The 72,089-nt window shown below is 44.9% G+C and overlaps 1 protein-coding gene and 1 long non-coding RNA gene across 2 annotated transcripts; one reads left to right on the top strand and one right to left on the bottom strand.

Annotated features, from left to right (window-relative positions):
- Positions 1-15,733: 15,733 nt before the first annotated feature.
- Positions 15,734-38,698, bottom strand: LOC137527706 (uncharacterized). Its single transcript, XR_011023202.1, has 3 exons — positions 38,105-38,698; positions 37,906-38,010; positions 15,734-15,816 (listed from the first exon to the last, which is right to left on the bottom strand). It is a non-coding gene; the product is annotated as an uncharacterized lncRNA (long non-coding RNA).
- ASB6 (ankyrin repeat and SOCS box containing 6) lies at positions 21,100-48,261 on the top strand. The gene is made up of 7 exons (XM_068248494.1): positions 21,100-21,182; positions 24,632-24,776; positions 32,746-32,921; positions 35,744-35,850; positions 36,347-36,455; positions 43,132-43,218; positions 47,212-48,261. Exons 2-7 carry the CDS (start codon positions 24,655-24,657, stop codon positions 47,883-47,885), a joined length of 1,275 nt encoding a protein of 424 aa, XP_068104595.1. The 5' UTR covers positions 21,100-21,182; positions 24,632-24,654; the 3' UTR covers positions 47,886-48,261.
- The last annotated feature ends 23,828 nt before the right edge of the window (positions 48,262-72,089 follow it).

Genomic DNA, 72,089 nt, shown 5'->3' with positions numbered 1-72,089 from the left:
CTTCCGAAGACGGGCCGCTCCATACTACGTACGCGCGAGCGCGTCATAGAGGGCGCTCGCGCATGTGTAGTGAGGAGCGGCCGCGTCATCGGGAGCCCGAGTGCTCCCGAAGCCTTCCGAAAGCTCCCTTCGGCATGCGGAAGTGGCAGTATTTGACCGAACTGGTCGAATACTGCCATGGGGGATCCTGCGCGGGACCGGGCACCGGGAGAGGAGAGGGAAGGCTCATTAGGACCGAGCCTTCCCTCTCCTTAGGTGAGTATCTGACTTTTTGTTTTTAAAACAGGTAAACATTCACTTTAACCACCTGAGCGGTCTGGACGAGCTGAGCTCGTCCAACACCGCCGGAGGTCGCCGCTCAGGCCCTGCTGGGCCGATTTTAATCAAATAAAAAGCAGCACACGCAGCCGGCACTTTGCCAGCCGCGTGTGCTGCCTGATCGCCGCCGCTCTGCGGCGATTCGCCGCGAGCAGCGGCGAAAGAGGGTCCCCCCAGCCGCCTGAGCCCAGCGTAGCCGGAACAAAAAGTTCCGGCCAGCGCTAAGGGCTGGATCGGAGGCGGCTGACGTCAGGACGTCGGCTGACGTCGATGACGTCACTCCGCTCGTCGCTATGGCGACGATATAAGCAAAACAAGGAAGGCCGCTTATTGCGGCCTTCCTTGTTTATTCTGGGCGCCGGAGGCGATCGGAAGATCGCCTCCGGAGCGCCCTCTAGTGGGCTTTCATGCAGCCAACTTTCAGTTGGCTGCATGAAATAGTTTTTTTTTTATTAAAAAAAAACCCTCCCGCAGCCACCCTGGCGATATAATCAGAACGCCAGGGTGGTTAAAGAAAACTTAAAGTGAAAGTAATATGCCCAGTTTAACTTACCTGGGGTTTTTTCCAGCCCCCTGCAGTCCTTCTGGTCCCTCGCCATTGTTCCGCTTTGTTCCTTTCAGCAGCTGTCCCCCCAAAAAGCTGCATCTGTGGCCCTGGGCCGCTTGCCTCCTCGATGGCACTTCGCTGGGAGCGTTCCGTGCTGGTGCAGTTTGGAAAAATTGCAACTGCTCATGCGCCAAATGCATTGAGGAGGTGTGGGGCTCTGACTACAGCCAGTTGGCCAGCTTTTGGAGTGGAACAGTGTGGACTTTAAACTTTGAGCAAGGAAAAAAATATTTTAGACAGTACTTTGTCACCAACTTTTCCAATTGCAGAGTGCTGAAAAGTTATTTTAAATGGAAGATGCAAACTAATTATATCCTATGAGAAAACTTAAAGCGGTATAAAACCCTGACATAATATTCAATAAAAACCTGTTTTCCTACTTTTTATATGCCATACGGTTATCATATTTTCTTTTGTGCATAAGTATTATTATTCATTTAGCAATTACAAGTTCCCAAAGTACATTTTTTTGCTCTGAGAGGTGACATTGCATTTTATTCATAACTGGTTTTATTTATCTTGTATTGGAGGCAGAAATGCTTTCTGAGTGTCTGTCTGTGTTCAGGAGAGTCTGCACAGTCAGCGAATGTGTCACATTCCTCACTTGATACAATTAAGTAAACACAAGATAACATTGTCTCCAGTTCGGATGCCTCCAGGTTTCTCTGCACTGAGCTTGTAAGTCCTGTGTTTAACTAGTTAAATGCTGTTTTTGTAAAAAAAATATGGTGGTAGTGTATATTCAGCTGTAAATAATCTTTTTGAGCAAAATGCTGGGTTTCATTCCGCTTTAAGAAGGAGCGTGTAGGAGGGTCATAGTGTAAACTTACCCTTCAAAAAAGTTTTTTAGTGGTTTTTAACTTGGAACAAATGTAATAATCTCATAATAAGGCTGCATTTTTTTTTTGTTTCCTTTTTGGAGTTAAACTTTCTGGCTGGTCTGCAAGTTTTGCAAGCAAAAAAGTTTTGTCTCTTTACTTGGTAATTGATAATATTATTTATTAAGGATTTATGAGAGTCCTGAAATTTTTTTTTAGACAGAGTCTGTAATTCCGACCCATGGAGCAGCATGAGGAGTGAAAGTTGACATTAACCACTTTATCCACCACTACAGTATATCCATGTCCTCTGTGACTTCATCTAAGCCACGAGGATGTAGATATACATCTTGTAGCTAAAGCACAGCTGTGCAAAATTGGGCTCGCTCCTGTGCACACCTCCGGCACTATCTGATGAAGCACTAATTGGTGAAAGGGAATATATGTTCCCTGAACCAATAAGATTGATTTTTACCATAACAAAATGCTTTTATTTTCTCAGTTCATAGTGAAAAATACACACTGTAGTATTATTTTAGACTCCAATATCTTCACCATAAATTGTGACAGGAACATAATTTAAGTTTTGTGATAAACAGCAGAAATAACCAAACAAAATGTGTGTTTTTTATCTACAGTAGTACTTTTTATTTTTACACTGGAATTAGTGAAACTGAGAAATAATGTGTTTTTTCAATTTTCCCCCCTTTTTTCCCATTAAAATGCATAGAAAACAAATTCTTAGAGAAAAAATGCCATATAATGAAAGCTTAGTTTGTTTTGAAAAAATATATATATTTAATTTGGGTGTCATAAGTAGGGATAAAGTTATTGCTGATTAAAGAAGGACATAGGTAAAATGTCAAAACTGCTCTGGTCCAGAAGGGGGAAACAAAGTCTAGTTGCAAAGTGGTTAATAAACGATGGTTAGTAAAGGTTGTTTACACCAAAGCAGCAAACATTAGGTGCATTATTATTGGCTGACAAAACATGGAAGACGATTGTCACAGACAGAGGTGGATCACATGGTTCCGGTGGAAGCGGGGTGATAATGCCACAAAAGTCCACAGGTGTTTAGAGTGTGAGTGTGCGGTGATGGTGCCTCACCATGTGTGACCGTTTTCAATTGGGTGTTTGACTTAAAATACAGCTGAACTAAGAGGGATATGGAGGCTTCCATATTAATTTGCTTTTAAACAATACCAGTTGCCTGGTTGTCCTGCTGATCATCTGCCTCTAATACTTGTAGCCATAGACCCTGAACAAGCATGCAGCAGATCTTGTGTTTACTGAAGTCTGACTGGATTAGCTGCATGCTTGTTTCAGGTGTGTGATTCACATATTTTTACAGCCAAAGAGTTGAAAAGGAAATAAATATGACAGCCTCCATATTACTCTCACTTCAAGTGTCCTTTAACCACTTCAGGATTCTGCGTACGCTTAAGTACGCCCCTGAATCCTGAAGTGTATTCCATGGAAACGTCCGCTCGTATGAGCGGCCGTTCCATGTCAGTTCACGGAGGGTGTCTCCGTGAACACCCTGCGAGCCGCCGATCGCGGCTCGCAGGGTAAATGTAAACACGCGGGAAAGATCTTCCCCAGTGTTTACATATATACGGCGCTACTGCGCAGCAGCGCCGTAGAGGAGATCGGCGATCCCCGGCCTCTGATTGGCCGGGGATCACCGGCATCTGATAGGCTAAAGCCTATCCCATCAGGCGCAGGACGGAAATCCGTCCTGCGCCGCTCACAGGTGGAGGGAGAGGGAGGGAAGGGGAAGGAGGCCAGGAAGCGCTGCGGAGGGGGTCTTTGAACAGCCCCCCCGCAAGCGCAAGCAGCCGGCGGCGATCAGACCCCCCCCCAGCTGGACATCCCCCTAGTGGGGAAAAAAGGGGGGAAGTCTGATCGCCCTGGCTGCTATCTGATCGGTGCTGTGGGCTGGAGAGCCCACGCAGCACTGATCAGAAAAATACCCCCCTGGCACAGAAGTGGTTAAACTAAAAAAAACAAAACAAAACAAAAACAGTGCAGAATGAAAAAAAAACAGTGGCTGTCTGGCAACCTCACAAACAATGGCAATGGCTGAACCTGAAACTGAGCATTACCTCTGACGAGTTGATTAGAGAACTAGCAATACATACATCACTGGTAAGGTGAAAATATTGTGTATTGAAGTGGACTTGAACTCTTGCACAGGACAGAAGGAAAACAGAGAGAAATGCACCCTGTATGTATTTCGAGAGTTTAGCCTGTCTAAAAATCAATGGGCTGTTCACAGTGCCCATGTTGCCTTACATTGTAACGCAGGACGTCAGTTGAATGTGCTGCATGCTACGGCGTTATGCGCGGGTAAGCCACGTTAGACTGTGCGCATATGCTCAGTAGTGTTGGAGGAGGAGGTCTTCCCTCCTCCTCCTCGGCCAGGCACATGGCTAATTAATATTCACTGCACGGTGCGACGTGCAGTGTTTACTTCCTGGAGCGCCGCTCTGTGCGGCGATTGGCTGACGGGACCACGTGATGCCGCATGCGTCCAAGAGTACGCATCACGGCATCACGGACGCCAGAGTGAGCTGCACAACGCGGCTCACTCCGACGTACACATCTAAGAGCACCAGGTGTTGCGTTAGGGGCACGTTATGCGACCATAACATCCCCTAAAACGCAACGTCTTGGTGTGTAAGTAGCCTAAAGGTTACTAAGCTGTTGCTTACCTTTTAGAGCAGATAGGAAGTTCTGAGTTCAGGTCCGTTTTAACCTCCGGAGGGGAATATGTGGAATACACTGAAGCATAAGCCAGGTGCTCAGAACATCAACGGCTACACAATTCAGTTGAGTCTCAATCATTTCAGTATGATCTTAGTATATTTACTACACAGCAGTCAAAGAAAATCTATTAAAATCTCAGAACCTGACAATCACACCAACAGATGATGCCCCTAGAACAACAAAAGATTTTTTTACACTTGATATTTTTCTGATTAAAGAAAATAAAAAAAGGTTTTAGTTTAAAACTTATAAAAAAAAACCCCTTCCTTTAACAAATCACTTTTTTTGTATTTCCCAACAGAACAACTCTACATTTTTGTTGTCAGGGGGTGATGTGTGTTATTATGGCTGGTGTTTGTCACTTTCAATTACGGCAAGGCCATTTTTTTTTCCCTGTCGAGATTTCAGATAAAGTACAAATGTTGTGCCGCTGCAGCGACATCACTGTGGACAAACGGCCTTTCATTTTTTTGTCGACTGGAAAATACAGTTGGTTTGTACCGGTTTACTTTTCCCAGTCTCACGTTTCCATCCAATTCCACCTTAGCTCCTTTATATTAAACAGAAATAACTGCTTGTGAAGGCTCCCTCTAGATTGCTCACAACGGTAATTACAATTTCAGTCATAAAATGAAGCACACAAAAAAATAAAAAAAATAAACACAGGAAAAATAAAAAGGTACTTGTGTATTATCCCGTCTAGCAGGACAGCTCGTCCGTTAGACAGGCTTAAAAAGTCTGCACTGTGTTTCTTTAGCAACTGATTCATCACAGATCAGCTGCTCTGTTTGTTCTGCACGCCTAATGACTTAACGAGCTGAAAGACGTTTGTGCTGGGTGAAAGGAGAGCAATAAATCATGAGTCAATGTAAAGGTAAAAATGTAGATCTTTCAATGTTAATGATTGCTGTAATACTCTGCTCGAGACAAAATGTGTTTTCTTATAGTAGAGTATGAAATGCTTCTTTGTACACTCACAATATTACACACATATGCCCAGTAAGGATTGTGTGAGCACCAGCTAGACAGGCTGAAAAAGTCTGCACTCTGTTACCTGATCAGCTGATTCACCACAGATCAGCTGCTGCTCCCGAGCCGTTCTGCTAGAGGGGCTAATAACACAGCTTTCCTCATGACAGCGGGGCGGCCCGGGCGCTTTCATGTCTCCGTCCTTTGAGGGGGGTTTGGCGTTTGTTTTGTGTGGAAAAAAAAGGATCAAAAAGCCATCTGAAGCCCATTGAGAGGAGGGAGGAGGACGGACTTCAGAGCCTTCGTGTCAAAGGAACTGCTTTCTAGCTAAGTGGCTAATTAAGATGTGATAGAAATTCACGGGACACCCTCTCCTTTCACCCAGCACAAACGTCTTTCAGCTCGTTAAGTCATTAGGCGTGCAGAACAAACAGAGCAGCTGATCTGTGATGAATCAGCTGCTAAAGAAACACAGTGCAGACTTTTTAAGCCTGTCTAACGGACGAGCTGTCCTGCTAGACGGGATAATACACAAGTACCAATAAAAAATAAAAAAAAGTATAGCACGTCTTACAAAACTCCTAAAAAAGGTTAAAAAAATAAATATAATACATGCTAGAGGTATGACAGGTATGACAGGAAAAAATGCCCCATTTATGGACAATGGAAATATTTTACGTCTTCGTGTTGAAGAAAATAAATTGACACTAATTTTTTTTTCTGCTCTGCACTATTCAGTTTTGGCTTTTTCTTGCACGGTTTGTAAATTTCTGCTCGCGGTTTCAGAATCTGTGCATTTTTCTTGCAAAATTGTTCTAGCTGCTTCAACTGTTTAACCACCATTTCTTTTTAATAAAACTAAAGCCAAGCAGAACAACGAATCCATCATACAACAGTGTAATAGTAGCAACTACACACTTATGCTAGGTACACACTGTGAGACTTTCCAGCAGATTTACTGTCAGATCAATTATTTCCAAAGTGTCCAATCTGATTTCCCATCGATTTCCGAGCATTTTCCGATCTATTTCCTAGCAAAGTGAACAGAAAACGGTCGCAAATCAATCGGAAAATGCTCGGAAATCGATGGAAAATCAGATTGGACATGTTGGAAATAATCGATCTCACACTAAATCTGCCAGAAAATCTCATAGTGTGTACCTAGCATTAAAGAGGATAATATGCACAGAAAGAGATTGCTTGGATGGCAGTTGGAAACTGGGCCATGGACCTGACATCACACTGTGGGAGGGGTTTCTCCACAATATCAGCTGTCCCTGATAATCTATTTGAGAAAAGGTCAGCTACTGATTGGGATGAAGTTCAATCCTGGGTCAAAGTTCCTCTTTAAAGTCTTAAGGCTGCTTGGCGGATCGCTCAAGTCCAGTCTTATCAGCTGAACAACAGACTGTACACACGCCCGATTTGACGTCCAAACGACGGGTCGTTTGCGAAAATCCGACGTGTGTATGAGCCTTTACCTTTTAATGATACCGCTATGTAGATATTGTCTATAAAGGTGCGTACACACGCACGACAGCAGCCAACGACGGGTCAGTCGGCACCTCCCGCCGGGCGGGTTTTCAGTAGACTGTAGTGTGTGTACGCACTGTGAACAGTCTTATCAGTCCGCCGACAGTGCGTACACATGCACTACAGTCTGCTGAAAACCCGCCCTGCGGGAGGTGCCAACAGGCCCGTCGTCTGCTGTCGTGCGTGTGTACGCACCTTAAGTTTGTTATGGCGTCATTGTTCTCTGCTATGTGACCTCTCCCTGTGTCTGCCAGGTTTGGTGATACAAAGGGCTCTTACTAGGCTTAGGATACACCCTGCTGATTTTTCATTGTTGTTTTAATCCATAACTTCCAGTTACATAAGAAGACCTTTGAAATGGCTTTGTGGTGAATAACTTGTGAGCTGTTTTACTTTTTCCTTGTCTTAGGCCTAGTGCACACCAGAGCGGTTCTGCTGCGGTTTGTGATCCGCTTGCGGCTGCGGATACGCTTGGGTAATGTATTTCAATGGGCTGGTGCACACCAGAGCAGGAGGCGTTTTGCAGAAACGCATACTCCCGGGCTGCTGCAGATTTTGGATTGCGGAGGCGTTTCTGCCTCAATGTTAAGTATAGGAAAACCGCAAACCGCTCTGAAAAACGGCACTTCAGAGCGGTTTGCCAGGCGTTTTTTGTTACAGTAGCTGTTCAGTAACAGCTTTACTGTAACAATATATGAAATCTACTACACCAAAAACGCTTCCCAAAACCGCAAAATGCTAGCTGAAACGCTGCAGAAAAAGAAGAAAAAGCGTTTCAAAATCTGCTCGCATTTTGCGGATCTGCTAGCGGTTTTTGGTGTGCACCGGGCCTTACTGTCTTTCCTATTATTATCCTTCAGCCTTTTAAAATATATATATATATATATATATATATATATATATATATATATATATATATATATATATATATATATATATATATATATATATATATATATATTTTTTTTTTTTTTTTTTGTGAGAATGGTTACATTTAGTGAGAAGGGTTTCAATGACAGTATCTATTATTTATTTATTTGTTTCATCAGGTTTTCTTTATTTTTAAATTATATTCCATTTTTTTAGATGAAATGTGAACATTTCAAAAACAAACATAAATACAAACCTTACATTAAACTGAATAGACAAGAAAAATGTAAAAAAGAAAAAAACAATCTTGTCATGAGAATAGATTCATGTTTTATTGCCATGTGCTTTGGCCCTATTAGAAAGGTTAGCCTGACTTCTGGTTCCAAACACACAACAATGTCTGTTTAAATATCTTTCCAGCACTCTGCAATTGAAAAAGTACCAAAAAGTGGGTGAAAAAGTACTGACAAAATTAATCTAAGTATTTTTTTGCTTGCTGGTGGCATTTTATAGAAAAGATGTGAAAATATCACCTAGGAGAAAACTTAGGAGAAAAAGTGAATTGTATCGGGCCCAAGGTGGATTGAATAAGGGCTCTGGTCTTTCAGAATGTTCTGGGTGGAAAATTCAACATAGCTAATCAGCCCAGGCTAAGCATCACTGGGAGGGTGGGGCTACATACCAAAATACTGTAATATACAGATGAAGGAAGTGTTTCTGATGCTAAAACCAAGAAAATTGGGTATCCTCAGGGCCGGAGCTACCATAGGAAAAAATGGGCAATTGCCCCAGGGCCTCAGAGCCTGTAGGGGCCCCCAAGTTGTCCCTCCCCATCTTAACTGTTGTTCCCCAGGGACTCTGCAGAGTCTGTTAAGTTGGGAGGTGATTGGGGGAGGGTCAGCAGCCAGCTCAGGGGCCCAGGAGGGAAATTTGGCTGCAACAAAGGGCCTCTAATGACGCTTTTTGGTTTGGGGGGTGTCTGTTGGGGGGCCCCCAGGCTAATTTTGCCCTAGGGCCCAATTGTTACTTGAACCGGCCCTGGGGATCCTGAATACATTTTCTACTATGTGTCACACTACAGTGCCTCTTTGACAAGTGCTACAGTGGAAAATCTATATGAAACTCTGGAATTCACCTCACTCTCCATCGCAGAATCCGCAGTCATAGGATAAGGCCGAGAAGGAAAATGTAAAAATGATAGGCACAGAAGACAAAATACGACCTAAGCCTTTGCTGATCTATCCCAAATGAAAAGCAGTTTCGCCTTGACCTTGACGTTAACTCCATTTCCATCTGTTGTGGCAAAAACAGGAAGCTCTGCAGACCTGCCCGGAATTACCTTTGGTTCACTCAACTTTCAACCAGTTGGGAGACTCTGGGTCTCAAACATGTTCTGGAGATGGCTTGGGTCTTCTCCAACAGTAGAGTCTTTACTCCATTATGCTCCAAGATTACTGAACTTCTGACCCCATCACCTAGCACGAGCCAAAACTAAACCACAGAGGAACCTCATTTCCGCCTCCATTAGATCCACTTGAAAAAGAAAGGTTACATATATAATGCATTAAGTAAATATAACCATTTATGTTTCACAGACGTTCCTCAGATATTAAACCAGATTCCAAGGACTTCAAGAATGCAATGATCAGCCACACTGCTTATCTGATGCCTCCCAATACCATCATATCATTATGGAGTAATTTGTACTAAGTGGACCAATATACTGATAACGAAGACTACGAGGACCATGCTGCCTTTATTAGCACCATCCATCCCCCACGTGCTGAGCAATGCCTATTCCGACCAGATGGGAGTTATTATCCTAAATACTGTATTAAGCACAGCCTTGTTGTTGGTGGTTTTTATTGCCTTTACTGATGAAGGCTGCTTGGAGTCAGGCCAGTTTGCTATTTTATTTTAGATTTCATAAAGTTTCATATGAGTAAAGCAGATTTTTTTTTTTGAATCATAGAAGGTATTTAATAAATCCTTCTGTTTTCCCTGTTCCCAGCACAGTGAGATTGTAAGCAGAGCCCAGGCGCCACTTCTGAAACAGCCATTGCTAGAGTACTCACGCTTTTGTACAAAATACAATAAAAAAAAGAAACAATAAACCAAAAAAAAATAAAGCAGGGTAAAGCAAAAGTAAGATGAACGTCAACCACAAAAATGTTTCTACCTTTTAAATGTGGCTGCCATCTGTATTATATAATAGTCCTCCAACAGAATACATGTACCTCCAGCTCTGCTCTCTCCAGTTCTGACAGCTTGGCGGTTTGCATTTTGAGATCAGGGTGGTCAACCTACCTCTATGCAGACCAAATGTCCTCCTCCCATCTAAGCCTAAATTTTTTTGCTCCCTAAACCTCGCTCCCTTTCCTTTTCATGCCATTCTTAACCTGCTGGGCGGTCTGGACGAGCTCAGCTCGTCCAGTACCGCCGGAGCCTGCCGCTCAGGCCCTGCTGGGCCGATTTGGCTGAAATAAAAAGCAGCACACGCAGCCGGCACTTTGCCAGCCGCGTGTGCTGCCTGATCGCCGCCGCTCTGCGGCGATTCGCCGCGAGCAGCGGCGAAAGAGGGCCCCCCTAGCCGCCTGAGCCCTGCGCAGCCGGAACAAAAAGTTCCGGCCAGCGCTAAGGGCTGGATCGGAGGCGGCTGACGTCAGGACGTCGGCTGACGTCGATGACGTCACTCCGCTCGTCGCTATGGCGACGATATAAGCAAAACAAGGAAGGCCGCTCATTGCGGCCTTCCTTGTTTATTCTGGGCGCCGGAGGCGATCGGAAGATCGCCTCCGGAGCGCCCTCTAGTGGGCTTTCATGCAGCCAACTTTCAGTTGGCTGCATGAAATAGTTTTTTTTTTTATTAAAAAAAAACCCTCCCGCAGCCTGCCTGGCGATCTTAATAGAACGCCAGGCAGGTTAAGTGTGTACTCTTCTTGAATCATAAAAGAATACTCTGAGCCTAATTCTGTTTCCTTCAGTAACCTCAATTATTTGTCTCCTAGCTTGCCTAATTCTGCCCCCCACTCCCCCTAACTAAAAGACCCCTGTTCCATATACTGCCTCTCCTAAAACGGTCTACGGGCCTAAACTTAAAGGGCCCTCCCATTCCTAATTCAATTATCCTCCTAAACCTATAAGAACCTCTTGTACCGAATTCTGTTTTCCACTAAACCTATGAAAACCCTCCCATGCCTAATTTTGTTCTCTACTCAATACCCAAGAACCTTCAAATGCGTACGTACAAAAAGGGCGCCTGGACAAAAAGGGCGCGGGGTGTAAACTCTAAATAATAATTAATCATTAATAGGGTTTATAAATATAGTGTGCTATATTTCGTTTACAAATAATGTTTAACAAAATTATAAATCATTAAATAATGTTTATGAAATCGGAAATTGTGAAAACGTTAATCTTCCCTGTTTCAAAAGTTAAACTTATAATTACGTTTATAAAAAAACCAATAATATATGTTTAATTGTTATAATTGTATATTATTGTGAATAACCGTCATTTATGGTTTGTTGTTATAATAAAAGTTGAAAATATTGTTTATAAAGATGATATAAATATAACTACGTTCGTAATAAATGTTGTAATACATTAGTAATTATTACTAAAATTTTACTAAAACTATACCTAAGCCTACTCTTACACAGAACCCTACCTGTACCTATCCCTAACCCCTAGACTCCCCTGTTGGTGCCTAAACCTAAGACTCCCCTGTTGGTGCCTAAACCTAAGACCCCCCTGTTGGTGCCTAAACCTAAGACCCCCCTGTTGGTGCCTAAACCTAAGACCCCCCTGTTGGTGCCTAAACCTAAGACCCCCCTGTTGGTGCCTAAACCTAAGACCCCCCTGTTGGTGCCTAAACCTAAGACCCCCCTGTTGGTGCCTAAACCTAAGACCCCCCTGTTGGTGCCTAAACCTAAGACCCCCCTGTTGGTGCCTAAACCTAAGACCCCCCTGTTGGTGCCTAAACCTAAGACCCCCCTGTTGGTGCCTAAACCTAAGACCCCCCTGTTGGTGCCTAAACCTAAGACCCCCCTGTTGGTGCCTAAACCTAAGACCCCCCCTGTTGGTGCCTAAGTAACCCTCCCTGTACCTACCCCTAACCCCTAGACCCCCCTCTTGGTGCCTAAACCTAGGACCCCCCTGTTGGTGCCTAAACCTAAGACCCCCCTGTTAATGCCTAAACCTAAAACCCCCCTGTTGGTGCCTAAACCTAAGACCCCCCTGTTAGTGCCTAAACCTAAGACCCCCCCCTGTTGTTGCCTAAGTACCCCTCCCTGTACCTACCCCTAACCCCTAGACCCCCCTATTGGTGCCTAAACCTAAGACCCCCCTGTTGGTGCCTAAACCTAAGACCCCCCTTTATTATGTGGATAATAATGTTTTACTAATTGTGGATTCAAAAAAAATTTTGCAATTTACGTTACGTACTGATCGCTTTATTTTGTGAATAATAATGTTTTACAAACAGTAAGAGATAAAACTTTAAATAATGTTTTAATTATTTAAATAAGATAAATATGTTTATTATTTTCATAAACCTTATTCGGCACGGGTGCATTTTATAAACGTAAATCACCACAAGTTCAGTTATAAATCATTAAACATCGCCGGGCGCCGTTTGTAAACTTTATTTAGCTCCTGGCGCCGTTTATAAACTTTATTTAGCTCCGGCGCCCTTTTTTCCTACTCGGCGCCCATTAAATGCTATTTATTATGGGAGTGAATGGCGGCGCCCTTTTTGTCCACTAGCGGCATGCGCCCTTTTTTCCCAGCTCCCCTTCAAATGCCTAATTCGGTTCTACACTAAACCTATGAGAACCCTCCCATACCTAATTACTGTATGTTCTGCACTAAGCCTATGAAAACCCTCCCATGCCCAATTCTGTACTTTTCCTTAATCTATAAAAGCCCTGCCATGCCTAATTGTTTTCATCTCCTAAATCCCAAATAACGAATTCCCCACTGATCTTAATTCTACAGCATTTACTTCCTGAGCCTAAAGTAACCCCTCTGAGCTATAAAGTAATACGCAATACAGGCTACTACCTCTCTCTTTAGATTCAGCTTGTGGGTGGGGCAATCAGGTGTGACCATGTGACACCAAAAGTAGGAGAAAACCGGATTACATCTCTCAGCTTCCTACCATTACAGTAGAAACCATTTTTCTGCATGTGGAGTTGGACTTATAGTTCGCAGGAAGTAGTTACAGAGCAGTTGTAACACCTCAATCTACTAACAGAAAACAGGTAAGGCTCTGGAGGTCTGAAGTGTGTATGGACACATGTACAGTTAGCTGTAGGCAAGCACAGCTACACAAAGGATTTTTAGTCTACAAAGTTTAATTGTAATTTACATTAATACACATTACTTTGAGAAAACCTGTTGTTTGATTCTGGTCGGGCTCTAAATTTGTTAGAATGGGAGTCAGGGCTGGTGCACACCATGAGTGCTTCTGAGCGCTTTTAAAAATGCTAGCGCTTTAAAAAGCGTTTGGCTAATGTATTTGAATGGGATGGATCACACCAGAGTGATGTGATTTTCTCCCAAACGCAAACATGGGTCCTGCAGCATTTCTGCTGATTTCTGAGGTGATTCAGCCTCAATGCTAAGTATAGAAAAGTAGAAAATCGCTCTGAAAAGTGCTGGAACAGAGCGATTTTTCAAGCATTTTTGTTACAGAAGCTGTTCAGTTCCAGCTCTACTGTAACAAAAATAAAAAACGCTACTCCAAAACGCTCCAAAAATCGCTAGGGATGATTATAAAATTGCTAGGCACATGCCTAAATTCTCTCTGAAAAATCACTTCAAAAAGCGATGAGCATTTGCAATTACGCTAGTGCTTTTTGGTGTGCACTGGCCCTAAGAAGGGTCACTCCACTCCAAGGGCTTGATTCGCTAACATACAAACACAGAACATTTATATTGCGCTTTTCTCCTGGTGGACTCAAAGCGTCAGAGCTGCAGCCACTAGGACGCGCTCTATAGGCAGTAGCAGCAGGGAGTCTTGCCCAAGGTCTCCTACTGAATAGGTGCTGGCTTACCGAACAGGAGGAGCCGAGATTCGAACCCTGGTCTCCTGTGTCAGAGGCAGAGCCCGTAACCATTACACCTTCCAGCCACCACTAATGTTAGCGCTGCATATCAGCGAGAGTTATCAGCTGTTACAAGCACTATAAAAGTAAGCGTGCCTTAATTACTGTAATTACGAGCCCTATTAGCATTATAGCGTGCGTAATGGGGGAATGGGCAGACAGCGTATGCGATGCTGCTGAAGGACTTGATCCCCGCACTCTGATTGGCCCAATACGCGCGCCGTGCCGAAAAATGGGTGAGGAAATGGACCAGAATGTGGGTGTGGTCACGGATGGAGCCAAATTTACATGAATTTAGCAACGATGGGACATTAGACTAGGACTATAGTAGGAATTAGATTGAGAGTGCCTCCGATATGGGTGCCCCCCAGTTTAGGTAGTGACAGGAGCCTCCCAGTTTAGGTAGTGACAGGAGCCCCCCAGTTTAGGTAGTGACAGGAGCCTCCCAGTTTAGGTAGTGACAGGAGCCCCCCAGTTTAGGTAGTGAAAGGGCTTCCCAGTTTAGGTAGTGACAGGTGCCCCCTAGTGTATGTAGTGAAAGTTGCAGTGCCCCCTGGTTTAGGTAGTGACAGGAGCCCCCCAGTTTAGGTAGTGACAGGTGCCCCCAGTGTATGTAGTGACAGGGACCCCCAATTTAGGTAGTGACAGGTGCCCCCGAGTGTATGTAGTGACAGGGACCCCCAGTTTAGGTAGTGACAGAGACCCCCAGTTTAGATAGTAATATGTAGCCCCTAGTTTAAGTAGTGACAGGAGCCCACAGTGTAGGTAGTGACAGGGTCTCCCCACTAACTGTAGTGACAGCAGCAGCCCAACGTCAGACCTCAAAATCAGCTGGCGACCAGTTAGAGCAGGCGGATGGTACACCGTGGACACCGTGATGCATATGTGGAAGTGATGTCACTTCCGCATATCAGTGCGGTGTCTGCGAGGTTCTAGCGCCTGCACTCACTGGTCACCGGCTAATCAGAGGTCTGACGCTGGGCTGCCTGTTGTGACTAGGCAGTGTGTGTGTGTGTGGGGGGGGGGGGGGCAGGGGAGGGCAGCTGGCAGCCAGGGAGGGGGCAGGCACCCCAATGTGCCCAACGTGTGGACGCTCATGAACAGAAGCGCGCCCGGGGACAAAGACTATTAATGCGCCCTCTAAGGAGGGGCCTGCAGCACGTGCCAAAAAGGGGGAGTGGCCATGCAACAGAATGTGGGCGTGGTAATGGGTGGGGCCAAATATACATGACCTTAGCAGTGGTGTAAAAGGTCTGCCAGGGACCCGTGTCGGAGGCACTCTCAATCTAATTCCTACTATAGTCCTAGTCTAATGTCTCACCATTGCTAAGTTCATGTAAATTTGGCTCCACCCGTGACCACACCCACATTCTGGTCTATGACCACACCCATTTTTCAGCACGGCGCGCGTATTGGGCCAATCAGAGTGCGGGGTTTAAGTCCTTTAATGTGACTGGATCCATGCTAGTGATGATGCCGGGAGGATCGGAGCCTCGTTATGTTGAGAGTTCAGCAGCATAGCGCATGCTGTCTTCCCATTCCCCCATTAAGCACGTTATAATGCCAATAGGGCTTGTAGCGTGCAATGACAGTAATTAAGGTACTTTTATGTGGTATAACAACAGAGGCGCCAAGTAGAGTAAAATTAGTTAAAATTGTTAAAAAGGGGGAAGTGGGTGGACTCACCTCCCTTCTGAAAAAATGGCCAGACAACGGGCAGGTTACTTCAAGTTTAAAGTAACATTTATTATGAGCTCCAAAAGTGCAACGCGTTTCATGGGTAACAGTCCCGCTTCTTCAGGCAAACAATTTTTGGAGGGAGCTGGGGAAGAGAAACAAAAGAGAATTAAGGTACGCTTACTTTTATAGCGTTCGTAACAGCTGAAAACGCTCACTGATATGCAGTGCTAACATTAGTGAAACAAGCCCTGGGAGTGGAGCGACCCTTCTTAGGGCCAGTGCACACCAAAAAGCGCTAGCATAATCGCAAATGCTCATCGCTTTTTGAAGTGATTTTTCAGAGCAATTCTAGGCATATGTCTAGCAATTTTATAATCATGCCTAGCGATTTTTGGAGTGATTTGGTGTAGCATTTTTTTGTTACAGTAGAGCTGGAACTGAACAGCTTCAGTAACAAAAATGCTTGGAAAATCGCTCTGATCCAGCGCTTTTCAGAGTGATTTTCTACTTTCCTATACTTAACATTGAGGCTGAATCACCTCAGAAATCAGCAGAAATGCTGCAGGACTCACGTTTGTGTTTGGTAAAAATAACATCGCTCTGGTGTGCTCCATCCCATTCAAATACATTAGCCAAGTGCTTTTAAAGCGCTAGCATTTTTAGAAGCGCTCAGAAACGCTCGTGGTTTGCACCAGCCCTGACTCCCATTCTTACAAATTTAGAGCCCAACCAGAATTAAACTACAGGTTTTCTCAAAGTAATGTTGATTAATGTAAATTACAAGTAAACTTTGTAGACTCAAAAATCATTTGCCTACAGCTGTGCATGTGTCCATACACACCTCCAGAGCCTTACCTGTTTTCTTGCAAGGGAACACAGAATAGAGACACAGAGAGCCCAATATAGTGTAGTATGTACTGGTATGTGGATATGACAATTAAGTATCTATTTATACTCACAAACATGGGTTACCGTCCAGGTAACCACTATGGTCTGGTGCACACCAAAAACCGCTAGCAGGTCCGCAAAATGCTAGCAGATTTTGAAACGCTTTTTCTTATTTTTCTGTAGCGTTTCAGCTAGCATTTTGCGGTTTTGTGAAGCGTTTTTGGTGTAGTAGATTTCAGGTATTGTTAAAGTAAAGCTGTTACTGAACAGCTACTGTAACAAAAAACGCCTGGCAAACCGCTCTAAAGTGCCGTTTTTCAGAGCGGTTTGCGTTTTTCCTATACTTAACATTGAGGCAGAAACGCATCCGCAATCCAAAATCTGCAACAGCCCTGGAGTATGTGTTTCTGCAAAACGCCTCCCGCTCTGGTGTGCACCAGCCCATTGAAATATATTACCCAAGCGGATTCACACCCGAAAGCGGATCGCAAACCGCAGCCGAAACGCTCTGGTGTGCACTAGGCCTACTGTATATCAGCAGGTGAGAAGATTAGACCTGCCATAGTGTTCCCCCCCCCCCCCCCCCCCAAAATACATGTAATCTGCCAGCATTTCTCCAAAAATTTGCGTAATTTGGCAGAGGTTCCTCCAAAATACAGATAATATGGCAATGGTTCCCCCAAAATAGACATAATCTGGCAGCAGTGGTTACCCCAACATACATATAATCTGGCAGCTGTTCCCCAAAATATACTTAGGCCCGGTTCACATTAGCGGTCGCCGTCCAGAATCGCCGTGCCGGAGCCGGACCGCATGCAGAACGGACGGAACGGACGCACGGCATAGCAATGAAAGCCTATGCGTCCGTTCACATGCGTCCGTTTCGTCCGGACCAGATCCGGACTGGATCCGGACTCCGGCATAAGACCCAACATGCGCTATTTTTTGGTCCGGCTTCTCCGGCAGCCGTATCCGGAGCGGAGCCGGACTGCACCATCCGGCCAATACAAACCAATGAGAACCGGAGAGCGCACAACACACTGGCTAAAAATCCGGATGTTCTATCCCACTTCCTATGCGTATTGTAGCGGCGATTTTGGATGGGGACACATGGGCAAGCATTTTGGAGTGGAGCAGCAGTGACTTTAAACGTGCTGGAGATGTTGGCAGTATGTCGGAGGTGGAGGTGAGTGCTAAACAGCGGAGGGCCTGATTCCACAGGTCCACCTTCTGCTTACCTCCCAGACCCCAACATTTTTATTCTGTTTCTACTATCTTTTGCCAAACGGATCCGGATCGCATCCTGATGAACACCTGATGCAACCTGACCGGATCCGGATCGGATCCAGATCAGAACCGTACGGTTCCGATCCGGATCCGGTCCGGATCCGGTCAGGTCATCCGGTCCGTTTGGCAGAGAACCGCAAGTGTGAACCGGCCCTAAATCTGGCAGCAGCGGTTCCCCAAAAATACAGTTAATCTGGCAGCAGTTCCCCCAAAATAGGTGCCCCCAGTATAGGTAACTAGGCCTATAGGTGTCCCCAGAATAGGTATCCAGGTGTATAGATGTCCCTAGTATAGGTAAGCCAGGTATATAGATGTCCCCATAACAGGTAGCCAGATCTATAGTAGTCCCCAGAATAGGTAGCCAGGTGTATAGATGTCCCCAGTATAGGTAGCCAGGTCTATAGTAGTCCCCAGAATAGGTAGCCAGGTGTATAGATGTCCACAGAATAGGTAGCCAGGCATATAGATGTCCCCAGAATAGAAAGCCAGGGGTATAGATGTCCCCAGAATAGGTAGCCAGGGGTATAGCTGTCCCAAGAATAGGTAGCCATGGGTATAGATGTCCCCAGAACAGGTAGCCAGGTCTATAGTAGTCCCCAGAATAGGTAGCCAGGTGTATAGATGTCCCGAGTATAGGTAGCCAGGTCTATAGTAGTCCCCAGAACAGGTAGCCAGGTCTATAGTAGTCCCCAGAATAGGTTGCCAGGTGTATATGTGTCCCCAGGGTATGTAGCTAGGTCTATAGGTGTCCCCAGAATAGGTAGCCAAGTGTATAGATGTCCCCAGAATAGGTAGCCAGGGGTATAGCTGTCCCAGTATATGTAGCCAGGTGTATAGGTGTCCCCAGAATAAGTAGGCAGGTCTATAGTAGTACTACCCAGAATAGGTAGCCAGGTGTCCCCTCAGCAGGAGGGGTGGCAACACAGAGAAGGGGAGCGGTAGGCACAGCAGCGGGGAAGGGGGGACATCTCCCCCCCTTCCCTCACCTAGGGCTCCCCCTCCCTCGCTCCCCACCTCCAAATATGAGCGGCTGGCAGCCAGACCAGAGTAGCAGCGCACAGATCTCCCTCCCGCGCCGGGATTAGAGGAAGTGCTTTGCCACCGCCCGCTGCTAGCCGTTCATATCTGGAGGGGGGACCGAGGGAGGGGGAGCCCTAGGTGAGGGAATGGGGGGGGGGGGAAGATGTCCCCTCTTCCCCGCTGCTGTGCTTACCGCTTCCCCTTCTCTGCGCTGGGAAATAAAAAAAAGGACAAAAAAAAGGTTGGGCGCCCTTAGGGACCCAGCTCCCAGGGGTACATGTCCTACCCCCTGCCCCCAAGCTACGCCCCTGCCCATGAATATATTACTGGTATTATAACTATCAGCCTCATCCAGAGCCCAAATAAACACAACAGTTGATGCTTGCTCCCCAAAAAATCCCCCACATTTACTAGTGGTAAATAGACCACATAGACTTTCACTGCACAGAGCAAAGACTGCTAGCAACTACAGTATATTACCACAATGTGGTGATCCCCACCCTTGTCAACTAAGCTTTCCCCAACAATCAATGTTTTCGGACAAAACATGCTATAGTCTCTATAAAGTATTCCCAAAGATGTCAGCGTTCTATAAATCCATAACAATAATAAGTCCTGCAAGCATGTAAACGTTCTGCTTTGTAATTTGTGCACCGAATATTGCCATTATTTGACTATCGATAGTCATATTCACAAGGGTACTGCCCTCTAGTGTTTCCTGCTTCTGTGTATTTTATCAAATGAACATGTACCATAGAGGCACTCAGTGCCAGGCTAATGTTGGATTCTGGCAAAGATATTTGGCCTGATGAAGGAGTTGTATATGCTTATGAAATGCGGTGCTCTAGTGCAAATACATTTTGTTAACTCATAGGATATCCGAGGCGATTAATAAAATGTAGCTTTACTTACCTGGGGCTTCTTCCAGCCCATAGAGGTCACGTGTGTCTCTCGCTGCAGCTCTGCTCCCGTGTTCCACTGCCAGAAGGATCGCCAACAAACGATGGGTCGGTGTCTTCTCCGCATGCACAGGCATGTGGCCGCACCACATAAATGCACCAACATCATCGGGAGCATACTGTACTGCACAGTACACGTTTGGTACTGGAGCATTTGCATTTAGCGATTTTGTAGTTTTTATGGTAAAACATGAAGTACAATATTGATTGATGACAAAAAAACTCTTTGAAAATCGCTCTGTTGAGCGATGTTTAAAGAGTTTGTACAGTTTTCCTATATTTTACATTGAGGTGTAATTGCCCCAAAAATGCTGCAGGACCTGCGTTTGCAAAAAATCCCATCGCTCTGCTCTGAACTAGCCCATACAAACACATTAACCAGGTGCTTTTCGAAAAACGCTGCCCTTTTAAAGGTGCTCAGTAGTGCTCTTGGTGTGAACCGGCCCTTATAAGAACTCTGTACAGCATCACGGAATGTGCTGGCCCTTTATAAACCACTAATAATAATAATAATAATAACAATAATAATAAATCGCTTGTAAAATATCAGTTACAACAATGGATATATGGGCTGGGCTCTCACATGAATTATTCAGAATACTTTATAAAACGCTGCAGAACATGTCAACTCTGCATAAGAGCACAGAAACTACAACAATAATAATGGGAGGCTAAATACATCCTGAACTTCTACAGTATATCATGGGCAGAGATATTGGCTGGCGCGCTTTTATTCTCAATACAGCACTGGCCTAAGTAAATATTTGATATTTTCACATGCTGCATACATAAGCTTTGGAGAATGTATGTCACACACCATTATGATTAATTTATAGGCATGTTACATTGTAGCTAGACCTGCACTGCCATCTCCTGGAGACAGCGAAGTGTAGCACTTCTTTTGCAAGGCTTGCAAAGCTGTTACCACTTCACTGCCATCTGCTGGCCATTGCGTATATAGCATTCACCTCCCTTTCTTCAGCGTACTATACACAATTGCTGTCTTCTACTGCCACTTGCAGGCCAAAATACATATCGCAGGTAAGTAAGCGCATACAGCTATTATCTCTCTGTTGCCATCTGCTGGCCACTGCGTTGTATAGCATTCGCCTCCCTTTCTTCAGCGTGCTATACACACTTGCTACTTCTCTACTGCCACATGCATGACAAAAGACATATCGCATCTAAGTAACCGCACACAGCTATTATCTCTCTGCTGCCATCTGCTGGACACTGTATTTTTCAGCGTAACCCGATCGTTTTATCATGTACTGACAGACGGTGTTACGCCCTATCGTTGTCGCCATTTCCGCTTCCGCTTTCGGTTCTGGGAGCTCCATCCTGCAGGGAAGAGGTAACAGTATACGGTGTGGCTGGGTTGTTGGGCTGTTTGTTAGAGATCGGATATGGAACTGTTGTGAAATGTACGATCACGCTATGTGTGTGCTGCTCTGCGCATTGTGAGGCCGTAGCTGTGGATTGGGAAGCGATCTCGGGCACCCTGCAATGAATGGGATATGATGACGTCACGGTACACTGACACACCTGCCCCCCTCAGGCTGCTTACTGGCAGCACCGGGTTTTGCAGGACTGGTCCCTGGCTTTATAAAGTAACCTTGTGCAACAAGTTTTAATTTTAACTGCAGGGCATTTTGTTTTGTATCACTTTATTACAGCCAAAAATAGGATCTTCTTCCTCTATCTATGGGTTTTATCGACAGGAACTGAAATGAACAGAGGCTGAACTGGAACTTTGAGAAGTGAAATTTCAGATCACATTTTATTCATGGCTAGAGATTGTCCAAATATCACACCTTTGGAGTGTTTAAAAATAAACACATATATTCTATTTTAGTGACTTAGAATGTGAATGTGCCCCCAAATCACAGTCACATTATTTTAGCAGAGGTCAGATCACATCAGTGTGGTAGTGTACTCTCTCCCCTCCTAACTGACTGCTTTATCTTTAAACTTAAAGGGAATGTCCAAGCAAAATAAAAAAATGAGTTTCACTTACCTGGAGCTTCTACCAGCTCCATGCAGCCATCCTGTGCCCTCGTAGTCACTCACTGCTGCTCCAGTACCTCCCTGGCAGCTTGCCAACCTCGGAGGTCGGCGGGACGCATTGCGTACATTTTTACGCATTCCCGCTAGTGCAGGAACATTAACACATACATTTTTACGCATTACTGGTTCAATGCGTAAAAACGTACGCATTAAACTAGTAACGCGTAAAAATATATGTGTTAATGTTCCTGCATAGCGGAAAATGCGTAAAAATGTACGCAATGCGTCCCGCCGACCTCCGAGGTCGGCAAGCTGCCAGCGGGGGACCAGAGCAGCAGTGAGTGACTACGAGGGCACAGGATGGCTGCATGGGGCTGGTAGAAGCTCCAGGTAAGTGAAACTAAATTTTTTTATTTTGCTTGGACATTCCCTTTAAAGAGGAACTGTAACGTAAAAACGTCCCCTGGGGGGTACTCACCTCGGGTGCGGGAAGCCTCAGGATCCTAATGAGGCTTCCCACGCCGTCCTCCGTCCCTCAGGGGTCTCGCTGCAGCCCTCCATACAGCGGTGACGTCGTTATTTACCTTCCCGGCTCCAGCGCAGGAGCTCTGACGGCTGTCGGCTCCGAAGTAGGTGGAATTACCCGATCGCCGTCGGGTCCGCTCTACTGCGCAGGCGCAAGTCTCCGGCGCCTGCGCAGTAGAGCGGTCCTGACTGAGATCGGGTATTTCCGTCTACTTCGGAGCCGACAGCAGCCACAGCGCCCCCGCTGGAGCCTGCAAAGGTAAATATTGAAGTCACAGTCGGGTCTGTCGCCGGCTGTTCGGAGGGCTGCAGCGAGACCCCTGTGGGACAGAGAACGGCGTGGGAAGCCTCATTAGGATCACGAGGCTTCCCCCACCCGAGGTGAGTACCCCCCAGGGGCGTTTTTTTAATGTTACAGAGTCTCTTTAAGGCTGCTTACACACTAAGACGTTACAGGTGCACGTTAGTGCAGCCTGTAACGCTCCCCCAACGCACAGCAATGTAACACAAGTGGGCTGTTCACACAGCCCACGTTGCGTTCCATGTAACACTGCACGTTCTGCCAAAAGTGCAGCATGCTACGGCGTTACAGCAGCTTAAACCGCGTTAGACTGTTTGCACATGTCCCGACGAACCGCCGCAAGTTACCGTCGCTCCCGCCGTACACGCCGCTCTGTCCCCACCGCAGGCTGCTCTCTCTGCCGTCGCTATGACGGCAGAGCGCTGTGCGCCGGTCAGGAGCCGCTTTCATTCGCTCCTGACCCTGTCATTCCATGTAAGCCAATGGGAACGGCTCCTGTCCGGCTCACAGTGTTCTGCCGTCATAGAGGCGGCAGGGCAGCACATTGCGGCAGGGGCAGAGCGGACCGAGCGACGGGGACAGGCTGGGGCGCGTGGTCAATGGGACGTAAAGTTTACGTCCGGTCAGGACCGCAGCGCCCCCTGCCCGATGTAGATTTATACTCGCTCGGTCCGCAGGTAGTTAAAAAGTGGTGCATCAGCATGCCTGATTTTTTTTTCTTGCATTTGATCGCAAATTGGATTCTTGTAATGTTGACTGATTAAGATCTTTACTTTCGATCTCTATGATATCAAAAATATTGTTCGCTAAATATCACACCATTACTGGGAATCCTTATCAGAGATGCACCAGATAAGAGGCAAAGAAGGATGTTTAGACAAGAGATGATACACAAAAGCAAATCCCTTTGATATCATTTCTGAAAAGGCAGAAACAGGTGTCAAGGAGGAGGTGAGCGGACACTCATACCACAACTTGAGATCGATAGGCTGTTGGAACCTAGTCTGGCAGTGTGGAAATCAATACTGTCCTATTTGCATGATGGCAGGTACACTTTGAAGCCCACCAATAGGAATTTTTATTTTAAAAGGAGTTAGAAAGTGTTTGAGGGTTATTATTTCTGTCTGTTTCCGTGGCAGTGATTTTTTTTTTTTCCCCCTCACTTTCTTCCCTATAGCCTCTATGGAACTTTGTGATGTTAACAAGGAAACACCCAACACTCCTCCACAATATAAAATATGTATTATTTTGTTGCTATGACAATCACACGTGAAGAGATTTTTCACTTCCTGTCTAAAAGAAAGTGAAGGACTTTTCCACAGATAGGGACATAGGACAACAATAGCCCCCTTAAAGTGAACTAGAGACGAAGCACCATCATGTATTTCACCATATATAACAGTGGGAACATCAGAGAAAACACCTACCCTCCTCTCTGCTTCATTCTTCACTGTTCAGCTTGCTTCTTATCAGCCCTGATAAAATCCCAGACTGAGCATTCAGTCTGGCTTTGCTCAGGAATCCTTATAGCTGAGTCATTATAGCAGAGCCAGAAGGGTGAAGGCTTGAACTTGAAAAGACACCAGAGAACACAGACTCGGCTATAATAATTCCTGAGCAAAGCCAGACTGAATGCTCAGTCAGGGATATTATCAGAGCTGATAACAAGCAGGCAGAGCAGTGAAGGATGAAACCGAGAGCAGGGTAGGTGTTTTTTCTAATGTTCCCACTGATATACAGTATATGGTAAAATACATGAGGGTGCTTCGTCTCTGGTTCCCTTTAAAGTGGTTCTAAAGCCATTCTACACCATCAAAACTGAAAAAGACAACTTCCTGGAGTTGTGCTGTAATGAAATATAGGTTGATGAGCTGATGGCGGTTTTACTCGCCTCCCTTGCGGTTTCCCCACCCCACCACTCCTCTGGCTGTGATGTGATATGTGTCATTCTTCTCTCCTGTGGTCCCCAGACTGGAAACGTCAAGCTGCCGGCATGCCTTTCCTCCACGGCTTCCGGAGGATCATATTTGAGTACCAGCCGCTGGTAGACGAGATCCTCGGCGCGGTGGGCATACAGGACCCGGAGCAAGCGGAGGTGTCGCCCGGCATTGCCAGGTACTCGCCTCTAAATGTATATACATATGGAGGCAGTTATTTTAACTCGCTACTAAAGGAGAAGCCAGAATTTGTAAAATAAAAGTATACCCCAGTTACAGTATATATTACTTCTTGCAGTTATAGGCTGGGGCACACTAGAAATCGCTTAAGTGCTTTTGCTGCATTTTTCAAAGCAATTTTGAAGCATTTTTAATTTAGCGCTCGCTATTTGTGTAGCTATTGCTATTTGCGATTTCCATTAGCGCAAGGCTTTATGGGTACAATAAGTGGTTTTGGGTGGTAAAAGTACTGCCAAAGCACTTTGTACAGTGATTGCAAGGTGATTTTTGCAGCGATCTGATCAATATATGGATTTAAGTGCAAATTATTATTATTATTTTTTATTTATATAGCGCCAACATATTCCGCAGCGCTTTACAAAGCACAATAAAACGAAAAGGGGAACATAGATACAACTAACAAATGTACAGCAGAGTTCCAAGCAGCACAAATATTGTTACAAGAACAGTAAACATTAGGAGGATGACCCTGCCCTTGGGAGCTTACACTCTAATGGGTAGTGGGGGACACACTAGGTTAGGGGGTGGAGGATGGATGAGGCAGTGATTCTTTGCCTCTGATTACAATGTGACAGATAAGGGCTATAGAATGTTATAAGCTTGTCTGAAAAGGTGTGTTTTAAGAGTGCGCTTGAAGATGCCCAGGTTTGGAGCATGACGTACAGGCTGTGGAAGAGAGTTCCAGATAAGGGATGATGCTCGTGTAAAGTCCTGGATGCGAGCATGAGAGGAGGTGATCAGCTTAGAGGCCAGGAGAATTTCTTGGGAGCAGCGAAGGTTGCGGGAGGGACAATACCTTGAGTTTAGTGAGTTTAGTGATGAGATGTATGGAGGGCACAACTTATGGAGGGCTTTCTATGTTAGAGTTAGGAGTTTGAACTGGATCCTCTGGGTAATACGTAACCAGTGGAGAGAGCAGCACAGTGGGGCTGCATCGGAACAGTGCGTGGAAAGGTGAATGAGGCGGACTGCTGAATTTAGAAGGGATTGGAGAGGTGCTAGCCTGTTTTTTGGTAGACCACAGAGCAGGGTGTTGCAGTAGTCTAGGTGGGAGACGATTAAGGCATGTACAAGCATTTTGGTGGCCTCTTGTGTGAGGAAGGGATGGATACGGAATATATTTTTGAGCTGGAAATAGCAGGTGGTAGTTAATGAGGCAATGTGAGGTTTAAAGGAGAGCTCTGAGTCAAGTATAACCCCCAAGCAGCGGGCCTTAGTGGTTGAGGTTATTGGGGTGTTATCTACAGTTACGGTTGCAATTGGTGGGGGTGTAGATAGCGATGGTGGAAAAATCACAATTTCCGTTTTAGTCATGTTGAGTTTGAGGAAGCGGGAGGACATAAATGCAGAAACGGCATGTAGACAGTCGGGGACTCTAGATAGTAGTGATGACAGATCAGGAGCTGAGAGATAGATTTGGGCGTCATCCGCATAGAGGTAATACTGGAAGCCAAAAGAGTTAATTAGTTGTCCCCGGCCAAGAGTGTAGATTGAGAAAAGAAGTGGCCCAAGAACAGAACCTTGAGGTACACCAACAGACAGTGGGTGTGGGGAGGAAATGGTGTTAGAGAAGGATACAGTGTAAGAGCGTCCAGAGAGATAAGAGGAGATCCAGGAATGTGCTTGTCCCTTGATTCCTAAAGTTGACAGTGTCTGCAGGAGCAGAGCATGATCAACTGTGTCAAAGGCAGAGGGAAGGTCAAGGAGTATTAGAATGGAGAACTGGCCTTTGGATTTAGCTACCAGTAGGTCATTAGCAACTTTTGTGAGGACAGTTTCAGTGGAATGGTGTGTGCGGAATCCAGATTGAAAGGGGTCAAGTAATGAGTTGGTAGAGAGAAAGGCAGACAATTCTGAATGGATGTGACGTTCCAGCAGTTTAGAAGCAAAGGGGAGGAGCGAGACAGGACGGTAATTGGCTAGAGAAGTTGGATCTAGAGTGGGTTTTTTGATAAGTGGTGTGATGATAGCTTGTTTGAATAAGGAAGGAAAAGTGCCAGTGGAGATAGAAAGGTTGAATAGAGTTGTTAGAGCGGGATTAAAGGAGGAAAGCTGGGGGATTAGATGAGAGGGAATGGGGTCCAGGGCACAGGTAGTGAGATGTGCTTTGGAGATTAGTGAGGAAAGATACTGTTCAGTGAGTGTGGTGAAAGATGTTAGAGTGGGAGAGTGGTCTTGTGGAGCGGGGGAAGGCAGTTAGTAGTGAGTGAGGGTGCAGGCGGACAGAAGGAATTTATAGGTGAAGGTTGAGCTGGTAAAAATGGTTGTGTGTTGAAGCTATTACGTACTGCATCAATCTTGCTTGTAAAGTATGATGCAAAGTCGTCGGCTGACAGACATGTGGTAGGGGGAGGAGGTGGGGGACGAAGTAGGGAGTTAAAGGTGTTGAACAATTGTTTTGGGTTGTGGTACTGTGAGGAAATGAGCTAGGAGAAATAAGACTGCTTAGCAGAGGTGAGGGCATCCCTGAGCTCCTGCATAGTTTGTTTATAGTGATTGAAGTCCTCTACAGCAGTGCTTTTTCTCCAGCACCTTTCTGCCACCCTGGAGCGCCTTTTCAGCTGCTTGATTTGTTCAGTGAGCCAGGGTTGCCGGTTGGTTCGGCGGGGGCGGGTGGTGGTGAGTGGAGCAGCTGAATTCATGGCAGAGGAGACTACACTAAATAAGTAACTGGATGCTGCCTCAGGGTCAGTGTAGGAAGACAGAGTACATAGAGGTTGCAAGGCCTCAGTCAGGGAATTCAGATCCAGGTTGCGCGTGACTGTATGGTGTAGTGTTGGAGGAGTTGATGGTAGAGAAGAATTGATTGAGAAGGTAAGAAGGTTGTGGTCTGAGAGGGGAAGCAGAGTGTTATGGAAGCTTGAAATAGAACAGAGGCGGGTAAAGACAAGGTCAAGAGTGTGGACGTCTTTGTGGGTGGAAGTGGAGGACCATTGGGCGAGGTCAAACGAGGAGGTGAGAGAGAGAAGTTTGGTGGCAGTAGGGCAATTAGTATCAATGGGTATATTAAAATCTCCAATGATGATAGTGGGTATATCAGTGGAGAGGAACTGGAGAAGCCATGCCGAAAAGTGATCAATGAAAGTAGAGGCTGGACCGGGCGGGCGGTAGATAACAGCAATCTGGATGTGGTATGGAGAGTAGAGACGGACAGCATGCACTTCAAAGGATGAGAGTGAGGGCAGTGGTGTGGGTGGTTTAAAGGAACAGTGTTCAGAGAGGAGGATCCCAACTCCGCCTCCATGTTTGTGGCCAGGTCTAGGGGCATGACTAAATTTTAGACTACCATATTATAGAGCAGCTGGAGACACCGTGTCTGATGGAGTTAGCCATGTCTCTGAGCCCCAGGAAGGTGAAAGTGTTGGAGATAAACATGTCATGAATAAAGGCCAGTTTATTACAAATGGAGCGGGAGTTCCATAGAGCCCCAGATATGGGGAGGGGATAGCTGGGAAGAAGGGGGATGTCAATAAGGTTGTATGTGTTCTGGGAGGGGAGGTGGTGAGGTTTGTTATTGGTGAAATGAGTTGTGGTCTGAGCAGTGTGAGGTCTAGGAGTGGGCCCTGGGTTTGGTGATATGTCCCCAGAAGCCAGGAGGAGTTGTAGGCAGAGCAGAGAGATGTGGGGGTGGGACTTGTGTGTATGCAAGTTAGGTTTAGTGAGAGCAGAGGAGGGGTAGTGTGAGCAGAGAAATAGGAAAATTTCGTGGCTAGAGAGAAGGGGAGACAATAGCAAAGAGGGAGCAATGTGTATGGTGTTGCTGACTGTGGGAGAATGAAGTTACTGAATTTTCAGGAACAGAAGGCAAAAAAAAGTGGTTGAGAGAGACATTTTAAACATTGTGAAGTGGTCTATAGGGATGTCGATAGCTGACAGCAGGAGGGTGGAGTGTGTTTAGATACAGGAATTGCAGAAACAAGCAAGCATATGGTAAAACAGATAAAAAAAAACAGTTAAGTAGCAAACCATGTGACTGAAGTGCAGAGTATCCTGCCAGTTCCCTCTGTTCCCTTCTGGTTTAATTTTGGTCTAATTTGGGTCTTTTGCTGTGCACTTAAGATTAATGCACATCTGACCACGTCATATCTGACTTCGTAACTAGATTAAATAGACTGCAGAGGGGATTGAGGTGTGTGCTGGAATGAAGATCAGGTGTGAATGGCCAGGCATGGGCTGTGGGAGGCTGGGTCAGTCTACAGACATGCAAATTATGACTACTTAATTAAGTACACATTGCAGCATAAGGCCTGGCACCAGGAAATGGTCACAATTATGTATGCGTACAATAACGTTAATAGCAATGCAGGTAAAAGTTGAACATAAGCAAGAATTGTTTGATTGCAGACAGAAATTGCATGAAGACAGATATTAAATCAGATGCAGATCATATGCGTACCATAACGTTAATGCAAATGCTGCAGGCATGGCGATAAGCGATTCTGGGAAATAGTTACTGTGGGATCACCTCCACAGAGTTGCTTTTAAAATCGCTGGCTATTCCAAAACGCTGCTGAAAGTTCCCCCCCCCCCCCCCCCCCGCAGAAATTGCCGTCCTGCAGCTTGTCAGCAATCTCGAGGGGAAAGGGCGTTGCTTGCAGGAGAGGCTCCATTGCAAAATGCCAACTGCATTATGCATTATTATGTTCCTAATGCCCCTTCCCCAGCTGTCTTTGGGCAGCTCTGCCTCTTCCCCCTCCTCGTGCACTCTGCTCTATGATGAGACACACAGAGCAGAGCTGCAGAGTCGTGACCTCAGGGGTCACTGAGACCAAAAGCAGAGGATCTCTAGCCACAGGAGCGACAGAGAGCAGCAGTAATTGAGGTTACCTGATCCGGCTAGCCTCCTTCCCCCCCCCCCCCCCATTACAAAAATGCCCACCTGGTTCTCTTTAACCACTTCAGGACCACAGGCTTTACCATCCCCTAAAGAACAGGCCATTTTTCACAAAAATGGCCACTGCAGCTTTAACCTTCCTGGCCGTAAGCCCGAGCTGAGCTCGGGCTATGCCGCGCAGGAAGATATCTCAGCCCCTGGTGGGGCGATTTTCTTCATTTAAAATGCTGTACGCGCAGCTAGCACTTTGCTAGCCGCGCGTACAGCTTGATCGCCGCCGCTCTGCGGCGATCGCCCGCACGCAGCGGCGCAAGAGGGCCCCCCGCCAGAGCCCTGCGCTGCCTGGACCAATGAGTTCCGGGCAGCGCTATGGGCTGGATCGGAGGTGTCTGACGTCAGGACGTCGGCTGACGTCCATGACGTCATTCCGATCGTCGCCATGGCGACAGGAGAAGCCAAACAGGGGAACGTGTTATATACGCGTTCCCCTGTTTGCTATTAATGCCGGCGACGATCGCACTAGAGGGACACATGCGCCCTCTAGTGGTGTTTCATGTAGCTACCACTCTGGTAGCTTTACATGAAACAAACAAAAAAAAATAAAAAAAAAAAAAGGATTTTTGCCTTTTTGGCAAAAACCATTAACTGCCAGGAGGGTTAAGGCCTCGCTGCAGGGCTACACAACTCAGCACACAAGTGATTTCCCCCCCTTTTCTCCCCACCAACAGAGATTTCTGTTGGTGGGGTCTGATTTCACCCCAGGTGTTTGTTTGTTTGTTTTTTATACATATTTGTTTTTATTTTGTTAATATTTTTTACTATTTTTTTTATTTATTTTACATTTCCTCCCTCCCTACCCCCCGCCAGCCAATCAGTGTGATCGGCTGTCATAGGCTTCAGCCTATGACAGCGGATCACTTCCGCAGCAACAGATGGGACAGCCGTATCACACGGCTGTCCCCAGTACAGTGCTGCCTTAGATTGCAGCGCTGTACATGGTGATTAGACGGCGGTTTCGCCATCTAACAGTCTCCGAGCAGCGATCGCCGCTGGGAGACCAAGCAGGAGAAGCGCACGCAATCTCCTGCAAAACGAAGCCCCAGGACTTTACTCCGATCGGCATTAGGCGGTCCTGGGGCTGCCGGCACGCCCATTGGCGTGACGCGGTCGGCAACAAGTTAAAGAGAACCGGAGCCAAAGCCTGGGTTCAAAAACACATATTTACCTAAGGAGGGGGAAACATCTTGATCCAAATGAGGCTTCCCTCGCTGTCCTCCGGTCCCCCATTGCTGCTCGCTGGCCCTCCAGCTGATCGGGGCTGCCCTCCTCTTCTGAAGTGAGTGGCTCTAGCTTACTATACAGGTGCGGCTGTACTGAGGCAGGCTGAGTAGGGCCATGTTCATGCTTGAAGAGTAGCGCACCCCTGATCAGATTACTGACATGTCCGTCTCTGTAATCTTCAGAGGGTCCGCTCTCGGCGACACAGTGGGAAGCCTCATTAGATCCACTGGCTTCCCTCTACATAGGTAAGTGTATGATTTTTATATACGAGTTTTTCTCACGTTAAAGAGACTTTGAAGTCTCATAAAATTCACATTTTTATTTTAAAAATCAGTTCAACATCATTGCCCGACCTAAAACGCTGCATCTCCGCGGCTGAACACTAACTAAATCCTTCCTAACCACCAACCCCTCCCCCCACCCCCCACAAAATCCACGACTTTCTTGGTTGTGGATTTGCTGCCCCGAGAGGCAGAGCTTTCAGCTGCGTGTCAGTCCATCCATATCTCCGCCTCTCCCTCGCCCCCCTCTCAGTGAAAGAAGACTGAGAGGGGCGGGCGGAGGCAGCGATCCGCACAGATGGACGTGTGTAGAGGCAGAGCTGCAGCCGAAAGCTCTGCCTCTCACGGAAGTCGCGGGGGTGAGGCGTTTTAGGTAGGGCAATGATGTTAGTGATTTTTAAAATAAAACGTGAATTTTATGAGACTTCACTAGAAAGCACGATCACTGAGCGCTTTTAGAAGCGATTCTTGCACCGGTTTCTGGAGTGATTTACGGTACTTTTGAAGCATTTGCTATTGGTAAGGATTTGTACAGCGATTGCAATTTCCTGTTTTGTTTTTGTGGCTCTGGGTAGTGAGATCCCTGCAAAATCATTTTAGTGCAGAGATTGAAAAGTGATTTTGCAGCATTCCTATACTTTGTATTGAAGCAAAAATGCTTGAAATGCTACAAGAATCGCTATTCCAATTTAGGGCAGTTGTAATCACTCCTGTGGAGTCACTTCCATTGACTTTTATTAGCCTAATGCTTTTGGAATCGATGGCGATTTCAAAGCGTGGCTGAAACAGCTCCTGTGCATCCCACCCCTAAAGGCTGTTTTATTGCAAGCGTTCTTGTTTGTTTATAAATAACCCCATCTTGTCCTCACAGATGTAAAGCCTTGTATATACACTAGGTGTTTCTGGAAGGAGAATCTAATTTGTGTAGCGTACCACCTGATTTCCTAGTAGGCTAGCGGCACGTTTTGTTGCTATGGAGAGGGGAGGAGGGATGATGCAACAAGGGGCGGGGGGAGGAGGAGGAGCAGAACAATGCTCAGTACCAAGATGATCTGGCATCCAATCTCTTGGTGACACATTAGGGAGGCTGTACACAGCTGCAATCTTGGGAGAGGTGACCGTAAACGGCCGCCCATGCTGAGAACTATCTATCGCAGTGATGGCTAACCTTGACACTCCAGCTGTGGTGGAACTACAAGTCCCATGAGGCATTGCAATACTGTGACAGCTCTAAGCATAACTCGGGGAGGCAGAGGCATGATGGGATTTGTAGTTTCACAGCTGGAGTGCCAAGGTTGGACACCACTGATCTATCGTGTTAATGAAGCATAAGCCCTTTATTATAACTGTCATGAAAATGGCATTGTGCTGTAAATTATCCCTAAATGTATTGAAGCTGTTGCTTTTACTACTGCCAAATGCCGTCCACAGGACGCTCTGAAATAAGTTACTGAGAGGCTGTATTCTATCTCTTTATTGCACATTACATATTTGGTCCTGCTTGTCTTCAGCTACCTGGAGGAGCCCAGTGACAAATTTGTGACTCTGAATGAACTGCTGGAGCGACATTCGGACTCCGCCTACTACAAGGATGGGATCAGCTACTCTCTGCTGAAGGTGGCTGAGCTGGGCCTGGTGCCGGCCGCTGAAATCCTGCTGCAGTATGGGGCGGATCTCGGCTTTGAGGGTAAGTTCATGTTTATGAGAAGATTCCGTATAAGACGCTCCGGATTATAAGACGCACCTAGGTTTAGAGGGCACAAACCAGGGAAAAAAATATATGTATACTAAACCTGGTGCATCCATGGTGCAGGGGCGTCTTGTACATGCTCTCCCCAAATGGTGTCCCTTATGTGCCCTCCTGTGTGTGCCTTATGTGCCCTCCTGTGTGTGCCTTATGTGCCCTCCTGTGTGTCCCTTATGTGCCCTCCTGTGTCCCTTATGTGCCCTCCTGTGTCCCTTATGTGCCCTCCTGTGTCCCTTATGTGCCCTCCTGTATCCCCATGTCTCTTCCTGTGTCCCTTTATGTGCCTTCCTGTGTCCCTTTATGTGTCCTCCTGTGTCCCAATTCTCTGGTGTTAAGTGGGTGGTCACTCTCTCTCCCGTGTCTCTGTTCCCCCTGTGCAAGTGTATGAAGGGTTCAGGCAGCCGGATCACATACCGCATCACATGCCGGGATTTTAGGCATCTGTCTCCTGTGTAATGCTGCTGGCTCTTCTCCCCCTTGTTCCTGCTCATTCTATCGTGTTTCCGCTCCCTTTGTTCAAATGTAAAATATCGGGCAGCTGGCTTCTGTACCGCTTGGCTGTGAGGATTGCAGTCCTGTCTCCTGTGCGCGGCTGGCTCTATTGAAAGGCTTGTTCTTATCGCATCATCAATATGAGCCTTTCACTAGAGCCAGCCGCGCACAGGAGACAGGTCTGCGGTACGGAAGCCGGCTTCCCGATATTTTACATTTGCACAAGGGGAGCGGAGACCCGATACAGAGAGCGGGCACACGGGGGATAAGAGCCAGCAGCATTACACAGGAGACAGATCCCGACGGCCATGCAGTATGTGATCCGGCTGCCTGAACCCTTTTTACACTTGTGGGAACAGAGACGCGGGGGAGAAAGTGGAGGAGCGGGCACACACAGGAAGGGAATCCCTGCCATGGCAGCAGTTCGCATCGGCAGGTCAGGTATTCCCTGCCTTTGCCGTATAAGATCAGGGACTTTTCTCCCCATTTTTTGGGGGAGAAAAAGTGCGTCTTATACGGCGGAAAATACAGTAGATCATAGATAGGAGCTTAAAAAGAAACTGCAGTGAAAATAACGTAATCAAAAAAAGTGCTTAATTTTTTCAATAGTTTATTTATAAATGATTTAGTCAGTTTGCCCTTCGTAAAATCTATCCTCCCCCTGATTTACAGTCTGACATTTATCACATGGCAACATTTTTACTGCTGACAGGTGATGTCACTGGAAGGAGATGCTGCATTTTTGGCAGTTGTGAACAGCTGTTATTTCCCACAATGCAACAAGGCTCCCACAGTGTGATGTCAGAACCCTGGTGCTGACATCACACTGTGGGAGGAGTTTCACCACAATATCAGTCATACAGACCCCCTGATCTATTTGAGAAAAGGTAACGATTTCTCATGGGAAAGGGGGTATCAGCTACTGATTGGGATGAAGTTCAATCCTTGGTTACGGTTCTCTTTAACCACTTTGGGACCGGAAAGCTCTGGTCCCTTGCCCTTCATCCAAGCCGTCAGTGCACGGGGTCAGGAGCCAATGACATATGGAAGCTATGATGTCAGTGTGACAGCAGAGCGAGCATGTGCAGTGACACAGGCTGAGTGAATGGCGCGAGCGGACGTCTCCGTGGCGGTGATCGAAATCTATGCCCTGGCAGGAATAAGCAGCCGCAGAGCGTAGATTTCAATCACCGCCACCTGGAAGAGGTTAAAATGTAATTTTGGCACAATTTATTTATTTATTTATTTTGTGAAAGGCCACCTGAAGTGAGAGGCTGCCATGTTTATTTCCTTTTACACAATACATCCTCCTAAGCATAGATTTTACATTTGTCATGGCCAAATTTCGGCGCAGTGTGGAGCCAAAAGACTGCTCACCGTGAACCTGCGGAAAGTTCAGGCCGGCGTTAATGCTTTTCCCTCTCCGAGATGTTACAACTTGGGGGCACACGTAATTTGGGCACCGCCTATCGCCAGAACCTGAATTACCTTTTTTTTTTTTTTAAATAATTTGAGCTCCGACTATCATCCGCGCCCAAATTAGTCACTTAGGCCTCAATTCACGGAGCTTTTTCAAACACTTTATCAAACGTTTGATAATTTTCCTCATGGGTAAAATCTAATTTTGAATTCACTAAGGTGTTATATATAGATTTATCGAATGTTTTATCAATGAAATGATCAATAAATCTATAACACCTTAGTGAATTCAAAATTAGATTTTACCCATGAGGAAAATTATCAAACGTTTGATAAAGTGTTTGATAAAGCTCTGTGAATTGAGGCCTTAGTGTAGCTATAGCCGTAGTTCACTTAACGGCCTCAAGTGTTCTCCCCAGAATTTTTTTCCAGCCGGGTGGCATGAAAATGTAGCCAGGTGTGGGAGGATGGTAGAATGCAGGACCAGCATTTCTCTTTGCAACTCTGCTTACAGCATAGGAGGAGGTGAGCCGATGATAGCCGGGTGGTCACCAAAATTAGCCGGGTGGAGCACACGGCTAAAAGAGCCTGGGGAGAACACTGGGCCTATGGTGACGCCCAAATAATTGCTGCAGCTCTGTGCTGAAATTAGCTGTGTCGCCTGCTGATCATCGGTTGTGCCTGAAACAAGCATACAGCTTATCCAGGCATACTTCAGCCTTCATGCTTATTCAGGGTCTTCTGGTGTGCTTTCATTTTTGAGCCTATATTGTATATGCAGCGTTTACTGAAAGTGGGGTTTACCCTTTTTGCTGGTAGTTTTATCTGGTTCCTTTGTTGTGTTCCCCCAGATCCAGTGACGTACTACACCCCCCTACACATCGCAGTCCTGCGAAACCAGCCGGACATGGTGGAGCTGCTGGTGCAGAGTGGAGCTGATATTAACAGGAGGGACCGGGTAACCCATGTGCTCTGCTAAAATGCTTTGTCTAGTTTAGCTGCACTTTACATAGTACCTCGAGCTAACCACTACCCCACAGTGCTGCCATATAAATTGCTATGTGTCGAATGCTTGGGGGGGTCCCATGTAAAACTTGCACTGGGGCCCGAAGCTCCTTAGCTATGTCACTGGCCACATTATGGGGGGGAGGACTACAGTATCAGCCAGTGGTGGAGGAAGGATAGGGACTGAAGATTAGAAGACTGGTTGCAAAACAGACAACAAAGTATTGGTTTTGGTTCAGTTTCAGCGTAGATAAGGAGGGTTGGAGGGATCAGGATCATTGTTTTAGTTAGGTTCGGGTCAGGAAGAGGTTAACATTAATGTGGGACACAGTAAAGGGAGGTTGGATCTCGGTGTAGGGAATGGGCTTTTCAGTCAGGTGACTGCAGTGAAGAATGCCCTGTTTCAGAAAGGCCATTTGTGTGATCCCTGTATATGTTTTGTCATTCAGATTCATGAGAGCAGTCCCCTGGATTTGGCGAGTGAGGAGCCGGAAAGACTGCCGTGCTTGCAGCGACTGCTGGAGCTCGGAGCTGAAGTGAACATGGCTGACAGAAACGGTCAGTGAGGGCCGCTAGCTGCTGTTGTGAGACACCAGTGATTGGGGTGGAATGTTACAAGTAATGTGGACGGACTGTATCCTGAGCATTACTGTTGCATCTTAACCACTTGAGGACCAGAGGTTTATTTATACCCCTTCCAGTGACCAGGCGATTTTATTACAATTCAGCACTGAACAACTTTTTTTTTATTAATCATTTTTTTTTTAATTGAAATAAGAAAAGACAAATACAGTAGCGAATTATATAAAACATCGGTACTATTAGAATAGCAAGCAGGATGAATACAGTTATCTTCACAATGAACGCAAGTTATACATGCACTGAACAACTTTAACGAATTATTGCTCAGTCATACAACTTAGCACCCAAATACATTTCACCTCCTTTTCTTCTCACTAATAGAGCTTTCTTTTGATGGTCTGACTGCTGCTGCGTTTTTTATTTTATTAAAGTGGATCCGAGATAAACTTTTACTCATTGCATAATTGTGTTTATTTCATATAGTTTATAGGGCATTCCTCAAGCCAAATACTTTTTTTTGTTTTATTTTAATACGCTAATGCCCTATAAACTAAACAAGCCTCGCCCACAGCTTTTTTAGAATGCCTTGGCACTGTAGCAAGGGCTTATGGGAGCTCAGTCTGGGCAGAAGGAGGAGGTTACTAGCCAGAGATCTCAGAGGAGAGGTGCCTGAATTTGTCACATTACACAGAGAAGCTGATAGCATCTACGGCCCTCAGCCTGTGACAAACAGAATGTGGCTGCCCTCATTGTATCACAGGAATAAATAATCAAAAACTATTGAAGCTGTTGGCTGCTAGATATGCTGTGTAAACTATCTAAACTTTATATAAGATATAGACAAGTTACTTGTTATAGTTAGTTTTTCATCTCGGGTCCGCTTTAATTAAAAAAAAAAAAAGTAAAATCATTAGCCTCAGAAGATGTCACTATATAATCCACACTATGGTCGTAGTTTAAAGAGGAACTCCAGTAAAAATAATGTAATAAAGTGCTTTATTTTTACAATAATTATGTATAGTAAATGATTTAGTCAGTGTTTGCTCATTGTAAAATCTTTCCTCTGCCTGATTTACATTCTGACATTTATCACATGGTGACATTTTTACTGGTGGCAGATGATGTCACTGGAAGGAGATGCTGCTTGCTTTTTTGGCAGTTGGAAACCGCTGTTATTTCTCACAATGCAACAAGGCTCCCACAGTGTGATGTCAGCACTATTGTCCTGACATCACACTGTGGGAGGGGTTTCACCACAATATCAGTCATACAGCGCCCCCTGATGATCCGTTTGTGAAAAGGAATGGATTTCTCATGGGAAAGGGGGTATCAGCTACTGATTGGGATGAAATTCAATCCTTGCTTACGATTTCTCTTTACAGTGTACCAAAGACAAAAACATATCTAAAAAAAAAAAAAAACATACTTGCTCCTCTGGATCCTGTAGAGCAGAGGTGTCCAAACTTTTTTCAAAGAGGGCCAGATTGGATGAAGTGAACATGCCGGAGGGCCGAACATTTTTCCGAACATTCTTTGAACAATTACAATTAAATGCAAATGAATTATTTTGCATAAAAGCTGAGTTTTCAAAATGTATTTGAAATAAATTTAAAAAAAAAACTTACCTGCACTAATGGGAAGGGTGAAACTGAGATCTGTGCTCCAGCAAACAGGCTTGGTCCGGTACAAAGGCAGTGGTTTTGATGCGCAAAATGTCACGCAGATGAGAGTCACTTAGTCTTGTCCTCACACGATTCTTGTTGAAGTTCATGGCAGAGAATGTCTTCTCACACAAATATGTTGAGCCAAACAAGCTCAGCATTTTCTTAGCCTGTGTTCGAATCTCCTGAAACCTGCCCTTATCCAGTTGGCGGTAAAAGTTCACAAGAGAGAGTTGTTGGTAACGACTGCGTAACTCGCTGTCACATTGCAGCTCAATGAGCTCAAGCTGCAGCTGTTCTGGAGCATCATCTGGGTCAACAGAGAATGGAGAGGAGAAAAGGCTGATCTCCTTTTCAATAGCTGCAAAATCTTGAAAGCGCCGTTTAAACTCTTCAGCCAGAGATGCGATGTCTGCTGCATACCTGCTCATTTGCACACTGATATTGTCCTGTGAAAAACTGTTCATTATTTCCTGCAATGCTGGGAAATGTATGGTATTGGCCTGTGTTTGTGACAAATGCCTTTGGAAAAGTTGCAGCTTTCTTCCAAATGCCTTGAGGTGTGAATAAAGCTGGTTCACCGCTGCATCTTTTCCCTGAAGACTCGTGTTTAGTACATTCAGATGACTTGTTATGTCAACTAGAAACCCCAAATCAGCCAGCCAAATAGGATCAGATAGTTCTTGCATCGGTTGTCCCTTTGTTTCCAAGAATTCTTTTATTTCCTTTCTGAGAGAGTTAAAACGCTGCAGCGCAGACCCTCGACTGAGCCATCTAACATCGTTGTGATATAAAACATCTTCATATTCAGCATGGATGTCCAGTAGAAATTGTTTGAACTGACGGTGGTACAGAGCTTTAGCACGAATAAAATTAATAGTCTTTACAACCGGTTTCATAACATGATCATATTTGAAATATTTAGCACAGAGAACTTGTTGATGAATGATACAATGGAGTTTAATAGCTTCACCTCCTTCTTCAATAACCTTGTTACAGATTAGGGTTGATAAGCCACTTCGTTCACCAGCCATAGCAGGTGCCCCATCAGTAATAATCCCAGAAACTTTGTTCCAGGGCAGTTTCATGTCATCTATTGCAGAACTAACAGCAACAAATAAATCTTTTCCTCTAGTTTGGTCCTTAAGGCTCTGGAGGTCAAGTAGCTCTTCAGTCACATTTATTTCATCGTCCACCCCTCTCAAAAAAATCAGCAACTGAGCTGTGTCAGATAGGTCTGTGCTTTCATCACAGGCTATTGAAAAGAAGTCAAAAACCTCTCCTTTGGACATCAACTGTCTCTTAATATCTGATGATATGTCTTCAATTCTGCGTGCTACAGTGTTACGAGCCAGGCATATATTGGCAAACTCTTGCTTTTTCTCAGGACAGATATTTTCAACCATTTTCATAACGCACTCTTTAATAAAATCACCCTCAGTAAAAGACTTGCTATTTTTAGCAATTAACAATGCCACATCATAGCTTGCCCTTGTGGCATTTTCATTTGACTCACGGGCTCTTGTGAAAAATCGCTGTTGTGACGTTAAAACTGCTTCAAGTTGCTTTAACTTTTCGCTGCGGTCACGCCCTGTTAGTTTGTCATATGTGCTGCTATGCTTTGTCTGGTAGTGTCTTTTGATATTAAATTCTTTATAAACGGCCACAGTCTCTTGACATATCAGACAAACACAGTTATTCCTTATTTCTGTGAAAAAAAAATCCACTTTCCACCTTTCCTGGAAACGGCGGCCCTCACTGTCAACTTTCCTTTTCTTACTTGTAGTAGCCATTTTTTAAATTGGACAGAAGGGGGAGGGTGAAGGATGCAGTGTTGTTTGAACTTGGCAGGTTTAAGTATTACTTGCTTTCACAACTAGGCCTACCCCTGTCCAGCTCCCGATATCCAAGCACATTAAATTGCTGTCTCACAGTCTTCTGTTCAACTGGCTGTCTCTCTGGCTCCTGTCTCAGCTCACGTCACTCTGCAGTACTCCTGACCCCCTCCTTTCTCCTTTCCTTTGACCTTGAGGCTCTCAGTGCTGGCAGTCCGTCCACTGTGTCACAGGCGCCGGCATATGACGTCACACGCCTCTGTGACTTCTCTGTCTGTAACCCTCGCCTGTGCCCGCCCCTGTGCCCGCCCCTCCAGCTGTGCTCTGTGAGAAGGGGGTGTGTATACCCTCGCCGCCGTCACCCGCCCCTCCACTCAGCCGCGTCACACCACCACGCCCCACACCACGCTGATGCGGCCCATGATGCGGCCAGAACGCGGCCAGAATGCGGCCAATGATGCGGCCAGAATGCGGCCCATGATGCGGCCAGAATAGCGGCGGACGGGCCGCATTGCCTAAAACAGTGATGGCTGTCCAAAGGGCCACATCTAACTGCCCGGCGGGCCGCGAATGGCCCGCGGGCCGGACTTTGGACATGCCTGCTGTAGAGGTTTCTCCTGCCGTCCTCTGATCCCTTGTTGCTGAGAGCAGACCTCTGGATTATAAAGTGCAATGCAGCCACTCTCGTGCAGGAAGTGTCCTGGGCTGCGGAGGTGCTCTCTAGGAGGAGTTGGGAGCATCCATAGGCTTCCCTCTTCTAGGAGCTTTTTTTTTTTTCGTTCTAATCTGCCTCAGAGTTCTCTTTTAAAGGACAACTGACTCAAGAGGGATATGGAGGCTGCCACGTTTATTTCCATTTTACAATTACCAGTTGCCTGGCTATCCTGCTGTTCCTCTGCCTCTAATACTTTTAGTATTTTTTATTTTTGTATAGACCCTGAACAAGCATGCAGCAGATCAGGTGTTTCTGACATAATTGTCAGATCTGACAAGATTAGCTGCATGCTTGTTTCTGGTGTAATTGAGACACTACTGCAGTCAGAGAGCAGGGCTGCCAGGCAACTGGTGTTGCTTAATAGGAAATAAATGTGGCAGCCTCCATATACCTCTCCTTCCAGTTGTCCTTTAAGTGTACCCGAGACTAATAAATGACAAGGATTTATACTTACCTGTGGCTTCCTCCAGTCCCCTGAAATTCAAACATCCAAACCAATAAATGTTGATTCCCGTGATACCTTTAATGACTAAGTCTTAGTCATGAAAGGTATCAACGTTTGTTGGTTTGATGTCTGCATTTCGGCCCCTCAACTACCACTGGACCACACTTCACTTGCTCCAGCCCCCTGTAGTTCATCAGCTCCTTGACGTCTGCCCGCTCTCCCAAAGTCTGCCCTGGTAAAGTCCCCAACGGAGCCAGTCAGAGACTACTACGCATGTGCTGTCCCGGCTATGCTCACTGTACACGGCAGGGAGCGTTCCCAAGACTGTAAGGGCTTGTTCACACTATCAGTGTTTGCTGATTTATTTTAAAGAGAACCTGTAACAAAAAACTGTTCACCTTGGGTGGGGGAAGCCTCAGGGTCCCAATGAGGCCAATCTCTGTCGGGTCAGCTCTACTGCGCAGGTGCAGGAGACTTGCGCCGGCGCAGTTGAGCGGCCTGACAGCGAACGGCTATTTCCGCCTATCTCCGAGCGGAGAGCTGATACTGCACCTGCGCTGGAGCCGGGAAGGTAAATATTTACATCCCCGTTGTTCCGGGAGGATTTTCGCCGCCGCCGTGGGACACAGGAGGATGGGGGAAGCCTCAATAGGATCCTGTGGCTTCCCCCACCCAAGGTGAGTACCCCCCAGGGGAGGTTTTTTCGTTACAGGTTTTCTTTAAGCGATGGCGATTTTGTAAATCACCCTAAAAGGCTTGTGTAATGATTTCCTATGACAGTGTTCACATGTAAGCAATTCGATTTTATTGAAAACGCAAACACGCTACATGTACCTTTTTTCTAAGCGATTTGGCTCAATGGAAGGTATAGGGAAACCGCAAAGCGCTTGAAAAAGTGCTTCGTATAGAAATTTCCAGAGCGCTTTTATGAATGAATACATTGTATTTATTCATTTACGGGTTAAAGACTTCAAATCATCGGTGAGCAAAAATGCTTAGAAAAGCGCTTCTCTAAGCGAAAAGCGCTGTAAAAATCGCTGTATAAATTGCTCAGTGCTTGCGATAGTGATTTATGTGAACAAGGCCTAACTGCGGTTGCTCAGGAAGTTCCCGGCTATGGGAGCACGATCAGGAGGTGCGCACGGCCGGTACTGCGCATGTGCAGGGCCCGCAACCTGACTGGATTGTGGGCTCGGCTACAGGAGGCCAGACCTATACAGAAGGCGCTAACAGACTATAGGAGGCTAGACTACCAAATCGCAAAACATGCAGCATTTTGCGCGATTAGCGTTAGCGTTTCTGCAATGTAAAGTATATAAATGCTGGCCTAATTGCTCATCAAAACCTACAAAGAGCGATTTTGCTAGCGTTTTGAAGTTACTGCACACTGTAACAAAATTTAAAATTAATGAAAGGACCAATCAGAATTAAAACGCTAATCGTTACACAACCACAGGCAAATTGAATACACTTTTTAAAATTGCTACTGAAAACGCTCATGAAATCGATTGCAAACCGCTCATACAAAACGCTAGCGATTAGCGATAGCGTTTTGTAGTGGGTTCCAGGCCTAAGTATAAATCCCTTCTCATTTGTTTTGTCTCTGGTTTAGTTTTTTTCTTTCCTGTCTTTGTCAACAAAAGCAGCAGATACAGCTGTATACTGAATTAGAAGCAAACTCAGTAACAGAAGCAAATTGTATTGCTGAACAGCCTAAATTTAAGTTAATTTTTATGCTAGGTACACATGATGCAATGTTCTGCTAAATTCACCTGACAGATCGATTTCTTTCCAACATGTCCAATCTCAATTTGATCGATTTCCATTCACTTTTGTGGCAATTAATCGGAAAATCGATCGAAACTAAGATCGGACATGTTGGAAAATAATCGATCTGGCAGGTAAATCTAACAGAAAATTGTACTGTGTGTTCCTAGCATTAAATGCACAGTGTTCTAAGTACGCTATCAACTTAAACTCTACGTGTTTTCCACAGGCAAAACCGCACTATTACACGCTCTGGCCAGCAGTGATGGGGTTCAGATCCACAACACTGAAAATATCAGACTGCTTCTAGAAGGTGGTAAGTGGTTCATTATTGTGGTTTATGATGGGAACTGGCCTTTGCTTGACTGATTTGTCTACAGGTAGCCTCCCACCTCTCATCCCACTCCCCTTTCCACAGTACAGTACATGCTGCATAGCTTAAAGTGTACCAGAGCTGATAAAATGTAAAAGTTTTATACATACCTGGGGCTTTCTCCAGCCCCATCCTACATCTTCTCCCTCTTCGGTACCTGGTCCCGTGACTTCAGCCTGTCGTGGCCAGTTTGCACGAAATAAGTATCTCTCCGGCAGCCACGGACACGCGCTTGATTAAAGTCTACCGAGGTGGCCGACAATGACTGCCTCAGCCAATAATCAGGTGTGTGTACAGTAGCCCATACAGCTGATTTTGTCTGTACAGCCCGGCCCAGCAATGTCACCCAAGCAGATCGGGTTCCGATCCCAGACAGTCAACATAAGTCACTGGTGTAAACCATTAGAGCAGAGGTTCAGCAGGACAGCCAAGCAATTTGTAATGTTTAACCACTTGAGGACCCACCCTTTACCCCCCCTTAAGGACCAGCGCTGTTTGTTTGGATCTGTGCTGGGTGGGCTCTGCAGCCCCCAGCACAGATCCGCGGCCACACAGAGCGATCAGATCGCCCCCCTTTTTTTCCCCCTATGGGGATGATGTGCAGGGGGGGTCTGATCGCTCCTACCTGCAGGCATGTTGCGGGGGGGGCACCTCAAAGCCCCCCTCCGCGGCGACATTCTCCCCCCTCCCTCTCCTACCTGCTCCCCCGGGAGATCTGGGCTGCACAGGACGCTATCCGTCCTGTGCAGCCAGTGACAGGACGTCCCCTGTCACATGGCGGCGATCCCCGGCCGCTGATTGGCCGGGGATCGCCGATCTGCCTTACGGCGCTGCTGCGCAGCAGCGCCGTACAAATGTAAACAAAGCGGATTATTTCCGCTTGTGTTTACATTTAGCCTGCGAGCCGCCATCGGCGGCCCGCAGGCTATTCTCGGAGCCCCCCGCCGTGAATTGACAGGAAGCAGCCGCTCGCACGAGCGGCTGCTTCCTGATTAATCAGCCTGCAGCTGGCGACGCAGTACTGCGTCGCTGGTCCTGCAGCTGCCACTTTGCCGACGCACGGTATAAGCGTGCGGTCGGCAAGTGGTTAAAGGACAACTGAGGTGACATGTACCGTAACATGATGAGATAGACGTGTATGCACAGTGCCAAGTACACAAATAACTAGGCTGTGTTTCTTTTTTTTTTGTTTTTCTGCCCAAAAGAGTTAGGTCCCGTTCACATTACAAACGCGGATGGCCACGCATGCGGAACGCAACGCATGCGAACGCACGCCATCCGCGTTTGTGTGCGTTGCGTGGCTGATCCCATCACTGAAAAGTGAATGGGACAGCCAAGCGTTTTTACAAAAAATGCGTGCAGCATGCGTTCCTGGATCGCACAGGTCCGGAACGCATGCAGTGTGAACATCAGACATTGCACTCTATGCAATGTCTGATGTCGTGCGTGTTGGCCACCTGCACGCGTTTCCAAAACGCGGCTGGAAACGCGTGCAGTGTGAACGGGGCCTTAATCATCAGGTATGCAAGTGACCGTTTCTGTGCGGGTCGGACTGGGTCAGACTATATGCAGAACCTCACTGATAAGTAAATAGAGCCATAAAACACTTTCCTGTCAGTAAATGGCTTCTGAGAGCAGGAAAGAGATAAAAAAAAAAGGGTCAATAATTCATAGATTTGAGCTATGGCACACTTCAATAAAGGGGTCATTGAGCAGAGAATAAAACAGTAAAAACTTAAAAACTAGATTTAAAGGGAACCAGAGACGAAGCAACCTTGTGTATTTTACCATATATATATCAGTAAGAACATTAAAGAAAACACTTACCATGCTCTCTGTTTCATCCTCACTGCTAAAAGTGTCTGTTATCAGCTGTGATAAGAATCCCGGACTGAGCATTCAGTCTGGCTTTGCAGGGAATAATTATAGCTGAGTCATTATAGCAGAGCCACAAGGGGGCAGGCTTGGGCTTGAAAAGGCACCAGAGAAGACAGACTCGGCTATAATCTTTCCGTAGCAAAGCTAGACTGAGTGCTCAGTCAGGGATTCTTATCAGACGTGATAACAGTCAGATTAAACAGAGAACAATGAAACAAAGAGCAGATTAGGTGTTTAATGTCATGTTCCCACTGATTTATAAGGTAAAATACATGAGGGTGCTTCATCTCTGGTTCTCTTTAAATATAAAAACTGGGAGATCTAAAAAAAAGTCATTTTTTAGGACGAGAATAGATGCAATTGTTTTTCTCATTAGTTTATTTTCACCTCGGATGTCCTTTAAAATTAAATATCAGCTTCCATTTCCCTCTCACTTCAGGCAAAAAATAAAAGCATTTACACTTACCTGGGGCTTCTTCCAGCCCCCTTCAGGCTGTGGGCTACATTGCTGGTTTCATGGGCCGCTCTGACCCTACGCTGACTAGCTAGGTACATTAGTACAGTTGCAATCTACTGTGCAGGCACAGAACACTCCCGGCTAAGAGACGGAAGGCCTGCTGGAGGATGAGCCAGGCCGGCCAGCAGAGGATTGAAGTGGCCTGGGAGGACAGCAAGAGGAAGTCCCAGGTAAATGTGTTGGAATACTTTGCTGTCCTCTCCTCAGCCAGGAATACCTCTTTTGCAAAGCTCAGAAGTAAGAGCTCCTCATAACGTTCAGCTGTCTTATTAACCAGCCTGTTAAAAATTGCATGTACGTTTAAAATAAAATTGCAAGCTTTGTATTTGTGGCAAACCATTTAAAGGGGTTCTGTTTACCTTTTTAAAAACACCTGGGGCTGGGGCTTCTATCGGCCCCGAGGCGGAATGTCCCGCGCCATCCTCTTCTGATGCGTTGTTCCCCGCCGCTGGCACCAGTGTAATTAGTCGTTTAACTAGATGAAAAGAAGTGCGGCTGCGTGGCCGCGCGTGTGCTCGTTCCCGCGCGAGTCAGCTTACTGCACAGGCGCAGTACGAAGTTTTCCTGTACTGCGCCTGCGCAGTAAGCTCCCGCGCGCAGGAGCCAGCACGAGTGCGGTCACTGCCGCGTAGCCGCACTTCTATTCGTCTAGTTAGATGAATAATTACACCTGTGCCGACGGTGAGGAACGGAGCATCGGAGGAGGACAGAGCGGGAGATTCCGGCTGCAGGGGGCCGATAGAAGCCACAGGTAAGTGGCAGTTTTTGTTTTTAAAAAGGTAAACAGAACCCCTTTAAAGGTGAACTGAAGTAAGAGGTATACGGAGGCTGCTATATTTATTTCCTTTTAATCAATACCAGTTGCCTGGCAGCCCTGCTGGTCTATTTCTCTGCCGTAGTATCTGAATAACAGAAACAAGCATGCAGCTAGTCTTGTCAGATCTGACTTTAAAGTCTGAAACACCTGATCTGCTGCATGCTTGTTCAGGGGCTATGGCTAATAGTATTAGAGGCAGAGGAGCAGCAGGGCTGCCAATCAACTGGTATTGATTAAAAGGAAATAAATATGGCAGCCTCCGTATACCTCTTACTTCAGTTCCCCTTTAAAGTACAGTCCTATAGTGACCTATGGAGAGAGGATAACAAACATGTACTGTCCTATGGAGATGAAAAGGGGTAACCTTCTGTGATAGCGGCTAACATGAATGGTTCTGTGTTCTCAGTAACTCCATTGGCGTTGTGTAAAGGAATGAAATAAAACGTTGGTGTGCAGGTTATATGTTCCTGGTCTATGTAATGTATAGAATAGCAGGCTATAACGTTATAATGGTCTAGGTCAGGCATTGGAAAACTTTGCCCTCCAGCTGTTAAGGAACTACAAGTCCCACAATGCATTTGCCTTTATGAGTCATGACTGTGGCTGTAAGACTCCTGCAATGCATTGTGGGACTTGTAGTTCCTTAACAGCTGGAGGGCCAAGTTTGCCCATGCCTGGTCTAGATGTTGTACTGTTATTTACCCAGAGTGCTTTGCCTGTGCAGGTGCTGATGTAAAGGCCACGACAAAGGATTGCGACACCGTCTTCTCCAGCATCATCTTCCTGTTGGGAGAGACAGTAGGGTCCGACAAAGAAGAAGCCCAGCTGATCAATCGCTTCTGCTTCCGGGTCAGCCAGCTGCTGATGGCACACGGTGCTGACCCCAGCGAATGCCCCTCCCACGAATCCCTTACCCACACGTGCCTCAAGAGTTTCAAGCTCCACTTCCCTCTCCTGCGCTTCCTGTTGGAGTCCGGAGTCTCCTACAACTGCTCCAAGCATGGCGCCTCCTGCTGGTCTGGCTTTCAAATTGTTTTTGACAAGCTGTGCACTTACCTGGGCAGCTGTGAGGACTGTGACTCTCTGGACCTGCTGAACAAAGCAGAAAGTGTGCTGGACCTCATGATAACCCAATCTGCTGGAATCTCCCTGCCCAGGAACTTTGAAGTAACAACGTCAACCTGCGGTGTCCATGAAGACAGAGTAACCGGCCTATACCAATCCCTGAAACAGATGGAGCAGTCGCCCCCTACTCTAAAGCACTTGTGCAGGGTGTACATTCGGCAGAGACTGAGGCCGTGGCCTGTAGACGTGAAGGTGAAATCGCTCCCTCTTCCAGACAGGTTGAAATGGTATCTCCTTATCCACCCCACTGCCTCCTGTGAGGAAGATTTATAGCAGTACAAACCATCTCCCATCCATAGGGGTGGCTGTGAGTGACTCTAGGCCAGACTCAGGCCCGTGGAAGACTCCCAGCATGCCTTGCCAGTCTACCACCTCTGGAGACCGCTGGGCTACATCCATGCTGGTTGTACTCAAACTGTTCAATATTAACAACACAACGTAATGATCTTGGCTTCTGCTGCACAGATGCCTCTCCTGTCTCTTGTGTGTTTGCGGCATCATGTTGTATGGTTATTGAAGGTTAGGAGGTTTCACCAGTGCCTATCTGCTGTTAATGCATGCGTCACATCCCCCCCCCCCCCCCTCATTAGGAAATCACAGGGGGGCACACAGTGCTTATGCTAATAAACAGGAAAATGTTTGTGCAGGAGTTTGTAATTACATCTCTTGGTATTTTCTGGTCCTATTTGGGGCATGTAGTCTCTAGTGGTAAATCTGTCATACTAGCTGTATCATGGAATTAATAATAAGGTGCAGATTTTCTGTACAATAGGTTTATGTCCAATTCCTGTGCAGAAAAGATTACTGTAGGTTTGCATATGTGAAATAAGGGGATTGAACCTCTTGGATCTTTACTGCTGTTCTTTGCCCCATCTATGAGATTTGCTGTCACTCTGTTCAAACAAAATGGTGAAATCACCCCCAAGAGTGGCAGAGAGCAATACTGAATAAAAAAGGGTTGCCATACACACTTTTAATGAGTCACCCGAAGTGACGTGTGACATGAGATAGATATGGGTATGTACAGTGCCTAGCACACTAATAGCTCTGCTGTGTTCCTTTTTTTTTTCTCTGCCTGAAAGAGTTAAATATCAGGGATGTAAGTGGTTGACTCAGTCCTGACAGGAAGTGACTACAGAGTGACCCTCACTGATAAGAAATTCCAACTATAAAACACTTTCCTAGTAGAAAATGGCTTCTGAGAGCAGGAAAGAGATAAAAAGGGCCAATAGTTCATAGATTTTAGCTCTGCCATACTTCCATGAATGTCATTGAGCAAAAACAGTAAAACAGTTAAAACTTAAAGTAGATTTAAACATAAGATAAAACTGGAATATCTTGAAAAGTAATTTTTAGGAGAAGGAAGATAGATACAATTGTTTATTTCATTAGTTTATTTTCACTTCAGGTGTCCTTTAAAGTGGACCTGAACTCAGAGCTTCCTCCCTGCCTTAACCCATTCAGGTTCCGTCGTTTTCACGTGAGAAATGTTCACCTCCCATTCATTAGCCTATAACTTTATCACTACTTATCACAATGCACTGATCTATATCTTGTTTTTTCCGCCACCAATTAGGCTTTCTTTGGGGGGTACATTTTGCTAAGAGCCACTTTACTGTAAATGCATTTTAACAGGAAGAATAAGAAAAAAAATGGAAAAATTCATTATTTCTCAGTTTTCAGCCATTATAGTTTTAAAATAATACATGTGTTCTGTTTCGAATTCCCGCTTTATGTGTGAGGCATACTCCAGAAGACCCAGTCTGTATAGCAGTATGACTCCCCACTGATTCAGAAACCTCCACAGGCAGTTTACTCGATGAAATAATGACTCCAAGTATAATCTGTAGTATCTTTACTTGCGTTGAAAGCATACAAAGATGTTTTTAGAGCATATTCATAGGTAAAAATATGATGCGACTACAAGCACAGCAGGATCTCCTCACTAACTGAACTCAACTGTTGCAGAAACATCTAGACAAGGCTGTTGAGCAGGGAGTTACAGTTGGGAAATGCTAAATAACTAAATCTTGCAGGGGGACTGGAATATACTAATACAAAGAATATAAATAATGTTAAATAACATTAAAGGAGGCTGTTGTGACAGCACACTCCCCGCTTGGTATCGGTAGATACCACTATATATAATACAATTTAACATTGAAAACTATATGTATAATTAAGACTAGAAAATAAGAGAGAAAACATAAAACATAAACATTAATTCTTGAATGCAGATCTTTGAAGAATCTTCCATCACTGGAGAAAGGCTGTAACTCAGTAGACTCGAAGGCATATCAGGCTGTTCCCTTTGATCGAGTAGATAAGACATCTTCATTTGAAGGCAGGAGTAAGACTGTCTCCATGATGGGTCTAAACAAAGTCTTAACACTACCATTTCTTGCTGTCTTCACTTTCACCTTGCGAACCTTTCCATCATCGCTAGTGATTGCCTTTATAAAGTGATCATTCATATCGGGTTTGTTCTTCAGAATTTTTTTAAGTGAAGTTAGCCTAGAAATAACTTGTTTCTTGTTATTTGGAAGTCTAATTCTTGGTGAACGAAACGGTAAAGGAGCTACCCAACTGTTAGTTTCATCCTTGAAGAATTCATTATTCAAGATGTTTATGAACTCTTTATCCTTAATGGAAGGAACTGTCTTATTGTCATCACGAGTTATTTGGAATATAGTGTCACCAAAGTCTTGATGAGAACTGTTCTTACAACTGATTTTCTTTTGTACATCGCATGAAGTCTTTAAACTGAAACTCTCCTGAACTTGAAAGTTAAAAGGATGTTTAAGTGAATGAAAGGTGCATTCAGATTCTCTGATGCTGGTCTTGCATGAGAACACATCATAAGACTCTTGAAATGTATTTAAGCAAACATCTCCTATTATGACCCATCCAAAATCTAATTTCTGTGCATAAGGGGCATCATTTGGTCCATTGCATTGTTGTCGCACCTTATGGACTCTTGGGATATCTCTGCCTAAAAGAAGGAGAATCTTTGCATCATCATCAAGCGGTGGAATGTAACTGGCTATGTGTTTCATATGAGGATGATAAAGAGCCGCTTCTGGTGTAGGGATCTCTTCTCGATTGTTTGGCAACTGATCACATTCGATAAGTGTTGGAAGTGGAAATTCTGTGTTTCCATACTCAGATGCTACCACAAAACCATGTGCTCTTCTTCCAGATACCTTAACCAGGCCTGAGCAAGTTTGTAAAGTATAGGGCCAGGTTTCTCCTTGAATATTGAACACGTTGAAGAATTCTGGACTTGCTAATGAACGGTTGCTCTGGTCGTCAAGGATAGCATACATCTTCACTGCGCTCTGTGGTCGTCCTTCTGGATATACCTTGACCAGACATATTTTACTGCATGACTTTCTGTGGAATCCTTCTTCACATACCTCAATACATTTTGTGGATACAGATGCTGTCATTTCCTCAGTACTCTCCCCGCCATAACTTGGTGTGGTCTTTGAGACTTGAGCAGTTTGAAGCACTTCTTTGGGAGAACTAGGATGATAAGCCGTTATGTGTTTATCACTGTTGCAGTCAAAACATTTGACAGGAACTTTACAGTCTTTAGCAAAGTGGTCTGTAGATGCACAACATCTATAACAAATATCGTGTTCTCTGAGGAAAGACTTGCGCTCTTCAAAGGGCATTTGTTTAAACACACGACAATTTCTAAGAGGGTGTGGCTTGTTATGAATAGAACATTGATACCTAGGATCATTTTCCTTGACTTGCTGTTATTTAAAATCAGAGTCTTGAGAACTTGAGAAGATTCCAGTATTCTTGACATAGATAGAGTTCCGTGAGTCCTTAAACTTGCCTTGAGTATCGCAATTTAAAGGTGTTGAAGGAAGAACTGTAGTATCAAAAAATAAAAAGCTTGGGTCATTCTTTACAGTAGCTATGTCTCTAATGAATTTGGAGAAAAAAGAAAAAGGTGGAAAGGATACTTTATAGTCCTGTTTATATTTAGATCCTTTCTTTGCCCATTCACTCTGAATATTCGGTGGCAACTTCTGTACAATTGGGTTTACACCATGAGCTGTATCCAAGTAGACAAGACCTGGAAGGTGTGGGTCTGCCTTGGCTCTTTCTACTTCAAGAAGAAGGTCGCTTAATTCTTGAAACTTGTGGTTGTCCTTGTTAGACAGTTTTGGGAAGTTTCGAAGTCTTTTGAATAAGGCAAGCTCAATAGCTTCAGAACATCCATAAACTCTCTCTAATCTCTTCCAAACTATGTTAAGACCCGTTGCTGGATCATCGCAATGAACAGATTTCAGTCTTTTAACTTGTTCTGATGACTGCGGTCCCAACCATTTGATAAGTAGATCAAGTTCTCCTATAGGTTCAATCTCCAGGTTCTGGATTATAGTCTTGAATGTAGCTCGCCAACCTCTGTAGTTTTCTGGTTGATCATCAAATTTCGTTAGTCCAGAGTTAAGAAGCTCTCGGCGAATCATATACTTGCCAACTTCTTCAATTTCAGACTTTTCTGATTTTATCTCTGTACGTGGAAATGCGTCACCACTGCAGACAGTATGTGGCTTGTGCTGTTCCAGTGGTGATGTAGAGAATGGAGATGCAGATGCGTTTACTCCAGGCGAGGGTTTGATCTGTGTGATGTTTGGAGCATGGGAGCTTGAAAAAGACTGTGTTATGAGATTCATGGGATTTGTTCCAATTGGTTGTGATATTTCTTTGTGATTATATCTTGCTGAGGTCTGACAAGGTGTATAGATTTGTTCTCTTGGACTTGTAGTGTTGGACAGCATAGCAGAATCCTTCAAAGGTACAGTGTTAAACTGAGATTCATGTTTTAACGATATGCATTCTGGCTGCTTACTTGCTGAACAGGTAGGTGTAGAGACTTCAGCTGTATGCAGGGGAGTATATCCATTGTTCTGGTTCATAACAAATTGCAAAGTTCGTTTAGCAGGATCGTCAGCAGACTTTAGGCTAGGGTAATTAATTCCTTCTTCCTCTTCCACAGCTTGTTCGAAGACCTTTAACCTTGCTAGAGCTGCTGCTTCTTCTCTTTTCTTTTGCAGAAGTTCTAACTGGGCCTCTGTCTCTGCCTGTACACGTGTTGCTTCTGCCTGTGCTTCTGCCTGCACACGTGTTGCTTCTGCCTGCACACGTGTTGCTTCTGCCTGTGCTTCTGCCTGCACACGTGTTGCTTCTGCCTGTGCTTCCGCCTGTTTGCGTGCTGCGTCCGCCTGTTTGCGTGCTGCGTCCGCTTTAAGAGTCGATTCTTGTTCAAAGCAATAAGATTGTGCTTTCGCAGCCTCTGCTTCTGCACGGGCTTTGACTAACTGAATGCTTAATGATGACCTCTGGGAGAGTGACTGCAGCGATTTGCATGATCTAGTAAATCTGTGAGAGGTTGCTTGCACTGACAGTTTTTTTGAGTGTCTAGAAGAAATAGAGGTACAGGATGTAGTTTCGATCAAATTTGCTATCCTATTCTCTAACTGTAACTTTGCTTCCATAAACGTAACATGTCTCTGTTGATCAGCGGTGGTAAAGTCATTCAACTCTTTTGACGCTTGTTCTGTACTAACTTGCGATAGAAAGGAAGAATATTTTTCAGAGAGTTTCCTGTAATTTTCATATGTCTTCTTAAGTCTTGTAAGTGCATTGTTTAATTGCTCTCCATTACTGCCAGTCTTCTCAATATCAGATATGTGTTGCAGCGTTTTTATCCACAATTCAGACAGACTATGAAACATTCCTTCACTTTCTGCTTCATACCTCTCTCTTGCCTTTAGAGAAAGATGTATTGACCGCCTTGGTCTCTCAGGTAGTACAACATGTTTATCTGAATTATCTTGACCGAGAATTAATTCATCTTCCATGTTAATAGAATGCGCAGAAATAGACATGCTCTATGGCTGCAGATATGATGCTTATGAATCTTATCACTGGGTGATTTTTTTTTTTTTTTTTTTTTTTAAACTTAATAGCAATAGTCCCAAACAGAAGAAATGTACAATTTCTGAAGCAGTCTGTACTCACTGTATTCACTGTAGGAAGGCAAACAGGCAATTCTTGTACTTTTTTGCTGAATGTCTATTTACTCTTTGTAGACTTGTGTTTGAGGTGTAGCTAGGTAATCTTTTATCGTATTGCAGATCAGTCCTTTACTGATGAGATGACAGGAAATCCCATTACCTTCTTGCAGATATCATATTCTTACTGTTCTGTTTCGAATTCCCGCTTTATGTGTGAGGCATACTCCAGAAGACCCAGTCTGTATAGCAGTATGACTCCCCACTGATTCAGAAACCTCCACAGGCAGTTTACTCGATGAAATAATGACTCCAAGTATAATCTGTAGTATCTTTACTTGCGTTGAAAGCATACAAAGATGTTTTTAGAGCATATTCATAGGTAAAAATATGATGCGACTACAAGCACAGCAGGATCTCCTCACTAACTGAACTCAACTGTTGCAGAAACATCTAGACAAGGCTGTTGAGCAGGGAGTTACAGTTGGGAAATGCTAAATAACTAAATCTTGCAGGGGGACTGGAATATACTAATACAAAGAATATAAATAATGTTAAATAACATTAAAGGAGGCTGTTGTGACAGCACACTCCCCGCTTGGTATCGGTAGATACCACTATATATAATACAATTTAACATTGAAAACTATATGTATAATTAAGACTAGAAAATAAGAGAGAAAACATAAAACATAAACATTAATTCTTGAATGCAGATCTTTGAAGAATCTTCCATCACTGGAGAAAGGCTGTAACTCAGTAGACTCGAAGGCATATCAGGCTGTTCCCTTTGATCGAGTAGATAAGACATCTTCATTTGAAGGCAGGAGTAAGACTGTCTCCATGATGGGTCTAAACAAAGTCTTAACACTACCATTTCTTGCTGTCTTCACTTTCACCTTGCGAACCTTTCCATCATCGCTAGTGATTGCCTTTATAAAGTGATCATTCATATCGGGTTTGTTCTTCAGAATTTTTTTAAGTGAAGTTAGCCTAGAAATAACTTGTTTCTTGTTATTTGGAAGTCTAATTCTTGGTGAACGAAACGGTAAAGGAGCTACCCAACTGTTAGTTTCATCCTTGAAGAATTCATTATTCAAGATGTTTATGAACTCTTTATCCTTAATGGAAGGAACTGTCTTATTGTCATCACGAGTTATTTGGAATATAGTGTCACCAAAGTCTTGATGAGAACTGTTCTTACAACTGATTTTCTTTTGTACATCGCATGAAGTCTTTAAACTGAAACTCTCCTGAACTTGAAAGTTAAAAGGATGTTTAAGTGAATGAAAGGTGCATTCAGATTCTCTGATGCTGGTCTTGCATGAGAACACATCATAAGACTCTTGAAATGTATTTAAGCAAACATCTCCTATTATGACCCATCCAAAATCTAATTTCTGTGCATAAGGGGCATCATTTGGTCCATTGCATTGTTGTCGCACCTTATGGACTCTTGGGATATCTCTGCCTAAAAGAAGGAGAATCTTTGCATCATCATCAAGCGGTGGAATGTAACTGGCTATGTGTTTCATATGAGGATGATAAAGAGCCGCTTCTGGTGTAGGGATCTCTTCTCGATTGTTTGGCAACTGATCACATTCGATAAGTGTTGGAAGTGGAAATTCTGTGTTTCCATACTCAGATGCTACCACAAAACCATGTGCTCTTCTTCCAGATACCTTAACCAGGCCTGAGCAAGTTTGTAAAGTATAGGGCCAGTTTTCTCCTTGAATATTGAACACGTTGAAGAATTCTGGACTTGCTAATGAACGGTTGCTCTGGTCGTCAAGGATAGCATACATCTTCACTGCGCTCTGTGGTCGTCCTTCTGGATATACCTTGACCAGACATATTTTACTGCATGACTTTCTGTGGAATCCTTCTTCACATACCTCAATACATTTTGTGGATACAGATGCTGTCATTTCCTCAGTACTCTCCCCGCCATAACTTGGTGTGGTCTTTGAGACTTGAGCAGTTTGAAGCACTTCTTTGGGAGAACTAGGATGATAAGCCGTTATGTGTTTATCACTGTTGCAGTCAAAACATTTGACAGGAACTTTACAGTCTTTAGCAAAGTGGTCTGTAGATGCACAACATCTATAACAAATATCGTGTTCTCTGAGGAAAGACTTGCGCTCTTCAAAGGGCATTTGTTTAAACACACGACAATTTCTAAGAGGGTGTGGCTTGTTATGAATAGAACATTGATACCTAGGATCATTTTCCTTGACTTGCTGTTATTTAAAATCAGAGTCTTGAGAACTTGAGAAGATTCCAGTATTCTTGACATAGATAGAGTTCCGTGAGTCCTTAAACTTGCCTTGAGTATCGCAATTTAAAGGTGTTGAAGGAAGAACTGTAGTATCAAAAAATAAAAAGCTTGGGTCATTCTTTACAGTAGCTATGTCTCTAATGAATTTGGAGAAAAAAGAAAAAGGTGGAAAGGATACTTTATAGTCCTGTTTATATTTAGATCCTTTCTTTGCCCATTCACTCTGAATATTCGGTGGCAACTTCTGTACAATTGGGTTTACACCATGAGCTGTATCCAAGTAGACAAGACCTGGAAGGTGTGGGTCTGCCTTGGCTCTTTCTACTTCAAGAAGAAGGTCGCTTAATTCTTGAAACTTGTGGTTGTCCTTGTTAGACAGTTTTGGGAAGTTTCGAAGTCTTTTGAATAAGGCAAGCTCAATAGCTTCAGAACATCCATAAACTCTCTCTAATCTCTTCCAAACTATGTTAAGACCCGTTGCTGGATCATCGCAATGAACAGATTTCAGTCTTTTAACTTGTTCTGATGACTGCGGTCCCAACCATTTGATAAGTAGATCAAGTTCTCCTATAGGTTCAATCTCCAGGTTCTGGATTATAGTCTTGAATGTAGCTCGCCAACCTCTGTAGTTTTCTGGTTGATCATCAAATTTCGTTAGTCCAGAGTTAAGAAGCTCTCGGCGAATCATATACTTGCCAACTTCTTCAATTTCAGACTTTTCTGATTTTATCTCTGTACGTGGAAATGCGTCACCACTGCAGACAGTATGTGGCTTGTGCTGTTCCAGTGGTGATGTAGAGAATGGAGATGCAGATGCGTTTACTCCAGGCGAGGGTTTGATCTGTGTGATGTTTGGAGCATGGGAGCTTGAAAAAGACTGTGTTATGAGATTCATGGGATTTGTTCCAATTGGTTGTGATATTTCTTTGTGATTATATCTTGCTGAGGTCTGACAAGGTGTATAGATTTGTTCTCTTGGACTTGTAGTGTTGGACAGCATAGCAGAATCCTTCAAAGGTACAGTGTTAAACTGAGATTCATGTTTTAACGATATGCATTCTGGCTGCTTACTTGCTGAACAGGTAGGTGTAGAGACTTCAGCTGTATGCAGGGGAGTATATCCATTGTTCTGGTTCATAACAAATTGCAAAGTTCGTTTAGCAGGATCGTCAGCAGACTTTAGGCTAGGGTAATTAATTCCTTCTTCCTCTTCCACAGCTTGTTCGAAGACCTTTAACCTTGCTAGAGCTGCTGCTTCTTCTCTTTTCTTTTGCAGAAGTTCTAACTGGGCCTCTGTCTCTGCCTGTACACGTGTTGCTTCTGCCTGTGCTTCTGCCTGCACACGTGTTGCTTCTGCCTGCACACGTGTTGCTTCTGCCTGTGCTTCTGCCTGCACACGTGTTGCTTCTGCCTGTGCTTCCGCCTGTTTGCGTGCTGCGTCCGCCTGTTTGCGTGCTGCGTCCGCTTTAAGAGTCGATTCTTGTTCAAAGCAATAAGATTGTGCTTTCGCAGCCTCTGCTTCTGCACGGGCTTTGACTAACTGAATGCTTAATGATGACCTCTGGGAGAGTGACTGCAGCGATTTGCATGATCTAGTAAATCTGTGAGAGGTTGCTTGCACTGACAGTTTTTTTGAGTGTCTAGAAGAAATAGAGGTACAGGATGTAGTTTCGATCAAATTTGCTATCCTATTCTCTAACTGTAACTTTGCTTCCATAAACGTAACATGTCTCTGTTGATCAGCGGTGGTAAAGTCATTCAACTCTTTTGACGCTTGTTCTGTACTAACTTGCGATAGAAAGGAAGAATATTTTTCAGAGAGTTTCCTGTAATTTTCATATGTCTTCTTAAGTCTTGTAAGTGCATTGTTTAATTGCTCTCCATTACTGCCAGTCTTCTCAATATCAGATATGTGTTGCAGCGTTTTTATCCACAATTCAGACAGACTATGAAACATTCCTTCACTTTCTGCTTCATACCTCTCTCTTGCCTTTAGAGAAAGATGTATTGACCGCCTTGGTCTCTCAGGTAGTACAACATGTTTATCTGAATTATCTTGACCGAGAATTAATTCATCTTCCATGTTAATAGAATGCGCAGAAATAGACATGCTCTATGGCTGCAGATATGATGCTTATGAATCTTATCACTGGGTGATTTTTTTTTTTTTTTTTTTTTTTAAACTTAATAGCAATAGTCCCAAACAGAAGAAATGTACAATTTCTGAAGCAGTCTGTACTCACTGTATTCACTGTAGGAAGGCAAACAGGCAATTCTTGTACTTTTTTGCTGAATGTCTATTTACTCTTTGTAGACTTGTGTTTGAGGTGTAGCTAGGTAATCTTTTATCGTATTGCAGATCAGTCCTTTACTGATGAGATGACAGGAAATCCCATTACCTTCTTGCAGATATCATATTCTTACTGTTCTGTTTCGAATTCCCGCTTTATGTGTGAGGCATACTCCAGAAGACCCAGTCTGTATAGCAGTATGACTCCCCACTGATTCAGAAACCTCCACAGGCAGTTTACTCGATGAAATAATGACTCCAAGTATAATCTGTAGTATCTTTACTTGCGTTGAAAGCATACAAAGATGTTTTTAGAGCATATTCATAGGTAAAAATATGATGCGACTACAAGCACAGCAGGATCTCCTCACTAACTGAACTCAACTGTTGCAGAAACATCTAGACAAGGCTGTTGAGCAGGGAGTTACAGTTGGGAAATGCTAAATAACTAAATCTTGCAGGGGGACTGGAATATACTAATACAAAGAATATAAATAATGTTAAATAACATTAAAGGAGGCTGTTGTGACAGCACAACATGCCTCCATTAATAAAAATCGCGTATTGTATTTGTCCATATGTCCCGGTTATTACACCGTTAAAATTATGTCCCTATCACAATGTATGGCGACAATATTTTATTTGGAAATAAAGGTGCATATTTTCCATTTTGCATCTATCACTATTTACAAGTTTAAAATAAAAAAAATATAGAAATATTTCATCTTTACATTGATATTTAAAAAGTTTGGACCCTTAGGTAAATATTTACATTTTTTTTATTGTAATGGTTTTTTTTTTTATACTAAACATTTTATTTGGGTACTTTTGGGAGGTGGGAGGTAAACAATAGATTTATAATGTAAATGTGTTAATTCATTTTTTTTTTTTTCCAGGTGTAGTATTACTTTTTGGCCACAAGATGGCGGCCATGAGTTTGTTTACATGACGTCACTCTAAAGCGTAGCACGCGCTTAGAGTGACGCATCGGGAAGGAGACGGCCAGAAAAAGCTCAGCTTCCGAGAGAAGCTGTCGCTTTTTCAGCGGGGGAGAGGAATCAGTGATCGGGCTCCATAGCCCGATACATTGATTCCATGGCTACCGAATCCGCGGCCAGGAGTGCGCGTGCATGCGCACGATCGGCCGCGGGGGCGCGCGGTAGCGCGCATGGTTCCTGGACGTAGAAACGACGTCCAGGAACCAAAATAGGTTAAACTATAAAAACATTTATTTGTTACAGCTGCTAGAAATTCTGCAATAAATCTACAGGGTGCCTACTTCCTGCTTTCATGGGAGCAGACCTAGGGTTAACATCCTGTGTTTACAAATTAGCTGCTCTGCTGAGGCTGCCGAAGTTGACGCACCTAAGATCAAATTACACTTGTGATTAGTCAGAGATGAGGGGGAAATTAGACGGGCTAAACTCTAAATACGTACAGGGTGGATTTCTGTTTTCTTTCTGCCCTGTGCAAGATGTGCAAGAGTTCAGTTCCATTTAAAAATGAAATCAATATGACAGCCTCCATATCCCTCTCAGTTCATGTGTACTTTAATATACACCTGAAGTGAGAAAAATCTTGTTGGCTGGCATATTCGTTTCATTTTAAACCAGGGGTCCCCAAACGTTTTGGGTCGAGGGCCGGGTCAACATACTTCAGACTGCTGGGGGGCCCAAGTATACATACAATTATGCAGACGTCTTTGTGGGCCAGACAATGAAGCATGCCCAGGTGACAACCTGCAGTCCAATTGGACAGCAGTGTCCCCTAATGTGGAATTGGATTGGAAGCCAGCGAATCACTGCCATCTGGCTTCCATGTGGATGGGTGGTGCCAGCACTGCTATTCTATATGCGGACCACCAATATTTAAAGATGTAGCTGACCGCATCTATAAGTAATGCATTTTGTGAGTGGGGGCCGGTAAAAAGCCCCAGGGGGCCGCATTCGGCTCGGGGGGCCTTAGTTTGAGGACCACTGTTTTAAACCATACCTGTTGCAGAACAAACAGAAAACAAAAGCCTCAATTTGTCTTGTGGAGGGGCTGCTGACAGCTATCAAGACCAGCAAATGTCTCCTCTGCACTGACTGACAGCGAGTTGTGGTCCATAGGAGACTAGTACAGGCTGGAAGGCAGCTGTTTGCAGGCTATGCTGTGAAAGGACAGTTGTAACAAGAGGGTTATAGAAGCTGCCATATTCATTCCCTTTTAATCAATACCAGATGCCTGGCTGTTCTGCTGATTCGATGCCCCTAATACTTATAGCCATAGCCCCTGAACAAGCATGCAGCAGATCAGGTGTTTCTGACATTATTGTCAGATCTGACAAGATTAGCTGCATGCTTGTTTCTGTTATTCAGACACTACTGCAGCCAAATAGATCAGCAAGGCTGCCAGGCAACTGCTATTGCTTTAAAGGATATACTTACCTGGGCTTCCCCCAGCCCCTGGCAGGGCTGTGGAGTTGGTACAAAAATCCACCGACTGACTCCTCAGGTTAGGATTCCACCGACTCTGACTAATTTGCATATTACAATTTTGTTGATTGAAAGTATGTAACATGAAATGCATCTCTTAACTGCCAACGCTGAGTAATTATAAAAAACAACTGAAGTGAGAGGGATATGCAGGCTGCATGCATATTTATTCCCTTTTAAACAATACCAGTTACCTGGCTAGTCGGCTGATCTTCTGCCTCTTTAAGGCTTCTTACACAGTAAGACGTTGCGTTTAATGCGACGTTAAGGTCGCATAACGTGCCCCTAACGCAATGCAGTGAAAGACTATAACTTGGACGTTATTTAGCCCTGCGTTTGGTGCGCGTTTTCGTCACACAGTGATAGAACGAAAACAGCACATGCATAAAAGAAAAAAATTACTGAGCATGTGCAAACAGTCTAACGCAGCTAAAAACGTGTATAACGCATAGCATGCAGCACTTTCATTTAATGTGCAGCGTTAGACACCAACACAACGTCTGCACTGTGAACAGGTCAATGATTTTTCATTGCTGTAAGTTATTGTGCGTTATGTTGTTGTTACGTGCGGCTTTAACGTCACACTGTGAAAGACTAAAACTGGCCCTTGGTAAGAGTACTTGTAAAAGGTACAGACAGGAACAAAGAACATCAATCAGGCCCTAGGCAATGTAACTGGGTACATACATGTAAGAGTGATGTGCAGGTACTCTGCAGGAGAATGAGGGGATTCTTCCTCTATTACACATTCTTCATGCACAATCTGAACCAGGTTTATGGGTGATAGACAACACCTCTGTGTTCAATGTGCACAACATTCTCATTGGATTCCCTGCAGCTCTGTGGGGAGTGCATATGTAGAGTATAGTACTACTGTGTAACAAAGTAAACCTGAGACAGATGAAATTAAAGTTTTATACATACACTAGCTGGTTGCCCGGGTATGTATTTGGCTGGTGTTGGCTCCGCCTACTTTTTCTAACCCTAACACACAATTACTCAATGACCAAGTTTGTGAGCTTTGGAGCCTTGGCATCAATAATGTGTATGTTCCCATAGAAATTAAACAAATCAGATTGGCTGTTTGTGGCTCTGCCCCTCTCCAGCATGTGAACCCCAGTCACCCAATGACCAACTGTAGCAGGTTTGAGGCATCTGCTATTAACAGTGTAAAAATGGCAGCAATTTAAATATTCCACTTGAAAATCGACAGGTGAATTTTGATTGGCTATTATAGGCCCCACCCACTTCCCTGAATATTAATCTCAGTCACTCAGTGACCATCTGGACAAAGTTTGGGAACCCTGAAATAAACAGTGTAAGAAGGGCTGCAGTTTACACTTTCCCAGTGAAATTTGTTTTTGGCTCCGGCCACTTTTTGTAACCTGGACACAGTCACTACTCAATGCCCAAGTTTGTGAGTTTTGGGGTCCTTGGCATCAATAATTTGTATTTTCCCATGAAATGAAACAAATCTGATTTACGGTTTGTGGCTCTGTCCCCTTTTCTGAATTTGAACCTCAGTGACCCAATGGCCAACTGTACTAGGTTTGAGGCTTGTGCCATTAACAGTGCAAGAATGGCAGCAATTGAAAAGTGACATGTGATTTTTGATTGGCATTTTTAGGCTCCACCCACTTTTCTGAATATTAATCCCAGTCACCCAGTTACCATGCTAAGTTTGAGAATCCTGTCATTAACAGTGAAGAAGGGCTGCAGTTTACAATTTCCCAGAAAAATCTGTTTTTAACTCCACCCACTTTTTGTAACCTTGACACACAGACACTACTCAATGACCAAGTTTGTGAGCTTTTGGGTTCCTGGCACCAAAATTGTGCTAATGGAAGCAGCTTATCCAGCAAAGAAATCTGGCTGTTTTTGGCTCCGCCCCTTTACTGAATTTGAACCCCAAACACTTAACGACCGACTGTAGCAGGTTTGAGGTCTCTGCTATTAACAGTGTGAGAATAGCTGCAGTTTCAATATTCCCCTTGAAAATCAATAGGTGAATTTTGATTGGCTCTTGTAGGCTCCACCTACTTTCCCGAATATTAATTCTAGTCACCCAGTGACCAACTGTGTGAAGTTTGAGAACAGTGTAAGAAAAGCTGCAGTTTACATTTCCCCATGTAAAAAGTTTGTCTTTTTGGCTCCGCCCACTATTTCTAATCTTGACATACAGTCACTTAATGACCAAGTTTATGAGCTTTGGGGTCTTTGGCATCAATAAGGTGCATTTTACCACTGAAATTAAAGAAATCTGATTTCTTTGATTTCTTTTTCTGAAGAAAGTTGTTTTTGGCCCACTCCCTTCAGAATTTAAACCCCAGTCTCCCAGTGACTGACTGTAGCAGATGTTAGGCCTCTGCCATTAAGAATGCATGAATGGCAGCAATGTAAATATTCCCCTTGAAAATCAAAAAGTGAATTTTGATTGACTGCTGTAGGCTCCACCTACTTTTCTGAATAGAAGTCCCAGTCACCCAGTGGCCAATTGTGTCATGCTTGAGAACCCTGCCAAAAACAGAATGGCTGAAATCAATCTTACAAATCTGATTGGCTGTTTGTGGCTCCACCCCTTTAGCTCCACCCCAATGACTGACTGTATCAGGTTTGAGGCCTCTGCCACTAACAGTGTAAGAATGGTAGCAATGTGAATATTCCACTTGAAAATCAATAGGTACATTTTGATTGGCTGTTGTAGACTCCACCCACATTTCTGAATATTCATCCCAGTCACCCAGTGGCCAATTGTGTAAAGTTTAGGAATCCTGCAATGTAAAAAATGAAGTTGTTGGCACCACCCACTTTTTCTAACCTTGACATACAGTCACTCAATTATCAACTTTGGGGTCCTTGGTATCAATACTTTGTATATTCCCATTGAAAAATAAACAAATCTGGCTGTTTGTGGCTCCGCCCCCTTCCTGAATTTGGACCCCAGTCACCCAGTGACCAACTGTACCAGGTTTGAGGCATCTGCTTTTAACAGTATAAGAGAATGGTAGCAGATGAAATATTCCCTTTGAAAATCAAAAGGTGATTTTATAATGGCTGTTGTAGGCTCCACCCACCTTCCAAAATCTTAATCTCAGTCACCCAATGACCAACTGTGCAAAGTTTGAGCACCCTGCCATTAAAGGGAACCTTAACTGAACGGGGGGTAAAGAGTTTTACTTACCTGGGGCTATTAGCGCTATTGCAGGCCGAAACGCGTACAAAAATACGTGTTGCCGCATATCTACGCGTATTTTTGTACGCGTTGTGGTCCGCAATAGCGCTAATTGCATTGGTGAATGCGTCCAATAATACGCATGGCGGCCGGCGACTGGTGAGTCGTCAAAAACGAAACTAAGTGACAGCGGGGGACCAGAGGATTCCAGAGCGGCGCCGAGGGCACAGGACTGCTGCAGGGAGCTGGTAATAGCCCCAGGTAAGTAAAACTCTTTACCCCCCGTTCAGTTAAGGTTCCCTTTAACGGTGTAAGAATGGCTGCAGTTTATATTTTCCCAGTAAAAGTTGTTTTGGCTCCGCCCACTTTTTGTAACCTTGACACACAGTCACTCAATGACCAAGTTTGTGAGCTGTCAGGTTCCTGGCATCAAAAATGTGTGAATGGAAGCAGTTTATCCACCAAGAAAATCTGATTGGCTGTATGTGGCCCCGCCCCTTTAGTGAATTTGGACCCCAGTCACCCAATGACCGACTGTAGCAAGTTTGAAGCCTCTGCCATTAAGTGTAAGAATAGCAGCAGTTTAAATATTCCCCTTGAAAATCAATAGGTGAATTTTGATTGGCTGTTGTAGGCTCCACCCATTTTCTTGAATCTTAATCACATTCACCCAGTGACCAAGTGTGGCAAGTTTGAGAACCCTGCGATTAACAGTCTAATGCTTCATACACACTTGAGATAAAAGTCTTTGAAAAAGGCAAAATCACAGACCAATTTTACCCCCTTCCATGTAGTATGAGAGCCATACTCTACACAGTCTATTCTATGGAGCTGCTCTCCCCATCAGATAAAATCTTTGCAATATGCTGCACACAAAGATGCCCGTTTACACTCAAAAGATCATTATCTGCAAAAGATCTGTTCCTGCAAAAAATCCATTCCTGCAAAATGCATTCATAGTCTATGAGATCTGCAGATCCTCATACACACCTTGTTTAACTGTCATTTATCTGCAGATCAAACAATCATCTGCAGATCTGGCAATCATCTGCAGATCTGAAGATCCATCCTGGTGAAGATCTGATTTGCAGATGATTGTCTGTTAAACAAGGTGTGTATGAGGATCTGCAGATATCATAGACTATGAATGCATTTTGCAGGAATGGATCTTTTGCAGATAATGATCTTTTGAGTGTGTACGGGCATCTTTGTGTGCAGCATCTTGCAAAGATTTTATCTGATGGGGAGTTCAGCTCCATAGAATAGACTGTGTAGGTATGGCTCTCATACTACATGAAGGGGGTAAAATTGGTCTTTCATTTTCCAAAGAGTTTTATCTCAAGTGTGTATGAAGCATAAGAATGGATGCAGTTTTACATTTTCCATTTAAAATGAACGGCTGCAATTTGATTGGCTGTTTTATGCTCCGCCCACTTTTCCTGGATTTGTAACCTCGGTCATCAAGTGACCAACTGTGCCATGTGTGGGGACTCTGGCTTGAATACTGTGAGAATTAGTGATGGGAATTCCGGCTCTTCTCGGAGAATCGGCTCCCATTAAAGAGCCGGCACTTACGGCTCTTCATTAAATATCACTAGACACCAGACATCAGAATCGGAGTAAAAGCCCCGCCCCTATCTCCATGACAACTCCAGACTGCTTCTCTGACTGGGGCAATCCCTCCTGCTACTGCTCTGCTCAGCCCCATACACTCCTACAAGCTGCAAGAGGAGGACTACATCTCCCAGCATGCCTCAGCGCCCTTTATTACACCTCAAATCAGAGCTGTGTGGGGCGGCTGAGGCATTGGCTCTTTTAAAACTGAGAACCGGCTCTTGTCGTTCGCAGCAAAGAGCCGACTCGTTCGCGAACGACCCATCACTAGTGAGAATGGCAGCCTTTTACATTTTTTCCATTGACTTGAATGGGTGGAATCTGATTTGCTGTTTGTAGCTCCGCGAGACCACCAGAACATCATCCCAGGTAGTAAGGGATCTGTGTACAGAGTTTCGTTCAAATTGGTCAAGCAGTTTTCGCGTGATCGCCACACACACACACGGAGCTTCCTCCAGGCCCCTTCAGGCTAATCAATCCCTTGCTGTCCTCCTTCGCCACCTGGATCTTCTGCTATGGGTCCAGGTACTTGAGCCAGTTGGGTGTAGTGCGCATGCACACACTCCGCCGCTGGGAGCGTACTACACCTGTGCAGCATTATTGCGCAGGTGCAGAATGTTCCTGGCTGTGGGAGCGGCACGCGGCCAGACTGTGCTGACTGGCTGAATTACCGGGACTCGTAGCAGAAAATCCAGGTGGCGGAGGTGGACAACGAGGGACTGATTGGCCTGAAGGGGGCTGGAGGAAGCCCCAGGTACGTATAAAACTTATTTTCTTCTGTCTCAGGTACCCTTTAATTTGTAGTTACCAAACCAAATTTTAACATATCAAATCATTTAATTTCATGAGCAAAGGGAGTGCGTACATTTGCATAAACCAACATCAACGCAGAATTATTTCCATCTCATTGACCATCTCTATTAGTGACACAGCTACACATCAGGCTTTATTCTTACAGCATAGATGTTATTTAGTATATATGTTACGGCCAGAACCCGAAGTGTGGCCACTTCTAGTTCTGGCCGGCCACTTCGGGTTCTGGCCGGCCAATGCGCGAAGTGGCCGCAGCGCTGCGGCCAATGTGAGAAATGTTTTGTTGACGCCGTCTCGCCGCGGCCAAATTGATGATGCTTAATTGTAATGAAATGTAGCCGGCGGCAATGTCATAGATGAAGCCGCCGGCTTTCGCGCACTGCCTCTCCCCGATCCACCCTCCCTCCTCTCCCCGCCTCCCATTACAATACATAGCAGCCGGGCGGGGACATGCAGCCGGAGAGTCGTTCGTCGCGGCAGGGGAATCCTGCCGTTCCTGCAGAGCGGGGTGCTGGCAGAAGCGATGTCTGCAGCCTCCCCCGCTCTGCTGCCCCTGCTGCGACGAACGACTCTCCGGCTGCATGTCCCCGCCCGGCTGCTACGTATTGTAATGGGAGGCGGCGGCGAGAGGAGGGAGGGGGGGGATCGGGGAGAGGCAGTGCGCGAAAGCCGGCGGCTTCATCTATTCTATGACATTGCCGCCGGCTACATTTCATTAAAATTAAGCAAGTTTGTCATCAATTTGGCCGGGCGAGACGGCTGTAAACATTCCATTTCTCACATTGGCCGCAGCGCTGCGGCCACTTCGCATATTGGCCGGCCAGAACCCGAAGTGGCCGGCCAGAACTAGAAGTGGCCACACTTCGGGTTCTGGCCGTAACATATATAAGAGATTCCTGTGTACACATCATATATACAGTCACAATCAGATATGTGTACTGTATCTGACTTTAAAAATATGGGGACTGCTTTATTGAAGCAGCACAAGTAATTATTTTTTGATTGGTTTATTTCATTTTTGTGAACTATGCACAGCTATTACGTATATACAGTATAAATTATTTGATTATTATCTGAGAAATAGAAAATTTTATCATATTTTCAATTACAGTTTAAATTCATTAGGAATCGGAGTAGGTGCATTTTCTCCCCCGACTTCAGGTACCTAAAAATTGCCCCGTCTCCACAGCCCTGGCCCCTGGTAGCCTATCTGTCTCTTGCCACAGCTCCAGTGTCCCGGGATCCCCTTTGTTGTAGATGCTGACCTCGCCAGGTCAATATCTTCTGCACCTGCACGCGGCCGCGCCGCTTGCAATCACGTTTACATGGCCTGGAGTGTTCTGCGCAGAATGCTCCAGGCCACGTGAGCGTGTGGCCCCACGCAAGCGCAGAAAATGCCAACCTTGCGAGGTCGGCATCTACAACAGAGGGAATTCCGGGACACTGGAGCTGTGGCGAGGGACACATTGGCTACCATGGGCTGGAGTAAGCCCAGGTAAGTAGATCCTGTTTTTGTTTGCTTTTTTTTTAACCTCACACCTGTCCTTTAAAAGGAAAGAAAATATGGCAGCCTCCATACTCTACTCACTTCAGTTGTCCTTTAAATCCCCATTTTGGAGCAAGCGTATGTCAGTAAATTAACCACTTAAGTACCAGCGGTCTCTGCCCCCTTAAGGACCAGCAACCGCTGGTACAATACCAATGGAATCTCGTATCGCCACACATGCCCGCCGCACGCTGGAATTCTAACAAACTCTGCCACCTCTATGACGGCAGAGTCATGTGAGCCGGTCAGGAGCCGCTTTGATTGGCTCCTGACCGTGTCTATCAATGTAAGCCAATGGGAGTGGCTTACATTGCTAGACACGGCCAGGAGCCAATGAAATCGGCTCCTGACCGGCTCACATGGCTCTGCTGTCATAGAGACAGGCAGAGCCTGTGAGATGCGGCGAAACGTCAGGTTTGATCGGCGGGAAACGGCGGATGCGAGCAGCGGCGGCTAATTGAGATCTACACCCTGCCAGCCAGGAGCCTGTCAAAATAGAGCCTAGATTTCAATTAGCCTGGTCCTTAAGTAGTTAATTAGTCATAAATAACACATAATGAATATGCTGTAAAATGTGTGTGAGATTTGTGACAAATACATTTTGATTCCCAGCCGTTCTTAAAGGACAGGGGCACTTATGATACAAAATGCCACCCATACACGTGTCAATAATCCCAGTCCAGCTGGTTATCAATTATGTGTCCTGATCAGACATTGGTTAGGTAGTTGATCAATGTGCTACCTTGTTCTTGATCAGACTTCAACTGATTAACTGTTCAATATTGATCAGATATGTCATTTTCAGTAGATCATTGGAAGATGCAAAGTAAGTCAATCTCCTTGAGAAATCTACTTATGCAGGGTGCTGCAAAAAAAAAACAAAAAAAATAAACCATTTACATAAAGTGCAGCACCCTCCTCTGCTCATCAAGGTAAATAAATACAGTAGCTGTACTGTCCTACAATGCCATATGGTAGACAGCCACTGTCACCACCAGGAAGCATCATCATAGGAGAAGCCAGCATTGGCAAGATTTACTGTGAGCTGCAGCAGGTCTCATGCTGGAAACACACAATGCAATTTACAGTCCGATCGACAGGAAGTTGTATCCTGTGTACATATCCGAACTGCTCCAGATCAATAAAGTAATCCATTTTCCAATTATAAAACTTTAAAAATTATCCCTTTATCGATCAGACAGTTTTGGAAATAATCATCCAATTCCCGTGGATCGGACTTTAAAGGAACTCCGAGCAGTGCAGAAACTATGGAAAGATGCATATCATTTTAGGGCCTGTTCAGACTATGCGCGTTCCTGGACGTTTTCAGGGAACGTGTCTGGGTACCAAAAACGCATAGGAACGGCTCCTAATGCTTTTGAATGCGCTAGTTCACATGTATGTGTATGAGACGCATACGTTTCTCATCCGCATTGCTGCACGCAGTTCTGTGCGATACGCATAGAAACGGACACAATGAAAGTCTATGGACGCGTATCAAAAACGCGTACTATTGCGTTTTTAGCGTCCGTTTTCCTCTGCGGTTTCCATAATTTTTTTTTTTCCCCTGAGTCACGTGTGTGCAAAATGCAATAGAATACGCATTAGAACGCAAGAAAAACGCATGCGTTTTTCACCTTGCGTTTCTTTGATTTTAAACGCATTCTTCATACGCAGATAGTCTGAACAGGCCCTTAAAGCTCTCTTTCTTCTCTTTCCAATGATCTAAAAACCGCCACCCTACGCCTTTTAGTTTTTGCTATTTTCGCGATCGAAATTGCAGCGGCCGCGATTTTGATCAGCCGCGATTTCGATCGTGAAAATAGAGAAAACTAAAAGGCGTAGGGCGACGATTTAGGTGTCGTCAGAAAGAAAAGAGAGCTTTAAAATGATATCCATCTTTCCATAGTTGCATTGTATTACACAGGGCGACTTTTTCTCAAAGTCAGCAGCTCCATTAAGCAGGAAAAAGTCGCCCTGTGTAATACAATGTAACTATGGAAAAATGGATATCATTTTAAAGCTCTCTTTTCTTTCTGACGACACCTAAATCGTCGCCCTACGCCTTTTAGTTTTCTCTATTTTCACGATCGAAATTGCGGCCGCGGCAATTACGATCGCGAAAATAGCGAAAACTAAAAGGCGTAGGGCGGCGGTTTATATATCATTAGAAAGAGGAGAAAGAGAGTTTTAAAATGATATGCATCTTTCCATAGTTTCTGCACTGCTTGGAGTCCCTTTAAGTTGCATTATGTGTGCCCAGCATAAAGGTGGCCATACGCCTGTCAATCTGTGACTAGATCAACCATCACACAACAATAATTCCAGTATCTGTAGAGCGCTTCTTTTCCTGTTGGACTCAAAGCGCTTGCAAGGCAGCCACAAGAGCGCACTCAGTAGGCAGTAGCAGCATTAGGGAGTCTCACCCAAGGACTTCTTACAGAATAGGTGCTGGCTTACCGAAATAGGAAAAGCCAAGAGCCATAGGGCTCCTATGTCAGAGGCGGAGCCCTTAACCAGTACACTATCCAGCAGGGCTGTGGAATCGGAGTCGTGCAATTTTGGGTGCCTGGAGTCGGAGTCGGAAAAAAATGCACCGACTCCGACTCCTAATGAATTTGTAACTAATTAAAATAGGAAATATGATAAAATGTTCTATTTCTCAGATAATAGTCATTAAAAATAATGTATATATATACAGTATATATACAGTAATAGCTGTGCTTAGTCCACAAAAATGAAATAAACCAATCAAAATGAGTTACTTGTGCTGCTTCAATAAAGCAGTCCCCGTATTTTTAAGGTCAGATATACATATCTGATTGTGACTGTATATATGATGTGTACACAGGAATCTCTTATATATGTTACGGCCAGAACCCGAAGTTTGGCCACTTCTAGTTCTGGCCGGCCACTTCGGGTTCTGGCCGGCCAATGCGCGAAGTGGCCGCTGCGCTGCGGCCAATGTTAGAAATGGAATGATTCCTCTGACATTAATGTATCTTCTGGCCGCAGCGCAGCGGCCAAACGTATAACAACTTAGTTCATTTAATGCAATTCAGCCGGCGGCAATGTAACAATTCAAGCCGCCGGCTTTTTCTCTACCTCTCTCTCTCCTTCTCCACCCCCCCCCCCCCCCCCCGCCTCTCTCGCTCTCTCCTATGGACAGCCGGGCGGGGACACGAGTGTCCCCCCCGGAGTCGTTCGTCGCGGCAGGGGAATCCTGCCGTTCTTGCAGAGCGGGTGCTGGCAGAAGCGATGTCTGCAGCCTCCCCGCTCTGCTTTCCTGGTGCGACGAACGACTCCCGGGGGCCTGCTGCCCATAAGAGGAGGAGAGAGAGGCAGAGAAAAAGCCGGCGGCTTGAATTGTTACATTGCCGCCGGCTGAATTGCATTAAATGAACTAAGTTGTTATACGTTTGGCCGCTGCGCTGCGGCCAGAAGATACATTAATGTCAGAGGAATCATTCCATTTCTAACATTGGCCGCAGCGCAGTGGCCACTTCGCGCATTGGCCGGCCAGAACCCGAAGTGGCCGGCCAGAACTAGAAGTGGCCAAACTTCGGGTTCTGGCCGTAACATATATACTAAATAACATCTATGCTGTAAGAATAAAGCCTGATGTGTAGCTGTGTCACTAATAGAGATGGTCAACGAGATGGAAATAATTCTGCATTGATGCTGATTTATGCAAATGTATGCACTCCCTTTGCTGATGAAATAAAATAATTTGATATGTTCTTAAAATTTGGTTTGGTGACTACAAATTAAAGGGTAACTGAGACGGATGAAAAGTAAAGTTTTATACATACCTGGGGCTTCCTCCAGCCCCCTTCAGGCTAATCAGTCCCTCACTGTCCACCACCCGGATCTTCTGCTATGAGTCCTGGTAATTCAGCCAGTCAGCGCTGTCCGGCCGCATGCCGCTCCCACAGCCAGGAACATTCTGCACCTGCGCAATAGTGCTGCACAGGTGTAGTATGCTCCTGGCGGCGGAGTGTGTGCATGCGCACTACGCCTGACTGGCTCAAGTACCTGGACTCATAACAGAAGATCCAGGTGGTGGAGGAGGACAACGAGGGACTGATTATCCTGAAGGCGGCTGGAGGAAGCCCCAGGTATGTATAAAACTTTAATTTCATCTGTCTCAGGTTTACTTTGTTACACAGTAGTACTATACTCTACATATGCACTCCCCACAGAGCTGCAGGGAATCCACTGAGAATGCTGTGCACATTGAACACAGAGGTGT

The sequence above is a fragment of the Hyperolius riggenbachi genome, chromosome 8, assembly GCF_040937935.1.
Source record: "Hyperolius riggenbachi isolate aHypRig1 chromosome 8, aHypRig1.pri, whole genome shotgun sequence".
Lineage (NCBI taxonomy): Eukaryota > Metazoa > Chordata > Amphibia > Anura > Hyperoliidae > Hyperolius > Hyperolius riggenbachi.
Note: the sequence above shows the minus strand (reverse complement) of the source record. Positions and strands in the feature narration are given on the sequence as shown.

What these genes read in the sequence shown, in the direction of transcription:
- ASB6 (XM_068248494.1), top strand. Translation starts at nt 24,655, where the DNA reads ATGCCTTTCCTCCACGGCTTCCGGAGGATCATATTTGAGTACCAGCCG. An exon ending in ATATTAACAGGAGGGACCGG is followed by an intron (nt 35,851 to 36,346) that starts GTAACCCATGTG and finishes TTTGTCATTCAG; the next exon opens with ATTCATGAGAGCAGTCCCCT. An exon ending in CAGACTGCTTCTAGAAGGTG is followed by an intron (nt 43,219 to 47,211) that starts GTAAGTGGTTCA and finishes TTGCCTGTGCAG; the next exon opens with GTGCTGATGTAAAGGCCACG.